The sequence below is a fragment of the Cupressus sempervirens genome, chromosome 8 (assembly GCF_028749045.1).
Source record: "Cupressus sempervirens isolate cs-2001-9-10 chromosome 8, ASM2874904v1, whole genome shotgun sequence".
Taxonomy (NCBI): Eukaryota; Viridiplantae; Streptophyta; class Pinopsida; order Cupressales; family Cupressaceae; genus Cupressus; species Cupressus sempervirens.
Window position 1 is genome coordinate 781067680 of NC_143125.1, and position 72089 is coordinate 781139768.

The 72089-nt window shown below is 35.2% G+C and overlaps 1 protein-coding gene across 10 annotated transcripts; it reads left to right on the forward strand.

Moving 5' to 3' along the window:
* Window positions 1-29793: 29793 nt before the first annotated feature.
* LOC149544738 (uncharacterized) lies at window positions 29794-59636 on the forward strand. Of its 10 annotated transcripts, none has more exons than XM_089795318.1 (7): window positions 29799-30652; window positions 57302-57362; window positions 57564-57629; window positions 57720-57794; window positions 58088-58610; window positions 58732-58858; window positions 59070-59636. In XM_089795318.1, exons 2-5 carry the CDS (start codon window positions 57305-57307, stop codon window positions 58171-58173), a joined length of 285 nt encoding a protein of 94 aa, XP_089651444.1. In that variant the 5' UTR covers window positions 29799-30652; window positions 57302-57304; the 3' UTR covers window positions 58174-58610; window positions 58732-58858; window positions 59070-59636. The 10 variants fall into 10 exon arrangements, with proteins under 10 accessions (XP_089651446.1, XP_089651447.1, XP_089651444.1 ...); XM_089795319.1 differs by having other exon boundaries at window positions 58747-58858; XM_089795320.1 differs by having other exon boundaries at window positions 29794-29939; window positions 58088-58858.
* The last annotated feature ends 12453 nt before the right edge of the window (window positions 59637-72089 follow it).

Below are 72089 nucleotides of genomic sequence, written 5' to 3' on the forward strand. Positions count from 1 at the left end.
GTGAGTGAGAGAGAAGTGGCAGGTTCAATGGCATTAATAGTATAGTCATCAAATGCATGGACAAGTAATTTGAGACCTAAAGAGATTTCATCCAAAGGTATGTTTGAATTCATTTGAGTTCTAACAACATTACATTCAAAGACCCCTCAACATGAGTAGGATGAGACTCAAACCCTAGATTGCTCTCCTATTTTCAGTTGATTTTCATATGTATGAATTGGATCTACATCCTTGTTGGAAGTTACTTCTAAGAGAGAATCAAATTTTTATTCTCGAGAATCTGTGCTACATGGAGTTAGATTATAGAATTCCCCAATAATTATGGGGACTCGTTCTCCACTTTCATCATCATCTTAACTATTACAAAGTCATCCAACAACTATAACTTATCACTAGACTCGCCTGATTCCTATTGAATTTGGGGAGTATCAGTAGTATTGTCAAAGGAACCATTGTCAACTTTAGCAATATTAACACATGGTACAAAGTCACCTAGTTCTGCAAAGAATGTAGCAAGATCTAGCAGAATAGGATAAGGATAGATATCCTCATCACCTAAGCTTTCTGCTTGATTATCTGATTCAGTTTATGACTCATGTTTAGATGAACTATCGAATTTGGGTACATAAATTTAGTGATCCCTAGATGAAAGGGAACTTTCTTGAAACCTAAACCTGCTATGTCCCGAGGCCTTCTAGATATTTCTTTTATCAAATCAATTAAGCCATTTTTGTTACATCCAATAGGACCATTTCCTTTGTAGCCAAGGTGTTTTATCAGTTTAAGACCTAGTCCATACTTTTCAGAAGTTATCTCACAAGACTGGTTTGTGAGATCAACTAAGACTTCTTCTTTGTATAACCACATAGCAATAGCTCTATTTTAATCTTCGTCCTCTAGAGGTAGTGGCCTTCATAAAAGAACCACTGAATTTAGTCTTAGGGGATACCACAAAAGGTCTATTTTCTTCAAATGGTCTCCCATAATGACAGACAGATTTAGGAAGAGATGTCAAAGACAAAATTGGTTCAATGTGATATTTTCCCATTCCAATTTGTATTAACTTGAGAGTCTTCCCAATTTCTTTTATCTTGTTGACATGATTATCTGTAGACTCTCTATTAGTAGGGAATAAACTGTCAGTAGATTTGAGCATGTTATAGGTGTAACTAGTATTAGCAGGTATAGTAACTTCAAATCCTTGGAATGGAAAATTGACACATTGATGGTATGTTGAAGGGACTTATTTCATTTCATGAATCCATGGTCCACCTAACAATATGTTGTATTCTAATGAAATTTCAAGGACTTGACAAGTAACATCTCTTTCTATAGGACCAACTCAAAGAGGCAACACAACAAGACCTAAGGATTTATGTTCTACTTCATCATATGCTTTGATGGTTATTTTGTGATGAGGATTAATAGACTCTTTATCATAACCCAATTGTTTGAGTAAAGTAGCAAAACATATATTTAGACTAGCCCCATTATCTATAAGCACACAACGGATGCATTTTTGATGTACCATGATCTCAATATGCAACAGTTGATTATGAGGATAACTCAAAGAATTATTGTCCTCTTTAGAAAAAGACAAATAATGAGGTGAGGTCAAGTGACCTACCATAGATTGAAACCTGTCTATTGATCTCAAATTGGTTTTGACAGGTGAGTGTCAACACACTTAAGCTATTTACTTAGTTCATGTTGAACAAGTAGTACATGTTGAGCACAACATGTATATATTAGACCATGCCGAGTCATAGTGAATGTTGAGCCACTCATGTGCTGAGTCACTCAAGTGCCAAGCAGACAGTATATGCCGAGTGACACAAGAGTCAAGTGAACAGTGGATGTCGAGCAATACAAGTGTTGAGTCACAATTTTGACATATTTGTTTGTAAAGGCACAAACAACTATGTAAACCAATTTTGAGCCAACTTAAGATTGAATTTTGATATTTTGGAGATAAGGACGAATCTCAAGTTGGATTCCTTATGCAATTACATGTAGCCAATCAGAAAATGGGAAGGATTAAGTGGAAAAATGGATGAATCTTAGCTGAAGATTCATAACTAACCCTAAGTCACCTAAGTCTTTATAAGGAGGAAAAACCCTAAACTCTTTAGTGAGTGTGTAAGGTGTAGAAGGAGTGAAGAGAATAGTTTGCATGTGCAAATAGAGCATTCATGGTGGCTTAGAAGTTATGAAGTGAAACTACATTGTAGAATCAGTTAGAGCAGAATGGAGGATAGATAAAAGGATATAGCAAAGAGACATCTAATCAAGAAGGATCAAGAAGACATTGTTTAGAGGTGATCTATTATCAAGCAATCAAGTGCTAACCACATGATCAAAGTTGAGAAATTCTAATAGGTGATTTTAGTCAAAATGTCTTAACAAAGTAGTCATAACAGTCTGTATGAAATCCTTTAAAAGGGTGTTTACTTAGTTGTGAGTTAAAGTCCTTTAGCAAGGTACGTTTCTAATAGGGCATTGAAATCCTCTAACAAGGTGAGACCTAACAATCTTTGTAAGTCTTTAACAGGGTAGAACTTTCATAGGGTAGATCATGTCTCATGATCAAAAGATTGTAACCTTCATTGGATACACTTTATTACTGTAGTAGTGAAGATTTGTGGGTGTCATCCCCACCCCAATTTTACCTTCTCACTTGGAGGGTTTTTGGGTAATCATATCTGGTGTCATATGTGTGTGATTTCTTAAATGTTTCACATGTTCTAGATGTACATGCTTTACATTTTATTCCAGTTTACTCATTGAATGTATGAGATGGATGTGTGGTAAAAGTTTTACAGGTCCAAGTTTAAACTATTGATTCACCCCCCACCCCCTTTGAAGTTTACCTTTCCTATTGTGATTCCAACAATTGGTATCAGAGCTTTGTTCTTTGAAAGAGAAGCTTTGTAGCTTTGAGCAAAGATCTTGAAATGGAAGTCTACAAGTTGGGAAAGACTATTGAGAACTAGGAGATTGAAATACATCTCATTCTAAATCAATTGAATGTAGCAAGAGAAGAGCTAAAGAAATCCTTGAAGAGAAGGAATAAAATTTCTATTGCAATGAATGACACACAATATAGAGAGATAGACACTACTAAGTTATTTGTAGATGGAGACTCTAATGAAATTGATGCAGTAGTTGCAAATCTAATGGAAAAGAATAAAGCCCAAGTTGAGGAAATCAAAAATCTCAAGATAGAGCAAGAATTACAAGATATATTGTTATGTGAGTTGACTGAACAGAAGAAGAAAGCCATGGATGAAAAAGCTATGATTGAAGAAGAAAAAAGAGTTTTCGCCAATAGATTGGAAGAGAAATCATTAGAATTAACCAAGATTTCCAACATGCAATTGGATACTCTAAGTCAAATGATGAATGCCAACTATGAATTGAATGTCAAGGACATTGAGATAACAACATTGAAATTACAGAATGACCAATTGCAGAATGACCAAAAGAAGGAAAAGGAATTCATTGAAAGTTTCAACAAACTAAATGAAGCCATCAAATACTTTGAGCAACTATTGAGATCCCCTAGATCTAATAATGACACATCTGGATTGTGATACACAAGCACTGAAAAAGGAGAGTCATCCAAAAATGCAAAAGAAAGGAACAACAAAGGTAAGAACTCCAAACCCACTTGTCATAATTGAGGTAAGAAAGGAAATACTACTAATGTGTGTAGGAGCAAGTCTACAAATCAGAATGCCAAGCCTAAGAACATGGTTCACTGCCATAAGTGCAACAAATAAGGTCATCAGGCACATGAATGCAAAACTAGGACCATGCATACACAAAGATTTGAGGGATATTGCTACAACTATCAGAAGTATGGACATAGAGCTTTTGAGTGCAGATCCAAACCCATTTGGTCATCAAACAAGCAAGAAAAGATAAGGAACAATGGAAACTCTTATAACTAGGATTATAATACAAGGTATAGATGTTATTATTGTCAAGAATATGGACATGTTCTTGAGAATTGTATTAGGACACACTTCAAAGGTAACTACCAAAGGTGGTTGAGCCAAACCACATATTTCAGCTATTTGAAGACTAGTCACATCAGTAGGTATTGTCCAACTAGGTCAAAGACACCAAGTTGTGAATTTGATAAAGGAAAAGGCAAGGCAGATATTGAACACATCAGAGATGAAATGAACAAGACATGGAAGAGAAAGGATGATTGCAGTACATCAAATGGAGAAGGGATCACTTCACCCAATGGGTTAGGTGATCATAACTCATCAAACTAAGCAATCAAGAGGTATGTGGGACTGATACTTAAAGGTTATATCATACATTAGCTCCAAAATGACTTAGCACTAAAAAGATTACATTAGCATGAATAAAGATGTAAGATGTTATTAGAAATCCAAGATAAATCTTTAAGTTTTTCATGTTATATTGGAGCATGAAACAATTCCTATGTGTGCTGACTGAAATGCTAGAAGATGTCGAGCTAACAATCTGGCTAGTTGATACTGAGCTTGTAGTGGTTGTCAAGTGATTGAAATGTTAATGGATGTAGTGTGAGCCTGGAATTGGTTGATGTCGATCTTATAGTTGTGTAAGCACACAACATATATTGCAAGATTTTCAAAGGGTATTTGATCGATTTTAGCTCATTTTTCATCACTTCAAATTTGAGAAAGATCGAACGTAGCAGAAGACGATCTCAAAATCCATTCAAAGAAGCTACAAAAGATTTGAGTAGTGACTCTACACTAGTTTTTCAGATTTCATAAGGTATTTATTATGAGCCAAGCTACACAATTTAAATTTTGTAAACCCTAGTTTTACATTATGGCATCAAGTTTGAAGAATGTAGAGGAGATGGAAGTTTTGAATGTTCAATTAGTGAGTAATGAGGTCAAGCAACCCATTTTCAAAGCTATTCCTAACATTTCTTATAAGAAAGACCCTTCTGGTGCATTATCCATGATTCCACCGAATGTGATAATGGTACAAGATGTAAGAAAATGCTATAACTATAAGATAGGAAGCATTGGTCATATGGAGAAGAGGGAAGCATATGGAAGACTCTATGATAATGGTGTTTTGAAAGAAGAGTTCAAAATCATAGAGGAAGGGATTCGCACGTGCCCTAGATTTTCCAAATGTGTTTAAAATAGAATGGATAAGGATAGTGCCTAGCCAAATTCATGATGGTTCATTATGGTTGGACAATGGACCTATCAAAATTACTAAGAGAATAATTCATAGGTTTACTGGTTACCCAACCCTAGATCAACCTAAGACACTTAGAAGTGATTCAAAGGAGGTGATTGAGAAGAATATTGGAGCTGTCTAGAACAAAAGAGGCATGAAAATTGATACAATTATTGATTCATTGATTGACTTTTTTGCAAGGGTGACCTCACACAAGTTTTACCAATCTAGTAGATTGAATAGTGTGCCTTGTATAGCTGTGGATGTGGGATACAAAATTGTCAAGAAAGATCACACATATGATCTAGCAGAGATACAATTGCAACAATTGATGGAGAACCTTGGAGCAATTATAAAGACTAAGAGTGCACAATTCAAATTTGGTTCTATATTTATTTGTATATTCTTTTATGTGCAAAGCACATTCCCTTCATTTAGCACTATCGGATGGAAAACCAACAGATCAGTAACTGTGCAGATTGGTGAATACATTAAATAGTTAGGATAGAATTTTGAATCCTTAATGACAAGTTATTTTGAAGACTTCGAGAAGTTAATGGAGGAAAGATTGAGATTACCAGTGTCACTAGTAGAGAAACACTATGATGATGTATGTTTTCTAGTGGATGTTGATTATACTTATGTACAATCGGCTACACCAAGGGTAAGATAGTTGAGACCCTTAGGTTATGAAATTAATGTGGATGAAGCCTCTGTAGCCATTACTACATTACTTGTAGAAGAGGTAGATAAAAGTGAAAAGATATTTAGAAACTATGAGATGGTAAAGTCCAAAATCACCATGGAATTAAAGATTGCATGTGCCATGAAGAAAAAGGAGAAGATAGTGAAGAAATTGAAAGGCAAATTTGCAGAGGGTGCCAAAAAAGAAGAAGAAGAAGAAGAGGATGAAGTGGAAGGAGAATCTTAGACACATGCACCACTAGCTTTGACACAAGGTATGGGAGAAGACCAAGAAGAGGAGGAGACTAAAGGTGCCAAGGGAGAAGAAGTTGAGGAAGTACCTACTCCTGTCGAGCCAAAGAAGAGGAAAGCTAAGGTCCAACAATTGACTAAAGCTAAGAAGGTGTCCAAGAAAAGTTAGCCCAAGCCCATTGCACCTACTACAAGACCTAATACATGTGCAACAACTCAAAATGCCAAGGAAATGACCAAACCAGCAAAGAAAGGAGGCCAAGAGCAAAAAAGGCCAAGAAGAAAATATGTGGCACAAGTCGAGTTAGATGAAGAGAAAACATAATCAAATGATAACAACCAAATTAAAGTGGTGAGTCATAATCCTTTGTCAAATTTAGAAAATTTATTTAAAAATATTAAGAATAGTGCAAACTTATCAAGATTTAGTCATGTTGATTTTGATAATTTGGGTAAAGTAGAGAAAAATTAAGTGGAGGAGACCATATATGGCATGATGGAAAAATTCAAGACAACTCTATTAGAACTTGCCAACTCAATGCCTAAGAGTCTATATGACAGAGTTGAACAAAAATGGCACTATTGCTTAAACTTAGAGAGATATATTAGGGAAACATCTCTAGCTCAAGTGATGCCTGAACTTACTAAGGAATAGATTTATAAGGCTATGAAGAAATATGCACTTAGGTTTGTACCTAAATACATAGCCTTCAACATCTTGCAAAATAATATTGAAGATGTTGTTAAGAAGACCACTCAAATGTGGAAACTTACTTATGGGTTAACTACAACAAAGGAAGGTGAGGAAGAACCCATTGAGGTCAAGGATGATGAAGAAGATGATAAGAATGAAGGTACAGTTGAGGGATAAGCAAAAATGACAATAGATGACAAGGCAATAGTTGAGAAAGAGCAATAAGAAGAATAGAGTGTGCAAGACACACAATTATCGAGTGTCAGTCCTCAACATGTAACAACAAAGACTACTGATATAGTAATTGTTAAGGATGTTTATGATCTAATGGTTTAGAACATCAATCTCCTTAAAGAGGATGATTTGAAGAAGATACTAGATCGGTCTACACTGTAGGCCAAACTTTGTGACAATCCTATTTTGGTAAGTGTAGATGAATTACAGAAGACAAAGATTGATACTGAAAGGGAAAAGGTGAATTTACAAGAACCATATTCTATCATCCCTCAAGTCACTCATGTACAACCTTTGGTCAAGATACTATAAGCCATATCAAATAAGGTTGATACAATCACCAAGATTGATACAGTAGAAAAGAGCATAGTGGAAGCACAAGTTGCTACTATAGAACAGCAAGAAATAGGTCAGATAGACTTATCTACACCTATAGTACAAGATCAAGGTGAAATTCAAATCATTGTGGCAGAACAAGGCAAGGCTAAAGAGAGTGAGATGACACCACAACTAAAGGAGAAAAAATATATTCAAGCCAAGTAACCTTACTAGTATCTAGCACTCCATCAAGTCATACTCTTTAGAAGCTGAGCACAAATGCTACACCATTGCAGATCTCAGTGCTGAGCCTAAGTTCATCAAAGGCGGAAGAAGTAATTCAATATGGAGATGTGAGCCTTGATGAAGATATCATTTTACCAAAGTATGATTATGATACCATGACCATAAAACATATGGGCATACTACAACAAGCCCTAGTAAGGAAAAAGCATCAAGAAATGCTTAGAAGAGAGCATAGGAAAAAGCAAGCACTACAAGATATTAAAGACATCTTTTTAGATGCATTTAGTTCACCAACTCCAAATGAGACCAAGACACTAATGGAATAACTGACAAATATATAGTGGAGAAGGTCAGTAATGAAGACCTAGATACTAATGCAAAATTACTTGAATGGTCAGAAAAGAAATTCCAAAACAAAGTGAATGAAAAGATACCAGGTGACATAGCACCGACACAAGTTGCATTGGCAACTAAGGTTGAGGATGTGAAGAAGGTACTTGAGAACATATTCTCATTGTACACTAAATTGTGCAATCCATCACTCTTCATCCAAGAGACCAAAAGTCACATTCTAAGTTTGGAGAGCCAAATTACTACATCAGGTGCAAAACTACCAATGAATCCAACTCAGAGTGAGAAGCACTTCAGAGCATTGCTTCAAACCCAAAGTCAGTTAGTTGTATTGGTAGTAGATGAGGCCAACATCAGGGCCAAACTGATGTAATGTCCCCTTTTGGGGCATTAAGGTTTCTATCCTTACTGTAAATATACTTTCTCCTTTTTTCACTTAGATCATAGATCATTCCTCTTTTTTCCTTTATATTTTTCCTTATCATTTTCAGCCCATTTGGTGTGATCATGAAACTCTTATTTTTTATTCTACCCCTGCTAGAATCAGATTGATGACCTTCTTATAGCTTGTAATTTGAAAGGATTGCACCTCTTCATGTATTCTAGGACACATCTCCTACTAATCATCCTTCATGTTCTCTCCATCAGATGTATGATAAGCTTTAGTTTATAAAGGTTTATTGAATTATATTTAAATGTGTATTAATGATAATATAAATTTATATTATCATCAAATGATTGAATAGATTATAAATATTTATCTTTTGTGAATAACCAATGATAGCGTATATATATTTATTTTAATTATATAATTTTATTCAATACAGATTAAATGTGTTTTATAATCGTAGTTTATGTATATTAATAATAGCTATATTTTATAGGGTATATGCTATCATTAAATATATTATATAATATTGTATGTTATTATAACATATTCAAATATATGTTGTTATAAATATAATACCATATTGTATTATTGTTTATATTAATTATTGTATCATTAATATATATTATATTGATTAGTCTATTAATTAATTTATTATAATTATCACTAGTTATTAATATCATATATATTCAAAAGTGAATATATTATAATCTTCTTTGGTTTCATAATGTAATTATAATATTTATTATTATCTATTCATTATTATTTTTAATTATTATCATTGTATAATATGTTATTCAAATATTCATATATCCTTAAATTTGGGCTCATGACAAATGACTAGCATCTAGGCCACTCTCACCCCCCATATGGAAATTTTTCACAAGGAGCTAGGCTATGCTGAAACCTTAATGAAGAAAGACCCAAATCTTTCTACCTTAGATGGTCTAGTTCACCTTGTTGTCGAGCTAGAAATCCAAATCAAGTCATTGGATGTAGCATGTGAGAATTGGGATATAGCTCTCCAAATGATATTGGATATCCATAAATCTTTTCTAGACAAACATACAATAAGTGTATAGCCCATTTGACATAAGTGTCAAAAAGGGAGAGAAATATTTTGGAAAGAATGAGAGAATGGGAGAGACATAAGGAAAGTGAGAAATGGGAGAGAGCAATCAAAGAGGGAGAAGCATCAAAATACAAGAAGTATCAAATGAAAGAGTATCAAAAAAATAGAGCGTGAAGTCGAAGTGTATCAATAGAGACACATTTATGCAACAGGATTATAGAATTTTGGTTATAGAATAGACATATTAACTCAAGGGGAGTAATAAACTTTTGAGGTATATAAGTTGTTACAAAATTTTGAAATTTTGAAGTTTTGTATATAAGCCGAGTTGAGATATATTATGCCCATAAGATTAAGAATGTTAATGTATACTCAAGTGTTTTTGACACTCATGTCAAAGGGGGGGACTTTTTATCTTAGATTGGTTTTGACAAGTGAGTGTCAACACACTTAAGTTATTTACTTAGTTCATGTCGAACAAATAGTACATGTCGAGCACAACATATATATATATTAGACCATGCCGAATCATAGTGAGTGTTGAGCCTCTCATGTGCTGAGTCACTAAAGTGTCAAGTAGACAGTATATGCTGAATGACATAGGAGCTAAGTGAATAGTGGATGCCGAGCAATATAAGTGTCGAGTCATAGTATAAAGATTAGTGTATGTCGAGCATCAAAGACTTCAAATGTTGAGTAAGATAGTTTTGACATATTCATTTGTAAAGGCACAAACAATTATGTAAACCATTTTTGAGCCAACTTAAGATTGAATTTTGATATTTTAGAGATAAGGATGAATCTCAAGTTGGATTCCCTATGCAATTACATGCAACCAATCATAACATGGGAAGGATTAAGCAGAAAAATGGATGAATCTCAATTGTAGATTCATACCTAACCCTAAGTCACCTAAGTATTCATAAGGAGGAAAAACTCTAAACTCTTTACCGAGTGTGTAAGGTGTAGAAGGAGTGAAGATAATAGTTTACATGTGGCAAACAAAGCATTCATGGTGGCTTATAAGTTATGAAGTGAAACTACATTGTAGAATCAGTTAGAGCATAATAGAGGATAAAGAAAAGGATACAACAAAGAGACATATGATCAAGAAGGATTAAGAAGACGTTGTTTAGAGGTGATTTGTTATCAAGCAATCAAGTGCTAACTGCATGATCAAAGATGAGACATTCTAACAGGTGATTTTAGTCAAAATCTCTTAATAGAGTAGTCATAATAGGTTGTATGAAATAATTTAATAGGGTGCTTACTTAGCTATGAGTTAAAGTCCTTTAGCAAGGCACACTTCTAATAGGGTGTTGAAATCCTCTAACAAGGTGAGACCTAATAGTCTTTGTAAGTCTTTAACAAGGCAGACCTTTCATAGGGTAGATTATGTCTCCTGATCAAAACATTGTAATCTTCACTGGATACACTTTGTTACTACGGTAGTGGAGATTTGTGAGTGTCATCCCCACCCTAGTTTTACCTTCTCACTTGGAGGGTTTCTGGGTAATCATATCTAGTATCATAGGGGTGTGATTGCTTATATGTTTCACATGTTCTAGATGTACATGCTTTACATATTATTCTAGTTTACTCATTGAATGTATGAGGTGGATGTGTGGTAAAAGTTATATGGTTCCAAGTTTAAACTGTTGATTCACGCCCTCCCCCCCCGCCCCTCAGAAGTTTACCTTTCCTATTGTGATTCTAACACTATCAATATCTTGAGCTTGAGGTACGCTTGCCTCATTGAGGGCTTTGTCAAGAATCTTCCTCTGAGCAAGAAAGAATTTAAGTAGTTCAAAGATTTTTATTTGAGCATTCATTCATTGCAATTGTTTAAGGATATTATATTTTGCAGCTATGGAGGATGTTGTGATTTTTATATTTTTGTCAGATGGACTAGCAATAGGTTTGTCTTTATGTTGATCTACTTGGGGAGTAAAAGGTATAGAACCTTTGAGTACTATCTTGGCATGAGAATGTGTAACAACATTGGCACAAGATTGTGACTATTCATGATTAGATGTAAAAGATGTAGCATCTCTTAAGACAAATGGAGTCTTAGGTTTCAAATTGTTGTGTTTTTCTTTAATTGTGATAACATCACAATGTTAAAAGTTCAAAGGTTCAACCATGTTGATCACATTATCATCATTGGTGTATGTATAGTTGACCTTGTTATTGTTTTTTTTTAGAGCTTTCTCCCTTTTCATAATGTGGAAATAGTTCCTTAAAATATTTGTGATCTAAATTCTTGTTATGTCCACCCACAACTGTTTCACCATGATCAATGAGGTCTTGAACCTTATGACATAGATTAATATAGTTGTTTGTTGTGTGACCCTTGTTTTGATGGTATTCACAATATGCATTCTCATTCCACCATGTGGGTCATGGTTGTGGATCATAGGGATGAAAATTATCAAGTGGAGCAATAATCTAATTTTGAAGTAAAGTTTTATAGACCACATCTAGAGGTTCACCGAGAGGCATGTGTATTCACATTTGGGTCGATTAATCCAAGATGAGTTCTTTGCTTTATTTCAAAATGTCTTGTTATCTAGAGTAGATTTGTCAGTGATTTAAGATGCATTGATATTATTCTTGAGATTAAAATTTTCCTTATAAGGTTTGGGAGTGATATTGTCTGTGAGATTAAAAGCTGCCTTATAAGGTTTGGGAGTGATATTTTCTACCACTCCATTGTGTACTACCTCTTGGTTTTTATTAGCATACTTGGATATATCTTTACCAGAGGTAGACCCTTATTTGTCAATGTCCTTTTGAAGAGTTATTTCACCTTCCTTTACCATGAACTCCTCTATTCAGATGGCTTGTGTAATCATGTCTTCAAAGGTATGTGGACCTTGAAGATGTATTTTGTACCCAAAATTAGACAAAATATTATCCATGAAGATATAAATTTTTTCAATTTTGGGGATTTTACGTGAGTATTTGGTATACAATTGTTGCCATCTTTGGAGAAATGTTAGTAAAGGTTCTCCAATTCTATGTTTAAGGTTATACAAATCTTGTATGTTGAATGGATGTTGTATATAGTGTGAGTATTGCTATATAAACATATTAGCAATCTCATAAAATGTTTTAATTCCAGTAGGTTATCTTGAAAAACATTCCATGGCTTGACCACCTAGATTATGTGGGAAAAAATGCATAAGATATGTTTGATTGTGCATGAATTCCATAGACAAAGTAACAAACTCCCTCAAGTGATCTTGGGAATTAGATGTTCCTAAGCATTTTTCATATTTGGGTAATTCAACTCCTCTAGGAAAATGAGACATGTACAAGTCCTTGTCAAAAGGAAATGGACAAATAATGTCTAATGTGTATTGTTTAGCTAGTTTATCCTTGTCTCACAATATTTGGGCCAATTTCTCTTGCATGGCCTAAAGCTATTTTTTTAACTTGGAGGTTTTAGCTTCCTCTTCTTTTGTGACAATTGTTTCAACATTGAAGTGTTGAGGTAGTTTTGTTCCTTCTTGAGCAAATTTGACGAAATATTTCTCTTTCTCATCATGGAGTAAGATTTCCATCATTTTTTGGAAGTTTTTATCTTTACAACATTTCTCTATGTCATCTAGGGGTATCTCTTCAGTGTCCCCATAATTATTTGTATAGGTGTAAGGATCCTTCATCCTTTTGTTTCTTTGGAATTCCTCTCTATTTGTTCTCCTATTGTTTTCACCCATTTATTGATCTTGATCTGCCATTCTAGGGGTGTAGATGTTTTCAGTGTGTTTAGGTTGTATAGGTGTTTCAAATAAAAGTTCAATTTTTCTTCTTAAAGATGTAGGTATCTTTTTAATGTTCGAATGTTCTTAGTATAATAGATTCCTAACTTGTTGCAAGTTTATGGAAAATACTCTTCTTACACTAGGTGGAAAAATAGGTGAAAGAGATCATAAGGACTCTTTACTATACTTAGACTATATGTATAATTGGGAACAACCTCTACCACAATTTCTACCTCAATCTTGACCTCATCTTGGTCTGTGGGGAGGAAACACATTTCCACTTGGCCTATTTGCAATAGTCATAAACAATGAGTTATGACAAATTTTGAGCAAGGATCACACTAGAATGTTGTCTCAAAGTAAGATTCAAAAAGTGTGTTGTATACCTAATACAAGTAGTCAAAGAAATGGCTAGAATAGCCAAGAGTTTTTGACTATCATGACATAGGATAGGACAAACATAGGAGAGCAAATAAGACAAAAAAGTAATGAGACTAGTTTGTGTGTAGATCGCAAGTGATCAACTAAGAAAGATGTCTAAGTTTTAGACTATTGCAGACAAAGAAATGACTTAATGTTTTTAGTAAAAGATCAGATTTGGATCGAGTTTGGACAAGGGAGCTCAAAATAGCTCACTATTTTTGGACAATTCCTTATAGACTTGCATGAAGAAATGAATTTGAGGTGAGAACTATTGTAAATCAAGTGAGGAAACACCTCTGATAGACCAATTTTGATAGTTTATTTACCAAAGTTTGCAAAAGGATTCTAGAAGAACCACACAAGGAAGTACAAAGACCCATGCGAGGAAACAAAAAAATAATTTTCATAGCATATTCTTGCGCAAAGTTTTGGGTTGAATTGCATGAGGAAATAATAGATTGTCAGTCTGAACAATGTTTTGACATTTTTTACACCAAATAGTAGTATTTTGGTAGATTCTCGCCTAAGGAAACTCAACCTCCCATGTGAGGAAGTATGGAGTACTATGTGAGGAAATGCAAATTAAGAGACCTATAGGTAGTTACTCACATGAAATTGTGCAAAAAAGAAGACAAGTAAAGAAGAGATTGACAAGTTTTGACTGTACTTGAAGAGATTCTAATAAGTTTTGACATTTTCTAGATAGATTATCGATAGTGTATGTAGTTTTCAGTCTAACATGGATATCATTTTCAGATTTGGATGCCATGTTGGATTTGCAAGTAGACAATTGATTTTTAGACAAGGGATGCAAACAGTAGTTGTAAACAATTTAACCCAGGACAAAGAAACTCAAAGGGATAGGGGAGTCTTGATATTTTTGTTTGGAATTTGTAGACTCAAAAAAGAAACTCTATTATCCCTATAACCAGAAATGGTAGAGGTAGGAAAACCTTTGTCTCACAACTTATGTGCATGTGTTCACCTCACACAGTCGTGTCACCCCACCAGAGGGTGCCTATATTTTTGGTGTATTACAAGGACTCAATAACATATATGCTTAATGAGAACCCTTATGACAGGGGTCAAGGGTGTATACCACCTTCCAACATCCAAGTACATGCCTATGGTGAGGATATATAGGAGATATTCTTCCCCCTCCTTGCACAAAGATTATGCAACCTTTTGGAGGTGAACCAGGTAGCAACTGACTACAAAGTTTTTAATAGGCATTTGTTCATATTAATCCCCAATGGCCTCATGAATGAGGTTAAGGCCAACAACCGACACTGACACCTAAAGGTGCACACACTTGACAAGCAAGACTAGGGGCAACACCACCTAGTGCAATAGAAGAGCCCCTTCTTGATATGTGATATCAAAATCAAGAAGAAGAAATTAACATGGCTTTGGAGTATTTCACTCTATAATGCTTCTTTATTATAGTAAGTTGGAATCACCGACATTAGGTATGTGCTCACTTGGGTCATTCCTAGAGGTTGGATCACTCTAGAAAACCCTCTAAAGGTTGACTCAAATTATAGCTCAGATTCAAGGATCTATGTTTCTGATTTTCCCAAAGGGAAAAGAGCATACTCCTCTACCTAGTCACCTTACCCAAACACACAAAACATATTCATAACCGAGATAATTTGTCAATCCCAACTTGTCTTTTTTCTAGATTTTGATTTTCCTAAAAGGAAAAGAGCACCATCTCTTCATAAAAAGCTTTGCTTGGGAGAACCACTACCTTTCTTGCCTCCCTTGGGTATTGTCTTCCAAAGGCATCTAGGTTTCTAATTTACCCTTGGGCATCACTTCCAAGTAGCAAAGAGAATACCCCCCTATTCCTTTGTTTAGAGCCCTACAAAGTTCACAAGCCTTATTAAACTATGTGTATTGGAAATCATTAAAATAGACGCATTGTTTGAGTAGGTTTGAATTTGTTCTTTGAAAAGCAGATCTTTGACAAAATGTCCTAGAATCAAACCATTAGTATTGTTTGTATGTTTATTCTAAGGTATCTTCGACAATCATCTTGCAAACCACTATTAAGCTGCTTCATAAATAATAAATCATAAATCATAAATCATAAAACAAATGCTTTAAAAATAGGAGTTAGATCAAAGAAATCATGAAAATTTGACTTTAAAATGCAATGTTTCTCTATTTTGATGTCAAGTCTTGTACGAGACTTTGCAAGTTACTGTATGAGGATTCACTTTGTGCCACACAAGAAATTACTTTCATACGCTTTCCTATGCGAGAATGTACAGAGAGTGGCATGAAGTTTTAGATTCTTCGCATGAAAAAAGTTCTTGTCATGCAAGGATTAGCTATAATGCATGGACAAAATATCATAATGTCGAGAATGAATAAAAATGAGGCCATAAATTTGATTTTTCTACCCCACGGTGGGTGCTAGAAATGTGAGTGCTAATTATGGGCCTCTAAATCCACACACACTTCAACATGATCATTATTTGTCAGTAACATCCCAAAATGAACATGAGATTTCCATTCAGTATTTTTGCACAAGGAAATCTATTGCCTTCTAACTAGACGGGGTTTTACTATTCCCTCTCAGAATTGAGAATTCAATAACCAAACCAAACTAGTATGAAGGATTTGAATGAATGCAATTGCAACCTAATCTATGTTTTTGATGTTTTTGAATGCAAAGATATGGATTAATCTAAATGAATTTCAAATTAATCTAAGAATAATGAAGAGTAAATTAAGCTAGATGAATACATTGTAATCTAAATGATAATATGTAAAGCAAAGGAGATTCAAATGCAAAACACTTGAGTGATCAATCCAACAATGATTCAATACTCTTCATGTGCATCCTTCCAAATGAGAGGTTAGGTGTCTCTTTTTATATAATCTTGGACCCAATCAACAGTCAAGATTAAACCAAGTGTATGGTTCAAATTGAATGTGAGATTGAGTCCTCCATTTTTTATGGAGTTGAATGAGATGAAATAGGATATAACAATCATCCATTCAAATATGTGCTCATAATTTTTTTTCTAATTAAATAAATAATGAGTTTCAACAATTATGATGAGCATATTTGATTTAATCAATATATTTAATTCATTTTTCATATGAGATGAGTTAAGAAAGAATATTGATCCATTCAAACATGACATCATAATAGAATATTCTAATTAATTAAGTAATTCGTTTCAACACTTATGATATATATATTTAATTCAATTAATGTATTTTAATTCATTTATTATATGTAATAGCTAAAAGGGTGGATTTAATTTAATTAAAGTACTTAGGACTTAGAATTAAATTAGGAGATTAATTTAGTTATTTTCAATCAATATTTAAGAATTAAATAAAGTATGGGATTAATACAGATTAGGGATTTTCTACATTTGATACTTAGGTCGAGTAAAGATTGTTAGAATCATAAATGCCTATTACAATAGGACTTAATTTGATCAACAAATATATGTTGAAAGCTTGATGCATTGAAATTGGTTCAGAATACCAATGTGCCAATTTAGGGGTATTACACTTGGAAAACTATGAACATATTTTGTCATGTAATGGGTCGAAATATGTCATGGCATGCCCTATAACCCCTTTCTACCAATTTGAACACAACATGTACGTCCCTAGGGGTCCTAAGACCCTTAGGAACATATATGTTGTCATGTAATGGGTTGAAAGGGGTCATAGAGTATCCTATGGCCCCTTTTGATCGATTACAACACATCATGTGTTTGAATGGGTCAAAAGGGGACATAGGGTTTCATATGACCCCTTTTAACCCATTAAATGATAACATATATTTATAAAGGTCTTAAGACCCCTAGGAAAATATATTACGTGTTCAAATGAGTCAAAAGGGATCATAGAGTACCCCATGACCCCTTTTAACGCATTATATGACAACAAATGTTCCTAGGGGTTCTATGACCCCTAGGGACATAAATTATGTGTTTCAATGGGCCGAAAGGGGTCAAAGGGTAGCCTATGGACCCTTTTGACTTATTAAATGATAACATACATTTTCAAGGGTCTTAAGACCCCTAGGAACATATATCATGTATTCAAATGAGTTGAAAGGGGTCATAGAGTATCATATGACCTCTTTCGATACATTTCATCACAACATATGTCTTTAGGGGTCCTAGGATCCCTAGGGAGCTATTTTATTTGTTTGAATGGGTTGAAAGGGGTCATAGGATAACCTATGACTCCTTTCGAGACATTTCATGACGACATATGTCCATGTATTCAAATGAGTTGAAAGGGTTCATAGATTATCATATGACCTCTTTCGATACATTTCATCACAAAATATGTCTTTAGGGGTCCTAGGACCCCTAGGGAGCTATTTTATTTGTTTAAATGGGTCGAAAGGGGTCATAGGATAACCTATGACCCCTTTCGACACATTTCATGACAACATACGTCCTTAGGGGTTCTAGAACCCCTAGGGACCTATTTCATTTGTTCAAAAGGGTCAAAAGGGGTCATAAGAAAATCTATGTCCCCTTTTCATGCATTTCATTACAACATATGTCCCTAGGGACCTATTTTATTTGTTTAAATGGGTTGAAAGGGGTCATAGGATAACCTATGACCCCTTTCGACACATTTCATGAAAACATATGTCCTTAGGGGTCCTAGGATCCCTAGGGACCTAATTCATTTGTTTGAATGGTTAAAAGGCTTCATAGGATAACCCATAACTCCTTTGGACACATTTCATGACAACATATGTCTTTAGGGGTCTTTGGACCCCTAGAGATCTATTTTATTTGTTCAAATGGGTCGAAAGGGATCATAGGATAACATATGACCCCTTTTGACATTTTTCATTACAACATATGTCCTTATGGGTCCTAAGACACCTATGGACATATTATAATCATTTATATGGGTTGAAAGGGGTTGCATGATAATCTATGACCCCTTTCAATGTATTTCATGATAACATACGTCCCTAGTGGTCCTAGGACAGCTAGGAACCTATTTCATTTGTTCGAATGGGTCGAAAGGGGTCATAGGTTATCCCATGACCCCTTCTCACATTTTTCATGATAACATATGTCCCTAGGGGTCCTAGGACCCCTTATGACCTAATTGATTTGTTTGAATGGGTTGAAAGGGGTGATAGCATAACCTATGACCCCTTTTGACACATTGCATAACAACACGTCCCTAGGACCCCTAGGGACCTATTTTATTTGTTCCAATGGGTTGGAATGGTTCATAGGATAACTTATGATTCCTTTCAACACATTTCATAATAACATATGACCTTAGGGATCCTAGGACCCCTAGGGGCATATTATAATTGTTCATATGAGTCAAAAGAGGTCATAGAGTACTCTAGGACCCCTTTTGACCCATTAAATGAGAACATGTATCATGTGTTCAAATGAGTTGAAAGGGGTCATAGAGTACTCTACGACCCATTTCAACCCATTATATGACAACATATGTTCCTAGGGATACTAGGACCCCTAGGGACATACATGATGTGATTGAATGGATGAAAATGGGTCATAATGTACATAGGGTACACTGTGACCCCTCTCGACCCATTATATGGTAACATATGTTCTTAGGGGTTCTAGGAACCCTAGGAACATACACGATGTGTTTGGATGGGTTGAATGGAGTCATAAGGTTCCCCATGACCCCTTTTGGACCATTAAATGTGAACATGTGTTCTAAGGGGTCCTAGGACCCCTAGGAACATATATCATGTTTTCAAATGAGTTGAAAGGTGGTGCAGGAGCACCTTAAGAAAAAGAACATGAGGAGGATAAGATATCTTATATGAGATATTGAAATTAATTTGAGTCATTTATGATGTATTGGAGTACATTAAGTCAAGATGTAAAGGCTAGAGAAGCCATTTGTAATAAGTTGTCAAAATTGTGCAAGGAGGTCTTAAAGTGGTCAAGAAGGTCAAAATATGAAAGAATGCCTTATAAAGGATAAAATTGATGCAAAATTTCTATTTAAGTCCATTCTAGGGTGATTCAAGTGTCCATGCAAAGATTTTTCAATTTTGGAGTTAAACTTGTAATGCAAAATGCATAAAATATTGTCATGAAAATGCATCATGATTAAAAGAATGTAAGGAGTTGGTTCCAAAGGTAGTTGAGAAGTTTTAAAATACCATATAGTCTATAAAAACTGATGTATGTTTGAACCAAAGCATAATGGAAGGAAATAATTACATTTGAAATAAATTTGGAGTGATTCTAAATTGTCATTTTGATTGATTTTTCAATTTTTTTGTTGATTACAAGTCTTGTACGGCCATGTACGACTTAGAAACCATGTATAATTTATAAATTTTGATATTAGGATGAATAATATTTCTTTTGGATATGGTTTGGGTTTATTTCATTGATATATGAATAAGTTATGGGAGTTTTGGTAAAAGTTGTTATTTGTAGATTTGAGGATACCTGACTACAATCAGATTGAAATATTTGGTATGGACACATGTGGATGAATCAGGAACTCTATTTGTATTATTAGAAATATATGTGAACTAGATTTTTTTTCCAATTGGTTTGAGTTATTTCCATTCATATTTGTGTAAGTTATGTGTATTAGAGTGAAGATTGGTTTTTAAGGATCTCCATTGAAGTTACAGGCAAAGATTGGTGTTTTGGTAATTATTGATGTATTGAAAAAATTGATGGCTTATAGATTTAGAAACTAGACTCATATATTTGTAATTTGAAATTATTTTGGTTTCATTTTGAATTGTTTTGGGAAAGTTATTATATTCCCTAGGCATGGTTACTAGTTTTACTTCTAGTTTATGATAGTAAACTTGGGTCTTGATGAAGAAATGATAACTTGAAAGGTATTTAATGTATTGTGATAATATTTGGATAGGTTTTTAAAATTATACTTTGGAACAATTAATCCAAAGGGTTTGGAAAGAAAGTTTCTGAAACAAAAGTTATCAAAAAATGGAATTAGGTATAGAAATTAGGATATGCAAATTGAGAAAGGTTGATATTTTTGTGTTGAAAAATGTTTTTTTTTGCCACATTAGATGCCTCTAACAATGGAATTTATTTAATGGATATTGAAGGGATCAAAATGTGTCCCACTTATTAGTTGGTTTGTAGGATTCTCTACATTAGATTAGTATCAGAGATTGAAGATCTTGAGTGTGTGGGTGAAGGCAATCAATAGTAGGACCTTGAAGATTTGGTTTTGATTGACCGTGATGAGTTTTTGGTTGCCAGTGCTTATCCATCTTGTTGCAAAAGAAAGGTGGTGTGTTGTTGTGTTGATAGAAAAGAAAGTTCTATCAAGGGCCATGGAAAGGTCCAAGTGGATGCCAAAGGACTAGGGAAAAGATGAAGGATGGGACTCCTAGGTGAGGCACATGGAGAGTTATTTTTGATAAGTTTGAAGCAACATAGTAAGGGTGGATCGTTGACTAATAAGGCATCGTGGAGTTGCAACCATTAATACTCCACTAATAGGATTATTTGAGAAGATGATTTTGAGGAAATTATTGTGTCCTTAAAGGAAAAGATGATGGTGATAAAGACATGAAGAGGCAAAGGTAAATGAAGGTAAAGATGAATATTTTTGGTCTAATTATTTTTCTTGCAGGCTATTGATTCCATGTTTCCAAGGGACTTGGAAACTTTTCAAGGTTGGGAGTATGGTGCAACAACACATTAAGAACAAGAGCATGAGGAGGATAAGATATCTTATATGAGATGTTGAAATTAATTTGAGTCATTTATGATGTATTTGAGTTCATTAAGTCAAGATGTAAAGGCTAGAGAAGCCATTTGTAATGAGTTGTCAAAATTGTTCAAGGAGGTCTCAAAGTGGTCAAGAAGATCAAAATATGAAAGAATGCATTATAAAGGCTAAAATTGGTATAAAATGTCTATTTAATTCCATTCTAGGGAGATTCAAGTGTCCATGCAAAGATTTGTCAATTTTGGAGTTAAACTTGTAAAAGTTGTAATGCAAAATGCATAAAATATTGTCATGAAAATGCATCATGATTAAAAGAATGCAAGGAGTTGGTTTAAAATGTCATTGGGAAGTTTTGAACTACCAAATATTCTATTAAAACTTATTTATGGTCGAACCAAAGCATAATGGAAGGAAATAGTTACATTTGAAACAAATTTGGAGTGATTCTAAATTGTCATTTTGATTGATTTTTCAATTTTTGTGTTGGTTCTAGGTATTGTATAGCCATGTATGGCCTAGAAACCATGTATAATATGTAAATTTTGATATTAGAATGAATAGAATTTCTTTTTTCTTTTCTTTTGGTTTATTTTATTGAGAAATGAATAAGTTATGACACTTTTGGTAAAAGTTGTTATTTGCAGATTTGAGGATGCTTGACTACAATCAGATTGCAATTTTTGGTATGAACACATGTGGATGAATCAGGAACCATATTTGTATTCATTGGAAATATATGTGGACTATATTTCATTTCAATTTTTTTTATAGTTATTTTCATTCATATTTGTGTAATTTATGTGTATTGGAGTGAAGACTGGTTTTTAAGGATCTCTATTGAAGTTACAGGCAAAGATTGGTGTTTTGGTAATTATCTATGTATTTAAAAAATTGATGTCTTATATATTCAGAAACTAGACTCATATATTTTTAATTTTTAATTGGTTTGGTGTCATTTGGAATTGTTTTGGGAAATTTATTAGATGCCCTAGGCAGGGTTACTCGTTTTACTTCTAGTTTATGACAGTAAAATTGGGTCTTGATGAAGAGATGATAACTTGAAAGGTATTTAATGTATTGGGAAATTTTTTGGATGTGTTGTAAAGTCTAATTTGGAGCAATTCCTCCAAAGGGTTTGGAAAAAAAGTTTTGGAAACAAAAGTTGTGAAAAATGGAATCAAATATAGAAATCAAGATATGCAAATTGAGAAAGGTTGATATTTTTGTGTTGAAAAATGTTTTGTTTTGCCTCATGAGATGCCTCTAAAAATGGAATTTATTTAATGGATGTTGAAGGCATCAACATGTATCCCACTTATTGGTTGGTTCGTAGGATTCTCTACATCAAATGGGGTCAAAGAGTACCCTATAACCCATTTTGATCAATTATATGACAACATATGTTCCTAGGGCTCCCAGGACCCCTAGGGACATACATCATGTTTTTGAATGGGTTGATTCAGGTTATAGGGTTCCCTATGACCCCTTTTGATCCAATAAATGATAACATATGTTCCTAGGGGAATATATATCATGTGTTCATATGAGTCGAAAAGGGTCATAGAGTATAGGACCCCATTCAACCCATTATATGACAACACATATTCTTCCTAGGGGTACGAGGACCCCTAGTAACATGCATCATATGTTTGAATGGTTCCAAAGGGGTCATATCATATGCTTTGACCCATCTCGACCCATTATATAACAACATATCTTCTTAGGGGTCCTAGGACCCTTGGCGACATATATCATATGTTTGAATGGGTCAAATAGGGTCATATGGTGCCATATGACCCCTTTTGACTTATTAAACGAGAACATGTGTTCCTAGGGGCATTAGGACTCCTAGGAAGATATTTCATGTGTTTGAATGAGTTGAAAGGGGTCATAGAGTACCCTATAACCCGTTTCAACCTATTATATGATAACATATGTTCCTAGGGCTCCTAGGACCCCTAGGGACATATATTATGTGTTTGAATGGGTCCAAAGGAGTCACATAGTATCCTATGACCCCCTTTGACCCATTAAATGATAACATATGTTCCTAGGGGTTCTTGGATGTCAAGGAACATATATCATGTGTTCAAATGAGTCAAAATGGGTTAGGGAGTACCCTATGACCCCTTTCAACCTATTATATGAAAAATATGTTCATAGGTGTACTAGAATACCTAGTGACATACATCATGTGTTTGAATGGATTCAAAGGGTCCATAAGGTACCCTACGATACCTTTTGACCCATTATATTACAACGTATGTTCCTATGGGTACTAGGATCCCTAGGGACATGCATCATATGTTTGAATGGATCAAAATGGGTCATAGGGTACATTGTGACCCCTCCTAACCCATTATATGACAATGTATGCTCTTAGGGGTCCTAGGGCCCCTAGGGAGATACATCATGTGTTTGAATGGATTGAACGCAGTCATAGGGTGCCCTATGACCCCTTTTGAATCATTAAATGATATCATAAGTTCCTAGGGGTCCTGGGACCTCCTAGACATATATCATGTGTTCAAATGAGTCGAAAGGGGTCATAGAATACCCTATGACCTCTTTCGATGCATTATGTGTCAACATATATTTTTAGGGGTACTAGGACCCCTAGTGACATATATCACATGCTTGAATTAGTCTAATGGGGTCATAGGGTTCCCTATGACCCTTTTGGCCAATTAAATGAGAACATATGCTCCTAGGGGTCTTAGGACCCCTCTAAACATATATAATGTGTTCAAATGAGTCAAAAGCAGTCATAGAGTACCCTATGATCCTTTTTGACGCATTATATGATAACATATGTTCCTATAGGGACATACATTATGTGTTTGAATGGGTCAAATGAGTTCACAAAGTTTCCTATGACCTCTTTTGACCCATTAAACAAGAAAATATGTTCCTAGGGGTCCTAGGAACATATATCATGTGTTTGAATGAGTCAAAAGGGGTAATAGAGTACCCTATGACCCCTAAGCACACTTAATGTCATTAAATTGGTCAAATGGGGTCATAGGGTACTCTAGGACCCCTTTTGAATCATTAGATCACATCATTTATGTGGTTAGGGGTCCTAGGACCCAAAAGCACACATATTGTGATTGAATGTGTCTAAGAGTGTCAAAGGGTACCCTATAACCCCTTTTGATCCTTTGGAACCATTATATGTATGCTTAAGGATCCTAAAAACTTAAAAAAAACATCCTAAGGATCCTAAAATGGGGTCATACTATTATAATTAAAAAAATTGAGAATTTTTTTTTTGAATTTATAAAAAAAAAAAAAACCAAAAAAAATGGGTATCTGATTTGAGAACGGGTATCCGATTTGAGAATGTGTATCTAATTTGAGAACATGTATTTGATTTGAGAATGGGTACTCGATATTATTAGGTATTCGATTAGGCTTGGTTTTGCTTTGAATACCAACCCTCCATGTTCAACACCAAAAACATATTTTTGGTCTGTTATTGTGTGTTTATGACTTCAACCATGTAGTTGAGAACTTCTTTTCCATCCAAATTTGATGAAATGAAAAGGGTTTCTTGAGAAACTTCTAAGCTTTCCATCAATATAATGTCTTTGAAATTATGAGTTTAGTAAGTAATTATTACTTATTCTCTAATCGAGTTAGCTAAAAAGTGTTGATTGACATATTGATTGAAAAATAGCTACAACTTTCAAATAGTATAATATTTTTGAAATCCAAAAGATGCATCACATTTTATGGTTTGAATACTATAAGAGAAAAAAAAGAAAAAAATATTTTTGAATATTTTTGAATTAGTTAAGGTGGTCAAACATGGGAGTTTTTTTATTTTAAAAATTGTATAGTGGACAATTCATAATTAATTAATTATTTGAAATAAAAATACGTGTCACATCTGGGCATGAGTGCACTTATATTATCATTTGATTTTATTTAAGGTGGTCAGACATACACCTACTTCTTATTTTTGTCCTGAAACTTTTATACTACTACATTAAAATCCAAACTTTTGACCAATCAATTTATTTTTTCTTTAGATAAGGCCTAGTAGTTTAGAAACTACATTCAATTTCCTATAGATTATTTTCTTACAACTTTTTGATATAAAGTCCATAACTACTTTAAAATTAGGTGTCAAGTTGACATAACCCTGATTTGTTGGTTTTTCACTGCCACTAAGGGCATAGTTTGGTTGACCATGATCTTGTACATACATATCGGGTACTCGAAAAGGGTTGGTCTCACCTTGTTTTTTGGTATCAGGATGGGTGGAAAAAAGTTAGAGTGGATTTTGAAATGCTTTTAGACATTTTAAAACCCCAGCTTTTTCATATTGCCACTTTTTGGCACACCATGATCCTGCACATACCTTATCTTTTATGTTCCCCCCTTGTATACTTATCTCCCCCTTAGGCTCAACAATCATCTCACATATCCTTTCATTTTCTAACCTCCCTCCTATGTCCTTGTCTTTTGTAACTTCCCCTTTCTTTTAGTATATTTGACCTATTTAGATGGAAAACCAAATCCTAGATTTTAGAGTAAATGGCGATATCAAACTCTAATTTTTTTCAATTCCAATTTGAATTTTGCACACCCAAATAATGGATTAGAAATTTATAGAAATTACAAATGCTATTTCCTATTCAAATCCATGAACCAAACAAGCCCTAAATAGGTGGAATTGCTCCAATTCCCATTTTAATTCCAATTTGCCAAAAAATTGGATTACATATGAATTGAAATGAACAGTTTTTGAGATCTACTTAACTTGTTTGTATTACATAATAAAAATGTGGTGTTTGTTGATTCATGACAACTTGATTCTTTGCAACATTGTTAATCAATCTCTTCATGTCGATGAATGCTACGTATGATGGAGTCATTCAATTCCCTTGATCATTTGGGATGATCTCAAATCCCTAAATCATTCAGGATATTCTCCAGAGTTACTTTTTAATCATTTTGTTTATGAGATTATACTGTAGAATGTTTTTTTTTAGTTGAACTTTGTATCACCTCAAGAAAAGATAAAAAAAAGTTATATTGGTAATGTCAGATTTAATCTAATAATTAGTTCATTTTTTTAAAAGTATAGGGCTTAAAGAGGAAATCATCACTTAAAATAGTTTTGAATGCCCATTTTACAAATCTAGTGGGGCATGTGTTACATTTAGCTCATGCAAAATAATTAATCCATGAAAAGTACTAAGATGGTGATTTAGCCTTACATGTAGCTATTGAGAAAAGCTACTTGGATATAATGTGTCAAATTATAAAGTTTTGACATGAATTGTGTTACCAAGTCAATGACAAAAAAGAAATGTTGCTTTACACGATAGTGACAAAGGCACAACTAGAAGTAGTTAAAAATTTGATAGAGGAGAGGCTAGATATTGTCAAAATATAATAGTTGTGGAATGAACGTGTTATACTTACCTTCCCAAACAATTGTATGTCATCTCGAGATCGATTTCCACAACTTTCCCTCTATTTTGCCCACCATGATTGCTTAGAGAACATGGGAAACAAACAAATAAGGGAAATTGGGTGAAAAAACTATACAATTGAGATTGAAAGTGAACTATACATTGATTGAGTATTCGGAATTTAACAAAAATCGATTTGTTTAGTGAAACTTCTATAGATCTATAGAGGCTGAAATGAGCAACGAAAAAAATTGCATTGAATATCAAAACAAAAATTGTTTAACCACATCAATACAGGAAAACTAGCCAAACAATCCCAAATCATATTCTGAAAATGACAATCTAGAATTTATGGTAAACTAAATGATACCAAACCAAATTCTCAAAATCATAATCTAGATTTCAAGTTCCAAAATTCTAAATCTAAAATTTTGAATTCCAATTCTCAAATCATATTCCAACAACTAAGCGAGCGCTAAATATCATTAGAAAAAAGGATAGTGGTGTTGTTCACATAACAAGAAACTTTAGCCTTAGAAACTCTGCTAAGTGAAGAGGCTATCCTTTTCACCTTAGCTGCAAACCAACTCTCCTTCCCTAAGGGTGGGGTCCCATAGAGGGGGGCTTCCTAAGAATTTTAAGTGGGTTTCAAAAGATTTTTTATGATTATATTAACTCTAGTGACCCCATGAATCTCTCGTGAGTCCAACTTAAAAATTTAAGCTCCAAAATTGAAGGAAGTTAGGAGTTAAATAGAAAAACATATATCCAAAAAATATTTTTGTATTGAAGAAAAATAGGCAAAATTTGATTTATAAAATTTTATTAGGTCAGGAATATCGAATTTATAAATATTTTCCTTAGTCAATGGAGCTAATTCTAGTCCCATCTTTATTTTTCTATTCAAATTGACTAACCTATAGTGTAGGCGCTCTTCTAATCTATAAGGGCCCATTTGGTTGCAAGAATTGTTGAATGTAGCACACATCTATGCTGGAATAAGCTATCTTCTGGTATTCACACATTCTTAAAATAAGTTTTGGCATATCATTTGATCTTGTTTGGTTGACCTAGAAGAGAGTTGAAATATGCATGTTATGTGTTTGGTTGCAACAGTTAGAATATTTTTTAAATTAAAAAAAAATAGTTTGGTAATATTTGAAATAAACAAGATTTCTTATTTATTAAAACTCATTTTTTAACTAATTTTTTAAAAGCCAAATAATTTTAAGTAGCCTGTACTTTATTTTTTAAAATTGACTTTATCAATGAAAGATATACCACAACCTTTGAAATTAAAAAGACATATTATAGTGTAAATTATAATTATAATTTTAAATTAAATTAAATTATTTTAATGAGTATAAGATCAAAATTAAAATCAGTTTATTTTTAAATATATTAAAGAAAATAAAAAATAAAAATAAGTCAAGGTCATTAATATGATATTTAAATGATCTTTCAACATAGATTTAATTATAAGACTAAACACAAGATTTATTTGTAAAGATAATTTTATGAAAGTTTATAAAAGATATCAAATCTAATATTAGTTTTTTTGGTCATTAAAAAAATACATATTAAACTTTAAATAATGCTGACCTAGTTTATATCTTATGATGAACAAAAGAAATAGCTCAAAAATTCATTTGAACCACAAAATACAATCGAGTGACAAAGTTATGGCCTCCACAACCCATCAAATTGAGTTTATTAAAAATTAGAATAAGAATAAACTATTCTTATTCGACATTTTTTAGGAATACCGCTCTACTCATTTTGGAGTCAAATTAGAATAGACTAATTCAAATTCTAATTTTGTACTTTACAAACAAATATTAGAGAATCCTATTTTTTGGAAGAAAATTCTAAATGATCATATACTTAAAATAGAAACTTAATCCCTTCCATGGGCTAGAGGCCCAATCTTGGTAGTGGATGAAGATAATGGGGTGGAAGTTTAGTCTAGCGAGACTGAAGTAGCAATAAACAAGCTTACAAAAGCCTTCATAGGCTTGAACTGTCTTAGTTACCAGAAATGGTCCATAATTAGGTTGGGAAGGCGTGGAGGGGAGGGGAGATCACCACCAATTCCCCCATGGGGAGACATTATAGAAAATGTCTATCCAATCGATCAAATGTCTATGATTTGACATTTATAAATTATTATTAAAATTAAAATAAAACTGTTTTGTAATTTTTAAGTAATTAATAAATTCTAATAATTAGGCAGTCGATTGCTTAGCCATTTCAGACATAATTGGGGGAGCCAGACATAAGAGCGAAGCTAGACAACACAGTAGGTCTGGAATTTGATGGTCACCCCTGCATGACGACTAAATATTTTTCATGCCTTTCATTCTACATTTTGATAAAAAATTGATTGTCAATTTTTATTTTAAATTTAAATATTCTATAAATTAAAAATAATAATATTAATTAGTAATATATGCAAAATTCTCTATGAATAACTTGTAATTATAAATTAGTACTATATACAAAATAAGTTCATATATGTTACTTTGAGAGATTCTAAATTAATATAAATATGCATTCGCTAAAATAGAAACATAACTAAAAGGAAAAAATAATTAGAAACATCTATAATATAGAATAATATATATTTATCATATTTATATATTATATATATATTATGAATCGCATTTATGGATAATATTAAATATAATACTAAATTCCTTATAACAAATATTAATGGTTTAGTAATAAATTTGACGGTTCTCTTCAAATTTGAGGCCTGCAATATAATTGTAGAGCTCGGTTAAGGGGGCAAAATTGATTGTACGAGTTCCTTCCATCGATGAAATCCAATATGCACGATATTTTGCTTTAGGAATAGAAAAGTTGGAATAAGTTTTCCATTTTCTGTTTGGTTCGTCACTTGAAATAGGAAATAGGAATATGTATTCTCATTTTGCCTCTAAAATGAGCTTATACCCATTCCAAAAAATCCCAATATTACATGCCTATTCTCCATTCATATGCCCCTGACCAAACGGACCCTTATTTCCTCGATCACTCTCTATTACAACAATGTGTCCCATTTACGAAGACGCGATGGCTCATGCCATAGTGGCTGACGGAAAAACTGGAGCGCTGGCTAACACCCGTTGAACGCATAAACAAATGAAAGGTCCCAATAATCTTGCAACAGTTTATTGTTGGAAATGGTTCCATCTCCAAAGTTTGCTGTCATTCACTCTCTGACGCCTGCTTTTCAAAGGCATTTAAATGTTAAATGAACGACAAATAAATCAAACTTCAATTCATGAACGACCAGTCAAAAAATACATCAGTTGGCAATTAGGGCTTCTTCCTCCCCATGCAGGTCAGAGGTGTGGCCTGCGTAGTAAGGCCTGTTCATGGATTTTGATGACGAGGAATATAAAAAAGATGTATCTGTAAAAAAACACATCTGCATGCAGATAAGCGGGGCGTGTGATTTTCGTGATGCTTGAATGTATATTTACTTCTGTGTTGATCCCTTGTCATTTTTCCTTCGCGCAAGCTTGCATAACTCTCAGAATGTGCAACCAAATAAACCTAGGAGACAAAAGCATAAACAATGCATGTTGAATGCGGCCACTAGTGTTGTGCCCTGCTCATTGTTCTCATCTCTGTGCCAGGAATTCTCTGTTCTGTAATTTTAATATGCTATACCGTCTTTTGGTCGACATTGTTACTGTTTCCTTTATCCGACGCCTTTTACCATTGGACCGTGGCTCTTCACAAAATTGGGCTTCTTTTTATGCAAGGGTTCAGTCCTTGTAACTTACGTCAAGCAAGGCAAGGTGTGAACTGAGTGAAGCGCAGGGGATTCCTGCTCAGAGTTGTTGGCAGGGCTTTGTAAGTATTTTCGATTCAAGTCTTCCGTGGTAAATTTGTATCTATCTATATTACACGGGTTGTCAATTTATGGATTTTCTGTAAAACTTTTAGCGGTTTACTGAGGACACCTCTGTACACCTTAAATTTTTGTAATCCATAGTATAGAGTACAGAAGGCTTAAAAGATTTAAAGCTTTCCTAGTTTTTCATATCATCTTCTTATGACCCAATGGTCAATTGACATATCCAAATATCAGAAACAGTAGCTTTAGCTGTCCAAAAAGGATTTTTCAAGGATTAATACTTGTTTTGTAAGCATTCCAAAGCTTGGAGATGACACATCCTCTGCAAAGACAAAGGTTTCCTGACTAGATTTCCTTATGATCAGAAGCTAATGCTCTCTATGTATTGACATCCCTAGCTGTTAGAATCAGATTGCGAGAACCGATGATTAAAAGATGAAATCTGTGGAATGCTCCCTTGAGTTCGCTGTAAATAGCGATAATACTAGTTTATGGTGCTATCCTACAATATGCCCTATAACCATGATGATTGTATGCAAAGAATGCTTCCAACATGATTTGATAGGATACTGATCCCATTTTAAATCACCTTGAACACTCCAACTAATTTCCACTACCAATTCATCATTAACATTTAAAGAAATAAATTAAAAACAAAAACAGTGAACTCAAGAAGTGGGATTAATTACTTTCTTTCATTATTCATTCTCCAAACTCCTCAAAATTGAAAAAAATGATTTCTTATATCTCTAAAACTCCTTCAAATGTTTGCTATTTTCTAATTGATAAGTAGGAGATAATTTCCACAGCAAGTCAAATTGTGATATTGCTATCAGGATTTTCTAATTATCAACCTTCTCAAATAATTACATGCAACTTTAAAACATCTTAAGGAATTACTACTAACTAAAAAAACTTTGTAATCTTAAAATCTCAAAAAAATCACTAAAATCAAAAGCCACAAAGTCTCAAAACTCACTAATTATACACAAACTGCTGACATAGATACCGTTTGGGTTTAAATTCAATGATTGCCACATTCGATAATCTCAAGTTGGGAAATTACCCCACTTCAACCAAGTATATGGTGATAATGGATGGGTACCAATTTTGCAAGTTCCAAGAGCGTTTGACAAGCTTAATGCTACACAGAAGAGCACTGTTAGAAAATAATTTCTGCTGCAATTAACATGTGCTTGAACATTACATAGAGAAAAAGGCCTGACCATGTCTGGTCTTGCATTTGATCCTTTTGGTGTGCATCAGCATGGCCTGACATACACAGCTTTGCCTCGAACATCAAGCATTGAAACATTATTTCTCTTAAGGCCTTTAACACCAAGAAACTTTAAGGTGAAAGTCCCAATCATACAAGAATGACACGCCTTGAAATGGCTTGCATCGCAATGAACATATGACATCTATTATCATATTCCCATTGAGCACTCGCCACTTTTAACCTCATAAGCAAGACATCTTACATGACAAAGACTTAATGTCCTCAGACATTATTTGTTTCCAGGAAACACATTTGAAAGAACTGTCGCTGGATAGTCCTTTAACAATTGTTTTGCAGCATATGTAATATCTTTTCTTTTGACATTCAAATGAGGGTATGATGTGCTCCATTCCTATTGATTAATATTAAAAAGTGCTAACTCAGTCGGAAGATCTCTATCTTGAACGCATGGGCCAAACTAATTCCTGCCATAACTCACGGCAGATAATTAGGATAAAACATCCTACACATTAGTATGCCAACTGAAATTACATATATGTTTATGTGATGGTGGCAGAAAAAAAAAAAATGCTGTAGAGTACCTGTTGGAGCTAATAAAGACTTATATAACTTTTCCTGAAAACTGCATGCCATGCCCAAGAGCAAGAGCTAGGATCAAGGTTAAAGAAATAAAATCAATAAAAGGCATCTTCCTTTTTGACCAAAGCTGCTCCGCATAAAAATTAAACTTGATTTTCATCAAAGATTTGGCCATGTTAAAGCATTCCTGCAGTGAAGAATTTATTGGGCCCTATGAATTCTAAAACATTAGTGGTCGGGCTAAAGCAATAGGCCTATATTGGTTGTAACTTATTTTTGTTGTTCTAAATTGGGATGATCATGGTCAGAATGATTCATGGTGGAGATAAAATACTGAATGTATTAGAGTGAAGTGTAGGATGTGTAGTTGAGTTTTGGTTTTTAGAATGGTCAGAGAAGAATAATGGCAGCTTTTGGATTTCGATTCAGGGGGGAGTAAATCGTGAAATTTATTCAAGATTTGTGTTTTAAGATGCTTGGTGTTAATGCTCAGAACAGAAGTTCCATTAATTCCATTGCATCATAGAAAGCTTAAAAAGCATACCCTATCCTTAAGCTCCAAGGGATTTATACTTTGGTTGCTTTCCATTGAAAGACTTTGTATGTGGATTAACATTTGGATTAGTAGGTTTTGTGGTGCATTTGATTTGCTTATGAATTTTGGTATAACGTTTTAAGTTTTTATCATTCATATGGAGGAGTTTTCCTGCTCTTTTTTATGTGCAATCTTTTCTATATATTTGTGGGATTGTTGCTTATTTTTATTTGATGTAGGAGTATCTTGGGTTCGCTTGCAATCCTGCATGTTTGAGAGGGATTTTGGTTAATGGTTATGGAGCTTGGTGAATATTGATGCTCGGCATACACTGGGAGCTCGACATGGTCTTGGTTGCTCGGCATGGTCTTTTGCTGCTCGGCATGGTCTGGAAATTTTGTGCTTGTTGCAAGTCGTGTAACTAATTTTCTATAATGAGTTAGAGGATGAAAATTTGAGGAATTGAAGACAGCCTAGATTTCTATCTATAGTTCGAAGCATGAGTTCTAATTCATCCGGAGCTAGGAGATATTGCAATTTTACTAAGACATAGATTTTGGGAATTTAATTATTGGAGGAGGCCGACTTTGGCATTTAATTTATGTATTTGTATTTAATTTGTGTTTTGGGCCGACTTGTGGCTTAGATTGGTATAAGTAGGGGTTGTGGGGAGTCATTAGGCATGATCATTCAGCAAGGAGAAGTAGAGGAGCTTGGAAGAGCGAATTTTGAGAAGGGCTAGTAGCCAGGGTTTGGGATTGGATCTTGAGGGATCTTGTAGAACTATTACTTGCTTTGTACTTGGCCGTAACTGGGAAGGCCTTATAGCCAGACACATTGCATGTAATCAGTTATATTTTATGAATATATTATTATGATTTGGTATCAGATCTTGCATTATTGCTCCTTGTCCTTGCATTGTTGCTTCATGTTATTATCTTTCTGCTGCATGGTTGTATAGCTGGGGGCTAGGAGATCTCCTTTGGGGATTCTCCTGCCTTGCACTGCATCATTATCTGCATGTCTTAATGCGTATTAGTTGGTTTTATTGTTCATTTGGATTTATGAGTATGGGCTGTCTTTCTTGGATTTGGTACTTAGTTCTATGTAGATTGAGATTTGTTTGGGTGGCCAACAGCTTTGCATTTAGTTGGATTTACATGAGAGTTGTTCGTCATGATTCATGTCTCATGGTTGTGTGTTGTGCAAAAAATTATAACATCACTGGCACTCTTCCTATCTCCTATGTAAGTACCGTGTACACCTGATTTCTCTGAGTCAAAAGCTTGTCTAATCTGAATAAGCATGATTAACATGTGAGCTTTCACTATTTATCAAGATAACAAACTTGTATATATGTATGTGTGTGTATGTATGTATGTGTGTATGTATGTATGTATGTGTGTGTGTATGTGTGTATATTTGTGTGTGTATGTATGTATGTATGTATGTGGATATTATGTATGTAAGTGTGTGTGTGTTTGTATGTGTGTGTGTATGTGTATATGTTGTATGTATGTATGTATGCATGTGGAAATTGCAGGAGAACATTCTAGGGGATATACAACTATGTATGTATGTATGCATTTGGAAATCACAGGACAACGTTCTGGGGGATATATAAGCTTAAGTCTACCCAAGAGTATTCAGGGCTTCCATATGTGTGTACCTTGTTCAACTGTTGTCTTTGGCTACTCTACAGAGCTCCATTTGTTAAACCACACAACACTTTACTGCATGGTGCAGGCTTTATTTTTATTTTTGAGATACTTTATCTGTTGTGCTTTCTAACATTTTCCCTCAAGCCAAATAAGGTAACACATTATGCCTGCTTCATTTGGTGCTTGAAAGCCATCTGATGGCTACTATATTCTCTGTCTTGTGAACAATGTCAATGCTGGACTAAATTCTCAAGATTACTTCAATTTAGCGTTGAAATTTTCCCAATATGGATTGCTTGAATTTATCTTGAAGGTAAAAACTGCCCAGTTAGCCATTGCAACGATTGTTGGAGCAGATTTTCTTTGCTTGGAGGCATTTTCTTTTTCTTCTTCCATCTTGGGCGAATTTCTGCCCTAGGCAATTTTGAGGCAAATTCAGATTTTTATTGCTTGGGCAAATTTTGTGGAGGCCTGACTTTTGGGTGAATTTAGTGGAGGATTGATATTTTTTTTCTTGCAAAGGGGCTGTGATTTTATATCAGATCTGTTCATGGGTAGCGAGCTAGGGTTTTGAGGCATGCATTAGCATCTAGGGTTTTGGCCTCCATTTTGGACTGTTTTGGGCAGCATTTGATTCATTTTCAGATCTGATCCTTTGTTGTCAATTGCAGTCTTCATAAGGTAGAAAAATCCATCAGATTCGGGCACCTTCATTCTGGGCAATTTGCATGTGCATGTTAGGGTTTTATTGGCGGCAACTTCTAGGGCATTTTGGACAGAATTTGGATAGTGTTTTGGAGGTCTGATTTATATCATTTATGACAAATTTGAGGGCCTGATTTGACAAGTTTTATTGCAGCATTTCATGCCCTAGTTGGGTCCTAACCAAACTCTAGCAATTTTCATTGACATCTTCTACTATTGGCAACTTTTTTTGAACGATATTGAAGGCAGATTTGAGGACATTGTTTAGTGCCCTAGATCAAGTATTTCAATGACAATTTCCAGAATTTGATCAAGTCTGATTTGGACAACATAAGGGCAGATTTTCACACATTTTGGTGCCCTAGACAAGGAGTTTTAATAAGCATTTTCAGTATTTGCATAAGGTGGACAGAATTCCAAGGTCTTATTTCACTTGCCATGACTTCACATTCTTGCTTGGAGGACTAAATTTTCACATGTCGGACAAATTTTCAAAGGTGTTCTTTGTTGAAAGAAGGATGAACTTCATTCCATGTTTGGAGGCCTCTCTAAGGGCAAGGTTGTCTCTCTCTTGTTCTTGCTTGGTTTCTTTCCTCTTCTCTTGCTTGTACTTTTCATCCACCACTTCATCGTCCCATTGATAGTTTGGAGTTGGGAGATATAAGTGTAGTTTTCATGATAGGTCACTTGGAGAGGCATAAATAAGCTAGACCACCCTAGGTATTGGAGAGGGAGTCATAAGTGTAGTCCATCCTAAGACATGAAGAGGCAGAAATAAGTGGTAGCCCCACCCTTAGGTTGAAGATTGGAGATTGATAAGTGTAGTGATAGCATTTGGCAAGGCAGAAATAAGTTAGAATCCATCGATAGAAAGAAGGTTGGAGATCGATAAGGGTAGTCCATATCACTTAGAACAAAGGGGCAGATATAAGTGTTTAGGATGGTAGATGTTAGTGCAAGCAAGAACCCAAGAGGAATGTATACCAAAAAAAGACAAGGAAGACATGATGTCAAAGACCGCCTTCTTCTTGAAATTGAAGCAAGTCTGTGACACCAACAGTGGCACTATAAACATGATACAGTTAGAGAGACAGACGATGGAATCAGGTTGCCAAGTTCCACCAAGATAATCAAGATGCCTACTTCACTCTCCTAAAACAGTATTGGGTACATAAAGGCAAGAAGGGAGTCACCAAGGTGTTAAGGTTCACCCAATCAGACTTCAAATTAGAGTATGGCGTACTCATTGTGTTGCTCAATTGAGTCATGGCGTCTCACAAGGTATGCAATTTGAGAATTGGATATATTACTTTATTCATGAAATTGCAAATGGAAAGGGCAAATTTGATTGGGCTAGAATTATAAGTGAAAATCTAGAAGTACAACTTAGGGCAGTGCAAAACTAGAAGCAATTTCACATGGGGTCCTAGCCCTTCTATTTGATTGCAAGCCGACAAAGGTTGAAGTGGGAGCTTTGGTGAAGAATGAAATTAGGTGAAGGGCGAATTTGATTGAAGATTGAGATTCAAGAAGCCTTGCAATTTCAAGAAAGAGCGGATTAGTAGAAGAGATTTGAAAATATTTGAGGTTGGGCAAGGCTTGGCTATTCGTACAAGCTAGCTTGGTTGGATTCGAATGGGAAGGTTAAGGAAGGCAAGGATAATGGGGGAGGTTAAGTTTGATTTCAAGGTAGTGGCCAAGAGCAAGGCTCTCAAGTTGCAAAGAAGTTCACATCTAGGGAACCCATCGAGGCCAAGGCAAGATTACCCCAAGTGCATGAAGACCTCATCCTTTCAGGGTCAGGACATCAAGTACGAGCAAGTTCGAGTGGTGATAAGAAAGTTTCTAAGGACAAGCTCAAGCATCCAAGGCTTCACCTTATCTCAAGGATTGAATAAATTTATAAGATAAGGTTGATGAGGTAGCACTTTCATGTGCATGCAATCAAATCATGCCAAGTGTCCTAGGTTCTCGTTGGTTGACAAATTATTGTAATTTTCTCATTGGCCCACAAAGTTGGCACCCTCATGTAATTGGTTGAATAATGATAACCTTAATTAGGGTTTGTAAGATATAATCTTGGCCCTTGATTTTGCCTCTTAATCTCAGCCATTCATTGTAATTTGGAGCCTCTATATAAGGCCATTTTGCTCTCATTTGTGAGGGAGTTATGTTGGAGAATTGTTGCCAAAATACTATCAAAATTGTTCTGTATTCATTGTTGTGGCTTGCATGGTGGATATACATGATCATTTTGGTGTATTGCATGGTTCTTCTCATCTCTCAAATTAAAAGTAGGATTTCATTTCATGTTGTTAGAGTAGAAGTAGATGGCTAATTGTATGGTGATGTTAGTGAATGTTTGATAGGGACCTATATACTAGGCCACTAGCATCCTAGCGGCTTGTTAGGAAGCATTGTGTGGTAATCTAGTCCAATCGCTCCTAAGTTCTACTTGCATATCATCTTTCCACTTGTACTTCAAGTTGGGTTGGAAGATAGGTGTCAGTGTGAAAATCCTAAGAGTATCCCTTAGAATCATTGCACCAATGGAGGTAGCGCCGTTGGCAAGCTTTCATTTGGTTAGATCCACGTCCATTCCTAATTTCTCCATCCATAGGAGTAGTAGTAGAGCAATAAGCATTTAGTGGTAGGAGTAGTTGAAAGTGAAAGTGATCAAGGAGAAAGAACAAGTCAAGCAAGCGAAGTACCACCAAGTTATCTTCAAATGAATAACGTAAGCCCGCCTACGTGATTACTAGCAAATCACATCGATATACTGAGTTAGTATCCACAGGTGTAAGGAACATTGGAGTTTTGCTTATGTCTTCATGAGCATTAACTTTTCAAGAGAGGAATTGAGGATTTGATATTCCATATCAGGTGTTTAATTGCTATATGTTATGTAGTGGTACAAAACTGATATCAACAGACTCTAAAAAATGTTAGAGAACGTTGCAAATGGTATTCTAGAGGCTCAATAAATTTAGATGAAACTAAGGCAAGACAAAAACGATTTTAAACTTAAAAGAACAAGAATTTAGGAACTTACTTGTGAATCCAAGTTTACTTGAAAAGAGCTTCAAATCCACTTAAAATCTGCTCCTAATCCACTTGCAACTACTGTGTATTGCTGCCAAACACTTTTTTTCTCCTCCTAAACCCTTCTTCATTCTCCAAGATGCTCAACGCTGCAAATGGATTATGTTTTGGCATCTCGCTGGGCGTTCTAGTTTTACTGGTAAAGCCCGCAAGAAAATGTTTAGCTATCATCAATAAGTGCCAATTTATTGCTAAGAAATAGCAGTTTTCTTGTTGAGAAGTTTGTAACTTCTCATTCGTGATTTCTCACACTGAAAGTATGTGTTTTTGTGTGGCGTTTAACTTCTGGTGAGAAGCCAATATATCAGTGCTATACCTGCATGATTTTGAACTATGATCAATATAACGACTAAATATTGCAGTGGGAAACTGTGTTAGGTAACTACCTTTGTTCTTTTTGACTGTTTGGTGTGTCCTATCTAGAAAAGGGTAGATTGGAAGACATGCTAATGTGTGTTGATTTTGACAAAAGTAAAGAGAGCTGTGAGAATATTGTTTTTAAATCAATATTATTACATCATACTAGTAACTTTAATAACTTAATCTTTTAGTTGTTATTATTTGTAATTATTGGCATGAAATCTTGAAGTATTGTGAACAAAACTGATAGATCGTTCAGCTAAACTATCACTGTTTTGTGATGCTGTGAAGCTTTTTCATGGCGGACACAGCTCCAAGCCTCTTGTCGTAGACTGAACTTTATCAATTTGAGTGTCAAATATTAGGTATAAGAAAGGTAATCAAATTTTGATGAAGTGCAATTTGACATGTTTGGATGTGCATATTCTTAAGTCAATATACTTTAACATCTTACATTCATTGCAAAATAAAGCAACATTTGAAAAAACCATTTAACATTAAAAAATACCATCCTAAGTTAGTTAATAGAACAATTTAGATGTCAACTAATTGGCCCTTACAACCTAGAGTGAGTTTAGGTTGCCAAAATCAAAATCAAATTTGTACTCTGATCTTTATATTGAAAACCACAATAAAAGGTAGAATAATGTAGTGGATTTTGGTTAAGGGAAGCCATATCCCAAGGCAACGACATGGCTGCCAACAGCTTTAAGATATAAAGCCTTATCATAAGTAAAATACTAAAATTAACAACAAATAGTAGTCATAGTTGCCTGCCGTGTGACCCATTTGGAAGATGCTAAAAGTTTAAAGATGCTGCTTGCTTTAACACATAAAATGAGAACTTTCTTGATTGCGATGAGATTCAATCAATCTTAGTTTCCTCTTCTCTAAACTTTCACATCATTGCAGAGATGTTTGAGTGAAGAAAGTTGTACGCCAGAGAATGTGCACACAGTGTGCAATTTATCAAAGCATCTGGGGATTCGTTCTTTTGAAGTTGGCAAGGCCAAGACCATTTACAAGGCAATAGTGGAGTGACATAAAGGATTGGTGCGAATGACAAAGAGGTAAACTCATTCCTAGATTGTTTTTGCTTTTATTGAAATGGTGCCCTTTTGTGAAAATTAATGGTTCTAGAGAAATGTAGGCTTCGAGAATGAATAAATTTGGAAGAATAAAGATCAAGCTATATTATGCTGTCACATAAACCTTCTTTCCAGATCTTTGGCCTTTCTTCAAATGATATACATTTTGTGAAAACGAATTGTTGATTAACAATTTGTTTTCCTTGATTTGGTTTATACCATGACTCTTAATGTGCCCAATTTGGTGAAAGACAAAGTAGTTAACAACAAAATGGGTCAATGTAGGTGTTCTATCAAGGACTTCTGAATTGAAAAGGTATAGCTCCCTTGTATGCAAAGGTTTGCAATGAATATTGTTTTTAGTAGATCAACAAGACTTACGGGTATGCTCTTAACCAGAGAGCAGAAGAGGTATGACTAGATTGCCCAAAGCCTTTAACAATTCAGGCAGATTTCAAATGATGACTCACAAAGCTCCACAACTATGAATGCACACGAGTCACTTTAAGTTCTAACACCTAAATGCAGCCTGTTCGATCTACTTGAATGCAAGATGCAACAATGCAAGACTATCTAACAATGCATACTGCATAAGAAGAGAAAGTATGATTAACTAGGCAATACTGTTGATATTAGTTTTGTACCACTACATAACATATAGCAATTGAACACCTGATATGGAATATCAAATCTTCAATTCTTCTCTTGAAAAGTTAATACTCATGAAGACATAAGCAAAACTCCAATGTTCCTTACACTTGGGGATACTAACTCAGTATATTGATGTGATTTGTTGGTAACCATGTAGGCAGCCTTACTCTATTTGTTTAAGGACAACTTGGACTTTTGGTGGGTTGGTGGTGACGATGGTTTTGTATGAGTTCCAGACGATGTTGATGGAGATGGTGATGGTGACGGTGGGTGTAGTGCCATATAATGTTGAGAACTTCCAGGTGCTTGAAGACGATAGACATATCCTTAAATTCTTGACCAATTCAGATGTTTTTACAACACAAATCATTGATGGTGAAGTGGATGAAGAAGCAGAAATTGACTTAGGAGTTATGAGCTTGAAGACAAATACTATTCCAGAGGGAATGATTGAGTCAGAATGAATATTCGACATGGACCAATTCAACAAAGTGCAATATCAACCCATGGGGGGTGATGAATGCAAAAAGATAAATTTGGGAACAGAGGATTGTCCCAAAATAGTTCATATTGGGAAAGTTTGCACACCTAAGGAGAAGGCGGATATATTGAGTTTGATGAAGGAATTCCCAAATGTAATTTCTTGGGGATATGAAGATTTGAAAATATATGATCCTTCCATCATCACACATACAATTCCACTGAAGGAAGGGAGTAAACCATTTAGGCAGCGACAAAGGCCAGTCAATCCTTTGGTAGAACCATTGATATTCCAAGAAGTAAAGAAGCTGCTAAATGCGCAGATAATCTTCCCAGTAAGGCATTCCATGTGGGTCGCCAACCTTGTCCTAGTTAGGAAGAAAAACGGAGAAATTAGGTTATGTGTCGATTTCAAGAATTTGAATAGAGTGTCAGAAAAGGATAATTATTCATTGCCATCACTAGAGGAGGCTTTCTTCATTCACCTAAAGCAAAATTTGTTACACGAAGGCAAAAAAGGAGTTACCAAATCATCAAGGCTCACCATGTCAGATTTCAAATCAGAGTACGGCGATCTTGTTGTACTTCTCAGCCGAATCATGGGCTTAGCTCAAGGTATGCAATTCGAGAACTAGATGTATTATTTTATTGATGGAATTGGAAATGGAAAAAGAAGATTTGATTGGGCTAAGATTATAAGCGAGAATTTAGAGTTGCAACTTAGGACTGTGCAAAATCAAAAGCAATTCTATATGGGGTCGTACCTCTTTTATTTGATTTAGAGGCGGTGAAAATTGAAAAGTGAATCTCAAGGGAGAGTGAATTCGAGGAAGAGCAAATTTGGAGGAAGTGATTTGAAAATATTTGAGGCAAGGCTTGGCTATTCATGCAAACCAAATTCGAATAGGAAGGTTAGAAAAGACCAGGAAGGTTAAGGAAGGCAAAGACAATGAAGGAGAAAAGCAAAATGAAAGGTTGAAAGAGGTCATGTTCGATTTCAAGGTGGTGGCCAAAAGCAAGACTCTCAAATTGCAAGGAGGTTCACATTTGGGCAAGCCATCGAGGCCAAGGCAAGATTACCCCAAGTGCATGGAGACCTCACCCTTTCAAGGTCAAGACATCAGGTACAAGCAAGTTCAAGTGGTGATGAGAAAGTTTCTAAGGACGAGCTCAAGCATCCAAGGCTTCACCTCATCTCAAAGATTAAATAAATTTATAAGATAAGGTTGATGAGTTGGCAATTTCCTGTTCATGCAATCAAATCATGCCAAGTGTCCTATGTTCTCATTGGCTAACAAATTATTGTAATTTTTTTCATTGGCCCACAAAGTTGTTGCCCTCATGTAATTGGTCGAATGATGGTAACCCTAATTAGGGTTTGTAAGGTTTAATCTCGGTCCTTGATTTTGCCTCTTAATCTTGGCCACTCGTAATTTTTGGCCTCTACATAAGGCCATTTGCTCTAATTTGTAAAGGGTTGCTCACGATAATGCCAAAATCGCTTTTCTTTCTCATTGTTGTGACTTGTATGGTGATTAAGAACTTCTGGTGTTGTCGCATGGTTTCTACTTCCAATAGTTAGAATAAGATTTTCTTTGAAGTTGCTAAAGTAGATTTCATTTCAAGAAGGTTGTTAAGTAGAGAGCAAAGTAGATGGATAGTTGCATGGTAGTATTAGTGGATGTTTGATAGGGATCTATAACTAGGCCACTAGCATCCTAGCGGCTTGTTGGGAAACCTTGTGTGGTAAACTAGTTCCTTTCCCTTGGATCATTGCATCTATGGAGGTAGAGCTGTTGGTAAACTTTCATTAGATTCGATCCCCATCCATTCGCTAATCTTTCCATTCATAGGAGTAGAATAGCGAGTAATTGAGTAGTCGAATTCCATTCTAGAAAGTTAGGAAGGTAAAAGTCATTAGAAGCATTATTGCCTCCTCGTGCAATCAACTTTATCTGGCACTACCCCTACTGTCATCATCACCATCTCCATCAACATCATCTGGAACTCATAAAAAACCATCGTCACCACCATCCCACCAAAAATCCAAGTCATTCTTGAATGAACAATGGAAGGCTGCCTACGTGATTACCAACAAATCACATCGATAACTGAGTTAGTATACACAGGTGTAAGGAACATTGGAGTTTTTTCTCATGTCTTCATGAGTATCAACTTTTCAAAAGAGGAATTGAATGTTTGATATCCCATATCAAGCGTTCAATTGCTATATGTTATGTAGTGGTACAAAATTGACATCAACATTATCTGGCGCTAAAAGGAGGGCCTAAAAAGTGTTTTGTTTGAGGATTTGTTGGTATTCAATTATGAAGAAGAATGGTGCTTCCTAGATCAAATCAACATAGAGTGACTTGGGGAACACTTCAAGATCATATTGTAGCCAGTTTGTGCTCAACTGCTTGGGAGGAAAGTGAAAGTACTAGAGAGTATTTGGACACCGTTGATATATTGAACCAAGAAGAAAGGAAAGCACGAGCTATTGAAAGGAGAATTCAGAAGAGGTTGGAATGTCAAAGAGAACTAGAAAGGAAGCTTGCAAGAGAAAGGAAAGCATGAAGACAAGCTCAGGCCACTGTTGAGGAAAATTCAAATTAGGAAAATCAATCGGGTTTGAACTATAGTCAAGTTGGATAGAAAAATTGTGTCTTTTTCCCCCGAAAGGTTTGAGAAATTGCAATCGGATAGAAGGCAAAGGATACTGTGATCTACACCACACTTGGAAGAGGATTTACTTGTGTTAGAATTTCATAAGATATCAAGGAATCGCTGGGTAGCTGATACTTCAAATTTGGCTAGCCCCTCAAGTAGTCAACCAGTTCAAGCTCAAGTCAATCAAGGAACGATGGCTTAACCACCATGGATTCAAAACAATGCCTCACCCATTTCATTTCAACAATATCATGATTTACCGAAGAATCTAGCGGTATTATGCTCCAAGTTCTTTGTTAATGACCCATCGTACAATAGAGGAGCATATCAAAGTATTTGAAGATGCATTGTGCAATAGAAGGATTCAACATGAGGATGTAGCGTGCAGGCTTTTCCCTTATTCATTGGGGGAAGACCCATACTATTGGTTTGTCAATCTGCCATTGTCGTCTAGAACAGGATGGGTTCAGCTCAGAGAAGCTTTTATTGCAAAATTCGGCATGCGCACCTCACCATTGGAGTTGCATAGGATGTTTGTGGACATTAGGAGACATGATAAGGAGTCAATAAGTTCCTTCAACAATTGTTTCCACAAGGCCTATACGAGATTGCAAGCCCCTTACAAAATGACGGAGGCAGGTGCTTTAGAAGCATATTACAGTGCCGTAGATAGACAACTATGTTTACAAGGATAGTGAATCCTGCTCCCACAACGTTGAATGAAGCTTACACTAAAGCAATTGAAATAGGGAAGCAATTGGACCAATAAGGAATGGAACCCCCAAGTGCTAGGTATCCGAATAATCCAGTTCCACAACTTACATACCAGGCACCTACAAATTAGTTGATGGTACATCTAGGGCCTCCATTGTCTCAGGCACCACCACCAATGCCAATTTATTTGCAAAATGCAAGTTCATCCACGAGAACACAAGAAGAAAAGGATGAAATGAAGGAATTGATCGAGCAAGTCAAGAAGCTATCTACAGAAGTTACTTATTTGAGAAATCAAAACAATCAACTCCAAAGTTCCCATAGAAACAATCAAGGAAATAATTATTAGAATCATGGTAGAAGTTATCAAGGAGGGTATCAGAGAAATCATCAAGAAGGTGGATACCAAAGAAACTATCAGGACAAAGATTATCAAAGAAAAAACCAAGGTGGTGGTATCAAAGGAATTATCAAAATAATAATCATCAAAGTAACAACCAGTCACAAGATCAAGGATATAACAATCAGTCTAACCAAAAGAGGACATGGAACACAGGCCCAAACAATGGAAATGTGCTGTCGCCACTAGATAATCAAGCCTTAGCGGATAGTAGGCCGGTGGATAGAATATTTCTTGCTGAGTCCGCCATGTCTAAATATTTTAGATTCCATGAGATTGGTCAACATTCGGAGTTAGGATGTGTTGAGTTCAAAAGGGCATCTAACCTATTTCAGAACATAATAGATGAGTCAAACAATCAGGAGGATATTAAGGTCACGGGGTATGAAATTGTCCCATCCTCAGGATATGATCAATGCTTGACTTTTGAGGAGATTTCATTTCCACCGAAATTTGAAGCATATGAAGAACATCAAGGGAGATTTCCTCCTGAGTCAGCCAACGGGCCAATTAGCGAGGTAATAGATCGAAATGAGGATAACAATGGGTCAGATTTTTCTTTCCCACCTTTGAGCAGCGTTGTTCTAGTTCAAGGGATAGGTGGGAACCAAACATTTCAACAATCGGCTAGCAATGCAAGGTTTTATCAAAAGAACAATAAGAGGAATGATGGACCTTTCACGTCCTCCATACCTCCAAACAATTTCAATACGCGTCCACACCCCAATGCAAGTAACATACCAAATTCTTCAGGGATGCACCCGAGTACAAACATGGTAACCATAACAACGGCAGCGGAACACAAAGTTCTCAACAAAGTATGCAACAAAACAATCAAGATGTTCGAGGATCACAGAGTGTCCAATTGACACAAGAAGTAAATAGAGGAAGAGCGGGAAACAATGCTGTAAACAATGATGAGATGAAAAGATTAGGACAAAGTGTAACAGAGGAGATGAAGAAGATCAAAATCAATCTCCCTTTGTTTGAATTGTTGAAGATAATGGAGATTAGAGATACATTCCTTAACAGTTTGAAGGATAATAGATCACAAGGGTCTCACACTCAAAGTGCAATAACGCATACTAGGGAGGCCTCCTCCTAATTCAGTGCATGTGATCCAAGACATTCCAGGAGGGAACATGACGAATTCATCTCAAGAGGTTTCATACAGAGACATGGAGAGTTCTACACAAGAGATTGCATATGGTGACATTAATGAGTTCAACAGACAGCTAGGGCCTCAACCAATCTATGTGGCTCAAGGATCAACACCGATGGAACAACAGACTCAAAGGAGTCAAGACCTGGTAAATAATAAGGAAAAGGTGAAGAAAGAAGAGGTAGTTCAACCAATAGATTTTGGAGTGAAGCCGAAGCAAGTACATAAGACACCCAGTGGTATATTATCAAGGGAAAGATGAGCCAACCCCATTCCTACTCTCAGTGAGGATATTTGGGAAGCTTCTCCATAATTGTTAGATAGATTCAAGAGCATTGAGTAACGTTATGCCATTGAATATTTGTAGAAGTTTGGGAATCACGCCTTTGGGATCAAACAGAAGGGTTACCCAATTGGATAAGATGGAAGTGTCGATGGTAGGTGAGCTACACAACATACACATGCAGTCGGCATTTGATCTGAGGATGGAACACATGGTAGATATTTTCATTGTAGATGTGGCCGATTCCTATGGATTGATCCTAGGTAGAGATTAGGCCAGAAAGTTAAATGGATACATGGCAACTGACTTTTCTCACATGTGGCTCCCATGGAGAGGATTGGCCAACCAAATCAAAATCGATAGCACCCCAAGGTTGAGATTGATAGTTACTGAATATGGGGAACCAAATGAAATATTGTTTATAGAAACAAATATGAACACCTATAGACCAAAGAAGACAAAAGTGTTGACAATGAATATCATAAGTGAAGGGATTCCACTAAAATCCGCATTGAGTTGGATCCAGATACTTCATCCGAAGATGGTGAAGGCATGTTTGAGAATTTTAAGAACTTTGTGATTAGAATTGTACAGCAAGGAGTAGAGCTGGGTAACTAAACATCAGTAAGAAACTTATTATTGCCCAACTGGTGCAGAATCCACAATGCTTTCCATTTGGAATTATCTTGCTCCTTGTGCACAATTGCCTTAGAACAAGTAGAGAAGAGAATCCCAAGGGCATTAAAACAAGATGATCAACATGGCAAATCGAAGGTTGAAACATTACAAGTTGTTGAAGCAGAAAGTAGCATGATGGGTGAAACAAAGAACCAAACTACGCCCCCTAAATTGGAAATGAAGAAAAGTGATGAAACAGACAAGTCCAAAGGTTCCCAAAAGGAGTATCAAGAAAGTGATGGAGTATGGACTCTAAGGTTCGATGGTTCCAAAACCAAGCAAGGGACTGAAGCCGGATTTGAGTTAGTTAGCCCAATAGGGGCAACATATTTGGAGGCACATAGATTGCAATTCCCATGCACCAACAATATGGCAAAATATGAATCTTTTCTTTTAGGCTGCTTGTTGGCTATCAAGAAAGGTGCCAAGATACTTCATGTACTTGGAGGTTCATATTTAGTAATTGAGCAGATAAAGCAGAAGTTCGCTTGCCATGACAAGAGATTGAAGAGATATAGAAACAGAGTTTGGGATTTGATAGAGGACTTTGATGCCTTCAATATCAAGTTTAGCTATAGAGCGAATAATCAGGTGGCTAATGCCCTCGCACAAATTGCAAGCTCACTAGCACCAATCAAGTTGGACGGCTTGGAGAAATTTAGAGTTAAGTTAGCATTGATCCCATCAGTACTAGATAATATCAAGAACTTCCAGGTGTTTGAAGACGATAGACATATCCTCAAATTCTTGACCAATTCAGATGTTTTTACAACACAACTCATTGATGGTGAAGTTGATGAAGAAGTAGAAATTGACTGAGGAGTTATAAGCTTGAAGAAAAATACTATTCCAAAGGGAATGATTGAGTTAGTATATTCGACATGGACCAATTCAACAAAGTGCAATATCAACCCATGGGGGGTGATGAATGTGAAAAGGTAAATTTGGGAATAGAGGATTGTCCCAAAATAGTTCATATTGGGAAAGTTTGCACACCTAAGGAAAAGGTGGATATACTAAGTTTGATGAAGGAATTCCCAGATGTAATTGCTTGGGGATATGAACATATGATCCTTCCATCATCACACATATATTTCCACTAAAGGAAGGGAGTAAACCATTCAGGTAGCAGCAAAGGCCAGTCAATCCTTTGTTAGAACCATTGATATTCCAAGAAGTAAAGAAGTTGCTAAATGTGCAGATCATCTTCCCAGTAAGGCATTCAACGTGGGTCGCCAACCTTGTCCTAGTTAGTAAGAAAAACAGAGCAATTAGGTTATGTGTCGATTTCAAGAATTTGAACAAAGCGTCAGAAAAGGATAATTATCTATTGCCATCACTAGAGGAGGCTTTCTTCATTCACCTAAAGCAAAATTGGTTACACGAAGGCAAAAAGGGAGTTACCAAATCATCAAGGCTCACCATGTTAGATTTCAAATCAGAGTACGGTGATCTTATTGTACTTCTCAGCCGAATCATGGGCTTAGCTCAAAGTATGCAATTCAAGAACTGGATGTATTATTTTATTGATGGAATTAGAAATGGAAAAAGAAGATTTGATTGGGCTAGGATTATAAGCAAGAATTTAGAGTTACAACTTAGGACCGTGCAAAATCAAAAACAATTCTATATGGGGTCCTACCTCTTCTATTTGATTTAGAGGTGGTGAAAATCGAAAAGTGAATCTCAAGGGAGCATGAATTTCAAGGAAGAGAAAATTTGGAGGAAGTGATTTGAAAATATTTGGGGCAAGGCTTGGCTATTCATACAAACCAAATTCGAATAGGAAGGTTAGAAAAGACCAGGAAGGTTAAGGAAGGAAAAGACAATGAAGGAGAAAAGCGAGATGAAAGGTTGAAAGAGGCCAAGTTCGATTTCAAGGTGGTGGCCAAAAGCAAGACTCTCAAATTGCAAGGAGGTTCACATCTGGGCAAGCCATCGAGGCCAAGGCAAGATTACCCCAAGTGCATGGAGACCTCACCCTTTCAAGGTCAGGACATCAAGTACAAGCAAGTTCAAGTGGTGATGAGAAAGTTTCTAAGGACGAGCTCAAGCATCCAAGGCTTCACCTCATCTCAAAGATTAGATAAATTTATAAGATAAGGTTGATGAGGTGGCAATTTCCTGTGCATGCAATCAAATCATGCCAAGTGTCCTAGGTTCTCATTGGCTGACAAATTATTGTAATTTTCTCATTGGCCCACAAAGTTGGTGCCCTCATGCAATTGGTTGAATGATGGTAATCCTAATTAGGGTATGTAAGGTTTAATCTCGGTCCTTGATTTTGTCTCTTAATCTTGGCCATGCGTAATTTTTGGCCTCTATATAAGGCCATTTGCTCTGATTTGTAAAGGGTTGAAGAAAATTGTTGCTCAAGATAATGCCAAAATCGCTTTTCTTTCTCATTGTTGTGACTTGTATGGTGATTAAGAACTTTTGGTGTTGTTGCATGTTTTCTACTTGCAATAGTTAGAATAAGACTTTCTTTAAAGTTGCTAAAGTAGATTTCATTTCAAGAAGGTTGTTAAGTAGAGAGCAAAGTAGATGGATAGTTGCATGGTAGTATTAGTGGATGTTTGATAGGGATCTATAACTAGGCCACTAGCATCCTAGCGGCTTGTTGGGAAGCCTTGTGTGGTAAACTAGTTCCTTTCCCTTGAATCATTGCATCTATGGAGGTAGAGCCATTGGTAAACTTTCATTTAGATTTGATTCCCATCCATTCACTAATCTTTCCATTCATAGGAGTAGGAGGAGAATAGCGAGTAGTTGAGTAGTCGAATCTCATTCTAGAAAGTTAGAAAGGTAAAAATCATTAGAAGCATTATTGCCTCCTTGCGCAATCAACATTATCTGGCACTACACCTACCATCACCATCACCATCTCCATCAACATCATTTGGAACTCATACAAAACCATCGTCACCACCATCCTACCAAAAATCCAAGTCATCCTTGAATGAACAATGTAAGGCCGCCTACTTGATTACTAGCAAATCACATTGATAACCGAGTTAGTATACACAGGTGTAAGGAACATTGGAGTTTTTTCTCATGTCTACATGAGTATTAACTTTTCAAGAGAGGAATTGAGTGTTTGATATCCCATATCAAGCGTTCAGTTGCTATATGTTATGTAGTGGTACAAAACTAACATCAACAAATACCCAGATTGCCCAAGATACTGAGATTTCACAACAACCGTTTGCTTCCTACTCATTAGCTTACATTAAGCAAAACCCAAACTTCTCACACAACCATGAAAATGCATATGAACTAACTTGCATAGAATGGAGGAAATGAGGTAATACTGTAACTGAGGGAAATAAAGCTTATAACCAATAAAAAGAAAGAAATGAAACCCAGTTTATTTGCAATCCCACCTTTCATTAACAACACATTTCATTCCAAGTACCATACAAGAACTAAAACTAGACTAACATGAATGACATAATCAAAATATGGACGTAGAGTCTCACACAGTAGTCCTGGCTATAGAGGTTTGCCCACATCAAAATTTTGCCTATCTTATTTACTTCTCATAAAGTTACATTTCTAGGCCCTTTAGAATTGGCCAGTTACATTTGATGATTAGCCAATAGAGCATCTTTGAACAGAGACATTCCAAAAATAGGATTGATTGGTCAGTCATCCGTTATAGAGTTTAAGTCTACGAGGAAAATGCCAAATATGGCTACAATATCAGCAAGTGAGAGAGAGAGAAGGGGTGACACTTGTCATATCTTGCAGGGATAATGTAATACTTTGTCAGAGCATCAGTTTTTCTTTGGAGTTACAGATTTGGCTCTATAGGCCTTCATTGCATCAGTTACATTCTTCAACTCATGGACACTGGGTATGAGAATATTGTTAGCTCTGATCATCCAATAATCATGCATTTCTGTCAATTCTTCCACTCTGGAGATCCTTGATTGGAGCTTTTCCGCTGCACACTTTAGGACATAGTCCACTGTTGAAAGTTCTGGAATCTTTGCCACTTGGACATTTGATGGGTCAGTAGTCTCTTCAACGAATGCCAGAAACTTAGTCTTCATTCATTCAATGTCTACCAATTGGCCATTATTGGTGACATGATTCAGTGTGCAAAACCTTTAAATGTTCGAATATCTTGTCCATTACTTTCTTCACTAAATCATAGACATCTTTCAGCTCTTGTTGAGACTTACCTGAGTTCTCAATTTTGAATTCCAACGATTGCTTCCAATGAAGCAGTGGTTCTTGGCTTGACTTGAGTATCCCATGGGCCACAGCAACATTCGTCTTCATGTTAATGACCTCTTGCAACAGGGCCAATTGCTCTGTTAGGCTCTCTGATGCTTTGTGCATTGAAGTCTAGTGACTTGATACTGCTTCTCTCAATTTGCCAGTGTCTAACAAAAAACTCCCAAGGTTCTCAATGAGAGGGAGACCTTGGGCCTTCATTTCATCTATCCAAGCACAACCAACTTGACCAAATTGCCTCTCTTGTTGAAGCTTAAGTAGTAAATTCTTGTTCTTCTCTGAACTTGGGTTGAATGTGCTTGTAGAGGTACTTGCAAGTGCAGATTTGATGTAATGCATTAACTCCTTATTGAGGCTTTTAGTACCTCTTTCTCTAACCTTAACTCCACTAGTCTATGCTCAATCTTCACATTTGTTGATTTCCAGATGTTGACCATAGAACTGTGCACTGGAATGCCTATGTCAACCATTCTAATCTGAAAATCATTACAAGTCAACTCATGAAATTATCCCTTCTTTTGAGGTTCTGCAATCTCCACTAGCATGTGACTAGTAGAAGAATCCATGGCCAATGTTGCTATGGTCTTTTGCTTCTTCGCCTTCTTTGATATTGGCTGAGCTAAAGTTGCTTGTACAATAAGATCTTTAGATGGAGCACTTTCCTCATATCTTCTCTTCTTTTTTATCAGTAGTCTCTTCCAACCAAGACTTAGTTGAAAGGACATTAAGTGCTGATTGTAGAGTTGTAGTATCAAAAAGCTTCCTCGCAATTGGAGGAGTCACCTTGCTTTGGTTGGCAAAAGGAAAGGAAGTTGCTTTAGTAACAAAGAGGGCTAGAGTCTCACCTTGCTAAGGTGCCTCCTGCTCTTGGCCATCTAGAGGGTTATTATTACCATCAAGGTTGATGACTGGCACAGGGGAGGAGTCCTTGGTTTCTGTTTTCTCCTTCTCCTTTTCTTTGTGTTATCTTTCTCTTCATCTCCAACCTTTTTAGTATCTGGCAGAGATCCTCCTCAACAGGTTGGGGTGATTTGAACATTCTTCTCAGGAGGTTGGTCTCTTCCTTCGCCAACAAATTGTGCTGGTCCAACTGATGTTGATGTAGCAGCAGTAGTGGAAGTAGCGGCAAATGATTGGGCTGTCCTGGAAGCTACTCCACTAGTAGAACTTGCGGCTCCAGTTCTCTTCTTCCTCGTTCTAGTCCACTCTAACCATTTGTCTGTCCTCTTGATGATACCACATGTAAGGACTTCTATTGTATCGATAATAGGACCGTCAAGAGGAGTTGACATTATAGGAGTGTCCTCGATTTGCTCATATGTTGAGGGACGCATCATCAGTGTTATTATACAACTTTATCTCATCTAATGTCAACCTAGACCAATACCTTTCTTTGGTTTGGTACTCATCATAACATCTGGCCCAATAGTCTTCAATATCTGAAACATGCCTATGAGCATACTCTAGCTTTAGATGATTTTTTACAAAGTTAACAGGGTCATATTGGGGTCTTATCACCTCATAATCAATCAATTTAATTCTATTCTCAAAGGCTTTAACAAATTTCCAGGCATCAGATCTTGAGGCACAAGAATAAGGTCCTACCACAATTGGAAAAAGGAATCCCGTCTATCTTTCTAACATTCGAACATAAGGTATTCACTTCTAGTATTTGTCTACACAACTCAACAAGAACTACCTTATCTTCGGGATATCTGGGGAGTCTCTTCGGGAAACCATCAAATGCACCAATCCTCAGGTAGGAGAAAGATGAAAATTGGATGAAACATCATCCGAACTGGTTGAGTGCTGATATGGCTTTTGGTGAAAACCTCTGCTTAGGGCACCCCTGCAATTCTTGGCATAGCCTCATTGTGAATGCATCATTTACCTTTACATAATCCTCGAAACTCCTCTACAATTGTGGGCGAGGATAGAATTCATACACCTTGGTGTTCTCATCAAAGTCTTCGATACTGGGAAGATCAGGCTAGAGATGATGCATGTCTAAGGCGTATATTAAATACGATGACATAAAGAATTGCCTGAATGCCTTTGCCAAATTTAGCCAGGAGACAAGCTCTTCACATATAATTTGAGCCCAGTCAATTTGCAGTCCTTCAGCACAAACAGCCTGGACCAAGAAGAAGTGATGCTTAATGAAATCCAGAATCTCCTTCTTTCCTTTTAATCTTAGCAACAATGCCAAGATATCCACAATTTCCCTCTTTAGATTAGTTCCAAAAAGAGTCCTTGGCATCTTACTCTTTTTGCCACAAGAAGTCTGGAACCATGTTCTCTGCATGTCTTCTCTCCTTAAGAGTCTTTTTTCTTGTTAAACATTGACGCAGATGAAGAAAAATCAATGTCACAATACTCTTCCTTCATTGGTATTCGCGTTCTAAAGGCAGACTGCATCAAGTCCTTTTTGACAGAAAGTATGATAGATTGGTCGAGCAACAATATTTATTGTCTCTGGATTGTATCTCTCAATACATTTCTTTACCAATTTTGGCGCTTGCACAACCCAACTGCCAGCTTCAACTAATCCGCTTTCTTTCAGTTTTTGTGTAATTGGATGGATGGGTTGGGTATTAAGTCTTTTGTATAGATCACCCGGGTTGTAAAACTTGAAGGAAGTGTCAGAAAAGTTCTTTAACTCACTCCCCAATCCAACTAGACTATCATACGCTGCTGCTCCGATTGCCATTAGCTTATAGTTTTACATAGAGAAGACAAATTACTTCGACAAAATAATCGTTATGACATGAGAAACTCCGTTTGGCAGAAATTTGATCACATGACTCAGAAATTTGAACGTTGGCGCCACACGAATGAAATAACTCACAACTAACGGTTGGATTTGTAATAAATTAGGTAGATTAACAACTCTTTAAATTATTTTACTTCTACTCTAATGACGATTCATAAATTTGATGAACATAAAATTCACTTGAATCTCTTGTAGTAGCAAGATTATTCACTTATCGAATCAATTGGTTCAAGCTTTATTGGAAGCTACCCTTTTAACTTCGGAATCCTACACAAGGGTTTGTACTACAATTCTTTATGTACGGGGAAGGAAGCATAAACTTATCTTTTTGTAAGCTTGCCTTTTCCTTTGATTCAGGATCGCATCACGAGAAATTATCGCTTTCTTTTCCGCACAAAGCTTTCTGTTATTATTTTTCTCTTAACTTGGAGAAGCCGCGAAATGAACTTTCCGCCTTGAGCACTCGGGCGATTATTTCCTTTGTATCAGGTTTGCACTTCACAAATTACTCCATTAGAAATAACTTTGTGGTATCTCCAAAGAATGTCTTCGCATCCGAATTTAGTATTTCCACACTTTTATATCTTCCAGGATAAAAAATCCATATTTTCCTTTTGGATGGAGAGTATCATCGAGGCATATGTTTTCCAAAGAAATGACAACTAGAAATGTTTCTATTGATTTGGTCGCTATTCCTCTTCATTTCCCAACTTTGCTTTGGAAATGAACTTGAAGATGTTCGCATCCAAAGGAGAAGCATTCAGGTTGATGAAACTCCATTTCTCTTCACAAAATCAGATTCTGCCTTCGGCTTTTTACTCTGAGAGTTCCATTGCTTTAGATCTTTGTTCTTCTGATCTTCTCATCATGAATCAATCTTCGAATACACCTGGAGATGTCAACATTACTTTGTTCCTTGGGATCTTAACTAACGAAGTGTGCCAGCAATGGGAATTTAACAACATGGGCTGGAAACCAAAAGGAACACCATGCTAAAGATAAGAACAAATTGCAGAACTAAAATAGACTTCCTTCTCATCGGGAAGACATTTAGACAGGAACCCAGTCAAACCTAGATCACCTAAGACCTTTAATGCAGTAAAAAAGAAGAGTCCCACATAGAGGTGTAAGGGGAAGCGGAGCAAGGAAAACCCGGAAAGAACATTAAGGCAAACCTCGAGGATGTGTGATGAGAAGGGAGCCACCTAGGGGCTACTTAGACAAGGACTAAAACATATAATGCAATGAAAAGTCACCAAGCTAGGAGCTTAAAAGGGATGGACTGAAAGTTGGCAAGACTAAATTTGAAGGAATATAGGTCAACCGTCAACCTATTTGTGAAAAGTTGATATATAATATAGAAAAACTACACCTACCTGCTTGTCTCTCATGCCCATGTTTATACATTTCTCTGAAATTTATAAATAGTCAAATTTCATAGTTTTTAGTTTTAATTGTAAGCATTTACTGCCTATCGGTATATACTTATATTAAACTCAAAAATAGTCAAAGCTATGCTAAAAGATTTCATAGTTTTAAGTTTCAATTGTAAGCATTTACTGTCTATCGGTATATACTTGTATTAAATTCAAAAATACTTAAAGCTATGCTAAAGGTCACAGATTCAATGCTATTTTAAATTATAATTTTTTACTGCCTATCCCTATATATACATGTATTAAATTAAAAAATACTTAAAAGCTATGCTAATGTTCACAGACTCTCTGTGAAAGTTTAAATTGATGTTTTTTTTTTTGCTGTTTTATGAATCTATTTAATGAGTTTTTCTGAGTATATTTGGCTTTGTAAGTGTTATATACACTTGAAATTACTTGAATTTATAACTGCTATAGTTTTGGCAGACTTTCCAATTTTTTGAAAGGAAGCTAATAAAGCAGTTGCACCCCGACTTAAATCATAAAACAGACAAATTGGACCAGCATGGGTATATAGAGAGCCTAGGATAACTGCAATTGGAAGAGATGTTGAAAATTACTCTTCACTGTGAATTCAACAGGTGAGGTGATTTTTGCTTCTCTCACACTGCTAATCTTTGGTTATTCTCCTTAAGTTAAATAACCCTTCTGTAGGTATGGTGCCAGCTGGAGATTACAGAAAACATAAAGTGGCAGTATCATAATAGTGCATCTTCACCTCTTGAGGTGATTGCAACTTTAATCTCAACTGTCCGGTGTGCTCAAATGTGGTCATACTTTCTTGTACCTCACCTTCCATCTCCTTACTTTGACTGCTCACTCTTTGCATTTGACACTCTGCCTCAAGGATCTCTATCCTATCAGGTTTATAAGCCTCTGTGCTAACTAAATCTAACTATCCATCATCCTCGTTGGATACCGTAACTTCAACTTGCTTCTCTTCAATCATCTCAAACTTATTTACCTACCTTTTACCTTGGCTCGTCACAGCTTTTATTCTCCTATATTGTCTATGACCTTCAAACCTTGACATCACTATATTTTCAGACTCGTAGAGCTATATCTTATCTTCTTCTTTACTCTTCAACCTTGCATCATTGCTTATACTTGTATCAACATTCTCTTTTCTTGTGTGGCTGCACCTTCTTTGTTTTCGTCTTCCTCATGCCTTAGAAATTCCCTCCTGCCTATCACGATCACCCTTGGTATCCTATCTTTCTCTTTTTCATCCTTCTGCAATCATATTAGAGACAAAGTGTTTCCATCTTTCTTAATTTGAATTTTTTTCTCTCCCGTCATACAAAGCATATCTCTTAAACTGCCATGGCCTTTCTAAAATTTAAGAGATTACAATTCATTGGCAAAACTTGACAAAGAATTCTATCCTTAGAACTTGAATCTATTACCTCATTACATACCTTGTTTTGCATTTACAACTTGTCCCAAATAGTGCCTTCCTTTGTGTCATCTCCTTCAGCTTAGTGTATCTCTCTTTAAATTCTCTAATCTCCTTTGCCACATTATCTTCTCTGTGCATTATGAATCTTCAACTTCCAACCTTTAACAAATCGCCTATAATATATCTGAAAGCTATACTCTGATACCGATTGATATAGAGGAAGAGGAAGGTGACGGCAACGGTAAAATGTGATTATCTTTTTTATATCTGAAATTCATCTCACTCATACTGGAAAAGTTCCGTCTAAGACAAGAAAACAGAGATAATTTTGCTGAACCATCTTTCAGTTTTGTTCACATTACTTTAAGATTTCATGCCACTGGTTACAAATAATATTTAAAAGATTAAGTCATTAAAATTTTTGGTATGGTATAATAATATTAATTTGGAAAACAATATACTCACAGCTCTCTTTACCTTGTCACAGTCAATGCCACATCAGCATGTCTTCCAATCCACCTTTTCCAGACAGGATGCACCATACAAAGGTATTTACTTGACATGGTTTCCCACTACAATACTTAGTCATTGTCTTGAGTGCATCTATAGTTTACTCACAAGGTTTTCAGAACTGCAATGATGCACAACATCTTGATTGACTAACCTTTCCAGCCCATCAGTACCCACTGACATGTTTACTTGCTTTCCGAATGCTTTCGTAATGTGCTCTTCTTGTTTGCATTTTCAAGGTGCCCCAAGGACAAGAAAACAACAACTGAAGAGAGTACCACTCCGCAAGATAAACTTAAAAAATGGTAAGATATCTCAATCATGCTAGGCAAATGCTGCCTTCTATTATATTTCATTAGCTCTATTACTTACACTCTTCCATTGTTTTCTCACAGCCACCTTGGCACCAAGACCACCAACAACTTACCTCCTCGTATGCTGGATATACAAGACACTGAAACAGAACAAAGGTTCTCTCTCTAACACTTTTCCTCAGAACATTTTCTTATCTGTTTGCTGCCTTTAATAGGTCTTTCTGCCCACATGAAACTTTCTATCACATGTATCCCTGTATCAATTTTTGCCTCTCTAAGATGCTAGATGCAACACTGTCCAATCTTAGTGACTCTAGTTTTGACACATGCAAATTCACGTAACCATTTCCTAACAAATTCTAACAAGCTATACTTTTTTTGCTACATGCTTTCCTCTTGTAGCCTCCCCTCAATATGGCAACATGTAATTCAATATTTGATCTCTGTAGGCAACGAGCTCGCATTTGAAGGTGAAGTTATGTACAGTATTGGATTTTTGCAAACAATGAGCTTGCATTCGGAGGTGAAGTTCTAGTTGTTTATGGACCAGCAACCAACAACTTCCCAGAAATCAACCTAGAACAGAAGTTGTCCATGTCAACCTTGTCAATTCCAATGGTCAAATAACAATAACAATGAACATCAGCAATACTTTAATAGACAATTTCCTGCCACGTATCACAGTTGGTTCCAGCATACAGATCACTAATTTCGCAATTAAAAATAAAATACCATAAGAGAGGGGATGCACATTCCTGCATTGCTTTAAATGCTAGAAGAACAATGGAGATTGTCAAACCTGTGTGTAAACAGCACAAATTAACACCCGAAATGGTTATCTCTTAACTGATAGATGCTAATTGCAGTTATTCAGTTGGCTCCTTCGGAGCAATTGGCACAAGCTATCACATCAACAAAGGCCAACTTGATGCCTATGTCAAAGATGGTGATTTGCAAGAAAACATGGCCATGGTACACTTTAACCACACGCACAACTTGTTTTTAATCCCATCTCACTTTATATTCTATCCTCATGTACTAACAATTCTATCCTTATGTACTAACTACTAGATATGCTACGATTATGCACTAGCTATTATTTTTGCAGCTTCATATCCCAAGAAGCTACACAGATCAATGGGCTGTTCTGCAACAATTATTATCATCAACAAACATGCGACTAATCCTCTTCAAAAAAATTGTGCGAACTGGTCCAAAAGGTTCACATTCTATCTGCCTATCACAGTTCTCTTTTGTAGAAAATCTAAAGTTTAAACAATGAATTCACAAAAGCTCACTTGTGAACATTGTCTAGGTGCAACATCCAGGCAAGTACATAAATCTGCTTTTCTATGCTTTTCACTTTGTATTTCAAGTTGTCCCCAACTCTCTAACTTATCGCAATGCTTATTTACTAAATTTGTTTTGTAGGTTGTTGCAACATTGAAGATACAGTATGCATGTTTGCCTCCATACGAACTATGCTGCAGCACATGCAATCGGTCAATTACCATTCAATACTTCGGTTACCCTTGACTCTGTCTTGCAGGCATTGCACTAAACATACCCAACCTACATACTGCCTTAAGTTGATTTGCATGTTACATAGACAAGAAGGCAATATTGACTGCTCTTTACACGGAGATTTACTTCAAACAAAATCTTCCAGACATTGCATCCATGGTGTACGAACAGTGTGACAAAAACATTTCACCAACGGTATTTATGTTGTGCCAATTGCAACTATATGCTAAATTCACATTAGCTGTTAACAACACTATCGTAGAAATTGTCAAGCATTAAATGCTGTGTACTGCAAAACCTTGAACAGTTGTTGATGATGATACATTTTGTCAATCAGTATTAGAAGCATCTTCTACTTATCACCAGCTACTACTTTTTTTCTTTCTTTTGCTATATTTCTCTTCTGTATCCATTGTGAGTTGATGGTTTTAACATGAATTGTTGAAGAGTTGAATGACATGACATGTTGTGTTATTTTTCTCTTCTGTTTTGATCCATTATCAGTTAGAGCATAGTAGTTTACTTTTGCTATTCCATGCTCATTTTATTGTCCTGCACATGGCAGGATAACGTTTTTCATTCTCTATGCTTCTACTTGATAAGAATAAAGGTCATGGGGACTAAATCACAAGCTAATTTTGCTTCAATGAAGATTCTACTCATTACCTTCACACTCAAAGGCTTTGTTGATGGGGAAGGGCTGTGCTGGATCTCTCAGAATCTCCAACAAACTCTGCACTGAAACCCTCAATCCAATTACTCTCCACCAGCTTGCTTGTCAGAAAAAAGAGCATCTTCCCTAGATAAGGAGTAAAACATCTTTATCATGTTCCTTAGAAGCAGATTCATGGTCATCTTTATACCAATGTTCATCTTTCTTATGTCTCTGAAGTTATAACTTTCCCATGGATTTAGAACTGGAACCTTGGTTCTCTTGGACCTTTACACCAACATTTATCTGTCTTTTGTTTATTGAGCCACAACCTTGCTGCAGAATTAGACTTTCAGCCACCATTTTATGAATATTTTTTTCCTTTCAGTTCCCTAAGCAGCAAGCTAACCTAATATCAAGACTTTCAACAACTGAATTATGCTGTCTTGCAGCTCTTGTTTCCTTCTCTACCAATGCTAAGACTTTCAATAAATGAACTGTGCTGCCTTGCAACTTTTTCAATCTTTACAAATGCTAATCCTTTGTGACCTTGGAATGAGCCGTATTTATAACTTCTCATAAAACTAGAGTTCCATTTCTTTCAAATATGCATGACAGAGTATAATCATGGACAAATGTTATTCAGCTATTCCAGTTCATGGAAATATAATTATGAAGAATATTTTGGGACTTTCAAGTTTCATTAGTAGCGGTGGATCTGAAGTTTTGTACTCCAACTTAATGATCAAACTTCTCTTTTCATTGAACAATGCTCATAATTCTTTCATTGGACAATGCTCAGATCTATTAGCACTTTGGTAGACAATGGGTGACCTAAACTTGAAGTTGAGGATCTTAAAGTTATTGTTACTTTTCCAATTTCTTAAAAGAAATGATTTCAGGTGGAAAACTAAAACACTCGTTAGTCTAATCTCTAGCTATAGGGATGGCTCTGTTAAACTCTACAATATCCAGTGTAACACTGATGGTTGGGTACATTGGGACAAGGGACAAAGAGCCTCAATTTTCGGGATGGTGATGGGGGATAGTGGTGGGGTGTGGGCAATTTATGAAATGATGTTTCAGTATATCATATTAATTTGAATATTTTAACATAGTAAAATTCTGCATTGGTGCTTGGGCATGTTGGGACGAGGGACAACAAGCCTCAAATTCAGGAAGGTGGCAGGGGTGTGAGGTTTATGAAATGATGTTTCAGTATAATATACCAAATTGAAATGTTTGAACATAGTAAAATTTTAGCATAAATCAGAACCATTAAACATTCCTCATAGTAATAAAGTAATAGTAACATTCAAAAATAAAAAATCAAATAGAAATTCAAGTACCCGTCTTGGCAGCACTTTGGTTGCAAAATGGTGGAGGTGGGGGTACTCACTTGGCAAAAGTGGAAGCATAAATCAGAACCATTCAACATTCAACATAGAACATCTAACATAGTAATATAGGAATAGTAACATTGCAAAATCAAAATTCAAATAGAAATTCAAGTACCTGTCCTAGCAGCAGTATGGTTGCGGAATTGTGGAGATTGGGGTAGTCGCTTAGGTATCAGCTTGTGGCAAAAGTTGAAGCAACAAGACATGAAGATCCGGCATCTTAGCAGTTTTGTACAACCAACTTTTTAAACAATTCTAATGCTTTCATGATATTGTAACACATATTTGTAGGGATAATAAAGGCAACCGACAACATATGAACAAAAACATGAAGAGCTGAAAAGTATAGTAGTTATAGTTGAACTGATTTTAGTATTTACTTTCAAATTTTGTTAATGTTTAATTTATTAATATCATTAATCGTTTATTGAAAATAATCAAAATGTTAAGGGGTTTTGTGTAGACATGAAAGAATGCCTAATCCTTGACTAGATTGACCCCATTTTTGCCTTTTTCATGCTTATTTGTGAAGTAAATATGTTTGATTAGGTCTAAGAGTATGTCCAAAAAAAACCAAGAGGAATAGGTTCTCCAGAGATTTAATATTAAAAAAGCTAATTAATTACCTCAAACAAACTAATTAGAATAGGTGTCGGCTATGTTCCAGACAGAATGTATCAAAAATCAGTTTTTTTTCTTCAGATCTCCGAAAACACTATGATTTTTTTACAATTTTGTTGTTATTTTCGATTACAAAACATATAGATCATCGAAGAACAAATGCTGAAATTTTAACCCCCTCTGCAAATATGAAAGTCTACAGCTGACTCTCAATCCCAACTCACTTCTTGAAAGCTCTTGTATGCAAAAATTTCCATTGAATCCTATCTTAAATTTTCCTGCCCCCATTTTGTCCATTGAGTGATAGAACTCAATCCTTAAATAAAATTTTTCTGGTTTTGTCATAGCCATAAACTCCTCCCGAGACCACAAAAAGCCACCAATAAGGGAATAACACATTGCCATAACCACAAATAAGGGAATAACATGTTTCTGTAATCACCAGGATCATCATCCTCGTCTGCCTCATCAGCAGCCATTGTATGGACTGCATATTTGTTAGGAAGCGATGGACCACTGTATTTAAAACTTTTCTTTCCATATTCTATCCTTAGTTAAATTGGAAAGAGGTATCTACGATTTTGGCATATATAACAACTTTAATAGACAAGTTATTTTAAAACATATTAGGAAGGCTAAATGCTCTACATTATTCTAAAAACATTCATCAGACATATGACGCTTAAAGTTTTGCTTTGATATTGGTGTGACACTTCAGGTTTTTCTTTTGCACCCTCAAGTTTTATATAAGAAGAATACAAAGCTTCTTTAGCTTTTGCTTTGATATTGGTGACATTTTTGCTTTTGCAGCTTCGAGTTTTATATAAGAAAAATAGAAAGCTTCAGTGAATTAAAGAACAATGTTACAATTTCTGCCTGATAATAATATTTGTGAATGTAAAATTGTTTAATACATGAAATACATGTCTTTTTCAGCCATCTAGTAGCTGCTTCTTTTTATAATTTGATGATATCCTATTTCTTTGAGCTATCTATTAATAACTTCGTATATCAAAACTATTGTATTTTAAAAGCACAAGATGTTTTCTTGGATTGACAACTTTCATGGAAAAAAGATAAAATCAAAATAAAGAACCCACCACATACGTTCGGCAATTAATTTTGAAGTTTATGTGACAATTCAAAACAAGGATAAACAATCTAAGAAGTTCCAGGAAAGTTTGAAACAGTCGACCACCCCACATCAAGATTTATGTAAACCAGAATATGAAAGATCAATTTATTTTTTAGGCAATCGTCTTAATCTTTGTGATCTTGGACTTAACAAATTCTCTTAAAACTATACATATATATCTTTCGAAGATGTCTGACAACTGATAGATTACAGTCATGAACAAATGGTATGCAGCTACTGTAGTGCAGGGAAATATATTTTTGAAGAATATGTTGGAACTTTCTTTAGAAGTGGTGGATTTGAGGTTCTGTACTTACAACTTTACTCATTTGAATTATGGAATGAAGAACATTCAAGTAAATTAACTTTATGGTAGACAAAAATCTAAGGAGGCTTCTCCTTTTTTTAAATGACTCGGGTAAAGGAAAATCTTAATGACTTTCGGTTGTGGGTGGCTAGGCTGGAGTTTTCTTTAGTCATTTCTTTTGTTCTAGGTGGCATGCTGGTTTTTGTGCAGCGTTGCTTAGGTTGAAGGAGCTTATTGATAAAATCCTTATCTTGGTGTTGATCTATTCTTTTCGTTAACTTTATTGAAATATGTTATGTAACCATTTTGTAAAGGGTTTTGGGTTCCATCAAAACCCATTTTTCCTTCAATCTAAAACTTTTTGGTAGACAATAGGTGATGTGAGTTTGTAATTAGAGGATATTAAAGTCACTAATATGTTGATGATTTCTTAACAAAATAATTTCAAGGAGAAAACTAAAAGATCCATTAGTGTAATCTATAGATAGAGATATTGGCTTGGTTAAAATTTATGTTTTTAGAACAACTTAGCATAGGGATAAAATTAGAAGTAATTTTCAAAGGGTTTGATTCAATTACAGGTTGGATAATAAGGTGGACACAACAATCTAAGGTAGATTCAATAGTGAGTTTTGTATACAAGTGTTTTTGAGTGTTGAGTTGGGATTGAAAATTAAATTTAGACTTTAAATTAATTTAAATTTCAAGAGTATATTCTAGTTTGTTATAGACATGGTCATTGTACACATTTTCTCCATAAACAAGCATTATAAGATTTAAATAGTAGAAATGCTTGTCAGTCATCTATGGGCCCTTGGCTTGTTGGTGAAAAGTTGAATGGTGCTTAATGAGCTCATTGGAGATCGAGTTTTGTTGAGGGCAAAGCGATAGGATTTGGATCATTTCTTGATCATGCTTCAGTATTAATTAGATTTACATAGAACCTTCAATTGAATTGAATTGTTTTAATCTAACTTACAATTAATCATTTTTTTGTCACTATAAAAGTCCTTTCATTTTGATTATTTTTTCCAAAAGATACTAATGATATGCTTTTTAAAATTGAACATTATTAAAATTTGAATATAAAATGATTCAAATATAACTTTTGCTGACCTCAAGATGTGTTATGCTAGTTCTTCCATGCGTAGGTCGCTTTATTCTTATACATGTGAAGAATGCACTGGGGAAACTCCTCAATATATTATTATCTCCACAAATATGTGCTAAAATATCATTGATTAATGAGAATAAGTCTAAAAAGCTGGTTCCACAAACTGTTAAGGTACCAGATCTTCATGTCTTATCCACCTGCTTCCACTTTTCCCATAAGCAATACATTGAGTCATTTACTCTCTCCCCTCTAGTAGGGGCTTTGAAATAAGTCCAGTCCAAAAAGGAAATCAATTTATGGCGTTTTTAGGGAGTACACAGTGTTAAGTTTCATGGGTTGACATCCAAAAACTTTAAACACCTGTGTCGGATGGGTAAATAACTAGCATCAAAATGTAGAATCCATCACATACAATTTGCAAACACCTTCACAACTTTTCTAGGCATCCTGAAAAGAATGAAAAACAATCTCAAAAGTTCCATGAACTAATTGTCCACCCGGCATCAAGAGTTAAATAACAAAGATTTAAAGAGATTATAATTTGCATAAGGGATCAGGGCATAAATTGGATATCTATTTTTTATAAGAAACTATCTAAACTATAAATCTATAGCAGGTACAATTTAACATTTAAATCGACATAAATGAGATGCATGTCAAAGGAGCACCATTATTGAAATCGATTGTGAGGAAGATATGAATGAGAAGAGTAGTTTTCTTACTAATTTGTTCAAAAAGATCAATAGTGAATCAGCAAATAAAGTTCGGCATAGTTTTACTGAAGTGCTGACTATGGCTATATAAATAATTTTACTGCTAATAACGCATCTTTTTTCAGAATGAAGTCTTGGCATATAGGTTTTCTCATATCTATTCAAGTAGATCAAAGGCAATTTGGGTTAAGAGCAGAAGGAAATCTTGCCAATTTGCCCACGAGAAGAATACAAATATTTCAAATTTACAACTGGCCCAAAATATTAAACTTGAAACTCATGCCAAATGGTTCCATATTGTAAGTGCAAGATATACGTTTTCCTTGAGGATTGTTTTGGCGATCTTATTCAAAAGTGTTCAATGAATGTTTCTAATTTTGAGTCTGTGAGATATAATATCAGGTCTTGTGGTGTGGATTGAGCCTTCGGAGATTGTGTTACTTTCTTTCTTTAGTAATATTTCTTGAACATCATTGAAGTTTGTAATAGAGGTAAGAGGAGTTTTATCATTTTGAGTTAGTTTCTCTTTCAAGTATGATTTATTGTATGAGAAGCATTACGTTGAAGAAAAGAGGATGGTTGTTATTATGTGTCCCTTTAAGAAGCAAGGGGAGTACAAGATTTTGATGATTTGTTGAGCACTTAAGAAGATATTTTTGGAGGAGATGTAGATTTTCAAAAGAAAGGTGTCTCATGTATACATTTGATTGATGATTTGTGCAAAAAAATAGAGATATGTTTTAACAATACTTGAGGAGGTGTTAGACACACTTAGAAGAGATGTGGATTTTTAGAGGAAAAGCAAGAGGAGAGATTGGACACACTGGGAGAAGTAGAAGTTTGAAAAAAATGTTCTCATTATGCATAGAGGGTGGGAACACTTTTATGTTGTCTCAAATTGAGCAAATAGTTTTAGGCTCTATACTCTTATTCCAATTAATATATTAAGGGGTGACTTTTATATTAATATAGCTTAGTTTTATAGTTTAGATTAATAAATAATCAATTAATTGAATATCAAATTTTTACCATTGTTGTCACATCAACCTATGAAACACCAAACAACTACACAACTAAAGAAAGGCAAAACAAAATTTACAAAAGTCCCACCCTAAGATAGGGTAGATCTGCCAAAAGTCAAGGTGGTTGGAAAAAAAAATTCAAGACACTTTGCTTTACCTCAAACCTGTGGTCCTTCTCCTTACGTCTAAATTACTTGAGACAAAGAGACATAAAAAATTATTGGTAGGAGCCTCCCCCAACTCTTTTGTAGAATCGTCGCTCAAGGTCTTTTTTTAATATCTACTTTCTGAACCTCCGGAGTAGAGGAAAAGTAAGTCTCCATAGAAAGTGATACTTGATTCTTACATTTCAAGCAAGTGGTGGAGGCATGCCCTAGATCCCACAAGGATGGCAAATAATCAAAGGCTCCTCAAACTTAATTTGAAACACCCACTCACAAAATTTAGAGGCTACGGTAATATGAGTAGGGAGCACCTAAGTTTTACTCACATAAACACAAAATCTAGTAAACAACGATCACTTCTTGAGAGGATTGGAGTCAAGATACTAGCGTTGTGTACAAAGACTATTCATGCCCAAAAAACCAAGGGTAATCATAAAGAGTCATAAAATAATACTCTTTATAGGGAAAGGTGAAAAAATAAAATAAAAAATTCAACATCATAATTACCTCAATCTAACTACTAAACTTTTATGTCCAAAGAATCCATCCAAGCACACGAGAAATTCTCAGCCAAGACATTAACTCATCAATAAGAGAATTAAGAACAATGAATTCAGTTTTTTCTTCTTGCATTATTTTAGATGACTCAATCTTTTTTCAAATGAAAACCTTGGGGACATGACATCCTTAGGAGCTACAATAATCACTACTGCATAGGGTTCCTTCAAACTCTTTGCAGAAGGAACAACTAAAGCAAGAGAAGAGACAACTGCCATCCTTCCATCTTCAAGCTTAGAAATTTTCTCCAAAGCTAAAGGAGGAGCAACATCTTCAAGACTAGCAATATTCAAGTCATCTATGGCAAGTAAAGAGACAACAACCTAAGAATCAACCCCCACATTGTTCTTCAAGCATTCTAAAGAAAGGGTATAAGGAGGATAATGAATATTCTCATCTTCCACTGACTCAGGCAGACACCCATTTTCTTCTAGAGAAGAAGGGGAGGGAATATACCTATCCACAATATTGTGATTCAATTTGAAAGAAGTATCTCATAAGGAAGGTGAAAGCCTACCACTAGAAGGGGCTTCTAGATTTGAACTCAAATCCCTCTTATTCTTGAAACAAGTTTCTAAAAAGATGTTCATAAGGAACTCGTTTCTGCTTCATCAAACACATCAACCCTACGGAATTAAGATCTTTTTGTTCAAATAAGTCAAAAGTCACCTTATTCAATAAAGAATCATACCGAATCTTCAAATCTTAAAATAAAGAATTCCTCAAAAACGAGGAGCCAACAACCAAATTTGCCACATCAAAAATGAGAAGCCAACAACCAAATTTGCCACACCAAAACCCTCTAGAGTCCTCTCAATCAAACCTTGAATCAAAGCATCTCCACAATCAACATGATTTATCTCCTTTCAAAATAATACATCCTAACACTTAATAAAAACATTGTGTTGGGCACGTTCAATCCAATAATACAACCCTTAATTCTCAAATTATTCTACTTGATTAGCTACACTTCATGAAATCACCATGACCATCTTGATTCCTATCTTGTCTATGCTTCTCCTTAATTCAGATTGAATCTTGAAAGCTTGGAGTACATTCCATAGAGCTCAAGGTGAACGTACATCGTTCCCTAGTCGACGTCCATTTCCAAGACCATTTTACATGGAACCTTGCAGTTCTTGATGTCCCCTGGTACACGATATTGTCATGGTCCAAGACTAAGGATATCTAGTCCTAGTCATTAAGGGGGTAAGTACTCAATTTCATGTCACGTGGTTTGCATTTAGGGTCATTCTTTTGAAAACGTTGGCCATCCTCTTGATGATTCACTTGTAATCGTAATCCCCACTAGGAAGGAGATTGGGCCCAAGTGCTTCCATAACACAAACAAGGAAACGATCCAATAGGAGATTGACACAGCCAAATCAGGCAATTGGGTGGTATCATTACGTTCATAATCAAAATCTTTCTTTTCTCGTCAATCCCTAACACATGCTTATTCTTTTTGACGTCTAAATAGCATCTTAAGAAGAACATGAAAACGCTTTTATTTTAAAGAAAAGTGATGTTGCAGATTTGTTTTGGGACTGGATATCATTATCTTTCAATAATACACATGAAACTTAAGTTAAATGCACATACAAGTTATTTCACGACTATCTGAATGGTCAAATTCCTCATTCTCAATTGTTCGATAGTGAAAGGTACAATTATAAAGATAACATGTTGGCTCCTAATAACCAAAAAAAGATATGAACAGTAGCTGGATGACTCCAATTTCATGACGAACCAGTAATCAATTAGTCTAGTATGTAAAGCAAATTTATTCGCAATTAAGAGGGAAGACACCACAGGTAAAGAAAACGTGCATAATCTCACATTTAAAAGATAAATATGATCAAATATATTATGGTTAGAGTTCATCACATGAAGCTATATAGTCATATCAGAGCTATAACATCTTTTGATGAAAAATAGTACTACCAGAAGAAATCAATAAATAACATATTGCACTTCACATATATAAAGATAACTCACCATGTCAGCTCACCAAGTCGACCCTTTAAGTCCGTTCATCAAGTCGCCTCGCCGAGTTGCTTCTTTAGGAAATATTACACCCTTTACTTTTTGAAGTTTAGCTAAGTAGGCTCAATAATTTCATTTCTTGTTATTAAAATCTTTAACTTTTGTTAGCTTAACACAACTATTAAATCAATCTAATGTTTTTTTCAAATGGTCTTACTGAGAAAACAAGCTACTAAAGTTGGGAAAACAAGCTGCTGAGGTTGTGAATTCTGAACATAAGTTATTAAATGTAATCTTTTTATACAATGTTGTTTCACAAAGAAGTAAAATAAGTTTGTAATGAAACATTGTTGAAATCTAGATTAAAATTTTAAGTTTTTAATCAGTACTAAAATTTGCTTTTGATTAGTTGTTTTTGAAAACTAGCTAAATGATATTGATAAAGGAAGTTTGAATATTTTATAATTTGATGATTTTCTATTTCTTTGAGCTATCTATTAATAACTTCGTATATCACAAACTATTGCATTTAAAAAGCACAAGATGTTTTCTTGGATTGACAACTTTCATGGAAAAAAGATAAAATCAAAATAAAGAACCCACCACATGCATTGTGCAATTAATTTTGAAGTTTATGTGACAATTCAAAACAAGGATAAACAATCTAAGAAGTTCCATGAAACAGTCGACCACTCCACATCAAGATTTATGTAAACCAGGATATGAAAGATCAATTTATTTTTTTGACAACTATCTTAATACTTTTCCATTGAATTATTTTCTGCACTACTAATGTTGATCTTTTGTGACCTTGGACTTAACAACTTCACATAAAACTACACACACACACACACACACATGCAACTATTGTAGTGCAGGGATATATATATTAATGAAAAATATGTTGGAACTTTCATTAGAAGTGGTGGATTTGAGGTTATGTACTTACAACTTTATGAATCAAAGGTATTCTCTCATTTGAATTATGGAATGAAGAACTTTCAAGTAAATTAACTTTTTGGTAGACAAAAATCTAACGAGTCTTCTCCTTTTTTCAAAATGACTCAGGTAAAGGAAAATCTTAAATGACTTTCAGTTGTGGGTGGTAAGGTTGGAGTTTTCTTTGGTCATTTATTTTGTTCTAGGTGGCATGGTGGTTTTTGTGCAACATTGCTTAGGTTGAGGGAGCTTATTGGTAAAACCCTTATCTTGGTCTTGAACTGTTCTTTTCATTAACTTTATTGAAAATATGTTATGTAACCATTTTGTAAAGGGTTTTGAGTCCCATCAAAACTTGTTTTTCCTTCAATATAAAACATTTTGGTAGACAATGGGTTTTGCAAATTTGTAATTAGAAGATATTAAAGTCACTAATATGTTGACCATTTCCTAACAAAATAATTTCAAGGAGAAAACTAAAAGATCCATTAGTCTAATCTATAGATAGAGATATTGGCTTGGTTAAAATTTATGTTTTTAGAATAACATAGCATAGGGATAAAATTAGAAGTAGTTTTCAAAGGATTCGATTCAATTAGAGGTTGGATAATAAGGTGGGCACAACAATCTAAGGTAGATTCAATAGTGAGTTTTGTATGCATGTGTTTTTGAGTGTTGAGTTGGGATTGAAAATCAACTTTAGACTTTAAATTAGTTTAAATTTCAAGAGTATATTCTTGTTTGTTTTAGACATGGTCATAGTACACATTTTCTCCATAAACAATCATTATAAGTTTCAATAGTAGAAATGCTTGTCAGTCATCTATGAGCCATTGGTTTGTTGGTATAAAGTTGAATGGTGCTTAATGAGCTCATTGGAGATCAAGTTTTGTTGAGAGCAAGCAATGAAATTTGCATCATTTCTTGATCATGCTTCAGTATTAAGTAGATTTACATTAAACTTTCAATTAAATTAAACTGTTTTAATCTAACTTAAAATTAATCATTTTTTTGTCACTATAAAAGCCCTTTCATTTTGATTATTTTTCCAAAACATACTAATGATATATTTTTAAAAATTGAATATTACTAAAATTTGAATATAACATGATTCAAATATAACTTTAGCTGACCTCAAGATGTGTTATGCTAGTTCTTCCATGCCTAGTGTGAAGAATGGGCTAGGGAAACTCCTCAATATATTATTATCTCCACAAATATGTGCTAAAATATCATTGATTAATGAGAGTAAGTCTAAAAAGCTAGTTCCACAAACTGTTAAGATACCAGATCTTCCTATGTTGTCCACCTGCTTCCACTTTTCCCATAAGAAATACATTGGGTCATTTACTCTTTCCCCTCTAGTAGGGCCTCTGAAATAAGTCAGTCCAAAAAGGAAGGAAATCAATTTATGGAGTTTTTAAGGAGTACACAGTGTTAAAGTTTTCATGGGTTGACATCCAGAAATCTTAAATACTTGTATCAGATGGGTAAATAACTACCATCAAAATTATGATATTGTTATCAGAATTTGACTGTGTGATTTTGAGTCAAACTCATGGACTCATATTTCATGTAGAATCCATCACATACAATCTACAACCACCTTTATAGCTTTTCTAGGCATCTTGAAAAAAATGAGAAGCAATCTCAAAAGTTCCATGAACTAATTGTCCATCCGGCATCAAGAGTTAAATATCAAAGATTAAAAGAGATTATAATTTGCATAAGAGATCACGGCATACATTGGATATCTATGTTTTATAAGAAACTATCTAAACTTTAAATCTATGACAGGCACAATTTAGCATTTAAATCGACATAAATGAGATGCATGTCAAAGGAGCATCATCATTGAAATCAATTGTGAGGAAAATAAGAATGAGAAGAGTAGTTTTCTTACTAATTTGTTCAAAAAGATCAATAGTGAATCAGCAAATAAAGTCTGGCATAGTTTTACTAAAGTGCCAACTATGGCTATATAAATCATTTTACTAAAAATAACGCATCTTTATTTAGAATGAAGTCTTGGCATATAGGTTTTCTCATATCTATTAAAGTAGATTGAAGGCAATTTGGGTTAAGAGCAGAAGGAAATCTTGCCAATTTGCCAATGAGAAGAATACAAATATTTTCGTTACAACTAGGCTAAAATGTTAAACTTGAAACTCATGCTAAATGGTTCCATATTGTAAGTGCAAGATATACATTTTCCTTAAGGATTTTTATGGCGATATTATTCAGAAGTGTTTATTGAATGTTTATGATTTGATGGATCTGCGAGAAATAAGATCAGTTTTGTGGTGTGGATTCAGC

Bases quoted from the DNA above. Each gene is read 5' to 3' on its own strand.
- LOC149544738 (XM_089795312.1), top strand. From the start codon at position 57,305: ATGCCACATCAGCATGTCTTCCAATCCACCTTTTCCAGACAGGATGCA. The intron at 57,630-57,719 runs GTAAGATATCTC...GTTTTCTCACAG, and splicing joins CAAGATAAACTTAAAAAATG to CCACCTTGGCACCAAGACCA. The intron at 57,795-59,069 runs GTTCTCTCTCTA...TTTGTTTTGTAG, and splicing joins GACACTGAAACAGAACAAAG to GTTGTTGCAACATTGAAGAT.